The 60,948-nt window shown below is 35.1% G+C and overlaps 1 protein-coding gene and 3 long non-coding RNA genes across 9 annotated transcripts; 3 read left to right on the plus strand and 1 right to left on the minus strand.

The window, feature by feature from the left end:
• The first annotated feature begins 23,640 nt into the window (after positions 1 to 23,640).
• Positions 23,641 to 29,716, plus strand: LOC110818318 (NADP-dependent malic enzyme). The gene is made up of 20 exons (XM_088218168.1): positions 23,641 to 23,859; positions 24,475 to 24,749; positions 25,268 to 25,388; positions 25,503 to 25,577; positions 25,783 to 25,934; positions 26,038 to 26,143; positions 26,308 to 26,373; positions 26,920 to 27,015; positions 27,106 to 27,177; positions 27,263 to 27,346; positions 27,420 to 27,518; positions 27,673 to 27,720; positions 27,845 to 27,898; positions 28,001 to 28,099; positions 28,196 to 28,285; positions 28,383 to 28,460; positions 28,637 to 28,711; positions 28,799 to 28,889; positions 29,201 to 29,329; positions 29,427 to 29,716. Exons 1-20 carry the CDS (start codon positions 23,830 to 23,832, stop codon positions 29,513 to 29,515), a joined length of 1,929 nt encoding a protein of 642 aa, XP_088074294.1. The 5' UTR covers positions 23,641 to 23,829; the 3' UTR covers positions 29,516 to 29,716.
• Positions 29,717 to 32,444: 2,728 nt separating this feature from the next.
• LOC110818382 (uncharacterized) lies at positions 32,445 to 33,630 on the minus strand. 4 transcript variants are annotated; one of them, XR_015818551.1, is made up of 5 exons: positions 33,518 to 33,630; positions 33,332 to 33,421; positions 33,160 to 33,238; positions 32,913 to 33,003; positions 32,445 to 32,756 (listed from the first exon to the last, which is right to left on the minus strand). It is a non-coding gene; the product is annotated as an uncharacterized LOC110818382 (long non-coding RNA). The 4 variants fall into 4 exon arrangements; XR_015818550.1 differs by having other exon boundaries at positions 32,913 to 33,238; XR_015818549.1 differs by having other exon boundaries at positions 33,160 to 33,421.
• Positions 33,631 to 33,766: 136 nt separating this feature from the next.
• Positions 33,767 to 40,820, plus strand: LOC110818383 (uncharacterized). Of its 3 annotated transcripts, XR_015818547.1 has the most exons (5): positions 33,767 to 34,072; positions 34,133 to 34,211; positions 34,371 to 34,389; positions 39,522 to 39,949; positions 40,066 to 40,820. It is a non-coding gene; the product is annotated as an uncharacterized LOC110818383 (long non-coding RNA). The 3 variants fall into 3 exon arrangements; XR_015818546.1 differs by lacking the exon at positions 34,371 to 34,389 and having other exon boundaries at positions 33,775 to 34,072; XR_002540409.2 differs by lacking the exons at positions 39,522 to 39,949; positions 40,066 to 40,820 and having other exon boundaries at positions 33,785 to 34,072; positions 34,371 to 35,069.
• Positions 40,821 to 47,696: 6,876 nt separating this feature from the next.
• On the plus strand, positions 47,697 to 50,480 carry LOC148266457 (uncharacterized). The gene is made up of 4 exons (XR_015818774.1): positions 47,697 to 48,124; positions 48,260 to 48,331; positions 48,466 to 48,766; positions 48,913 to 50,480. It is a non-coding gene; the product is annotated as an uncharacterized LOC148266457 (long non-coding RNA).
• The last annotated feature ends 10,468 nt before the right edge of the window (positions 50,481 to 60,948 follow it).

Below are 60,948 nucleotides of genomic sequence, written 5' to 3' on the forward strand. Positions count from 1 at the left end.
CTCGTGCTGGGACTATGAGACCCATATTTTGCCTCTTATCAGGTTGTTGTGTCTCTTAGGCCTTCCTTTTATTATTTGGTATGAATGGTCGAACCCACTGGATTTATTGTGGGACTGGGCTTGTAGCCTCTTCTGCAATCTAGGACCGTTCTAGTGCTTCTTGGTAGTCATTAATTTTTGAAATTGAGATTTTATCCCAGATCTCCTTACACATGCCTTTCTGAAATTTCTTAGCTCTTAGACTTCCATCTACTACTAAGTTTTGCGTGAATCGAGCCACTCTATAAACTTTTCTACATATTCTTCCACCCTCATATTCCCTTACTTTAATTCCATAAACTCCATTTGCTTCCATTCTAGAACAAAGTTAGGGAAATATTTCTTATAGAATGTTACTCCAAATGCTTCCCAAAGGATCGATGTCCTTACGGATCCCTTCTTTAAGTGCCACTAGTGTTCTGCAGCTCTTTTGAACATCAATGTGGCTAATTGTACCTTTTGCTCTGAAGTGGGGCTGAGAACATTGAATATCTTCTCTAACTCTATGATCCACTGTTCAGCTAATATCGGGTCGGTTACTCCAGCAAATGATGGTGGGTTCATCCTCTGAAATTTTTCAATGAGTTTTTTATTATTTTCCTCCATCGGTTGGGTGTTACTGATACTAGCATTATTACCATTAGTAACACTTTGGCTATGAACTACATGTTGACTTATCACCATAGCCAAGCCTTCGACTATACGCATGAGTCTATTTAGACTCTGCTCGATCCTGTCTTTCGGAACCTAATGTGTCTGCTCTTTTAATATCCTTGTCATTTCCAACATTCATGAAATTCAAATTTAAAGGCATTTCCCTGTGTTTCGTAACTTTATTTAAGTCTTATGTAACCTTAAACCTCGTATTCAAGGGATGTCTTAGAATCGTGCTCTAATACCACTTGTTACGGACCACACTATGTCTTAGGATAATAACCAGAGCATACTCACTTAAATCACATATACTCGAGTAAAGTAAAATAGCTTAACTTTATTAATCATAAAAAAGTCGCAGAAGCATTACATCTCTTAAATATAAAACATAAACATATGTATGAGGTTCTAAATTTCCTTACTTACATCACTAAATAAAAATACGAAACAGTAAACTTAATATCATTGTCTAACTTTAGAAATTTTCTCTGTATCACCACTCATTCTGTATTGGTATCTTCAGTATCTTAAGGGTGATAGGGGGGTAAGATAAAATATCTCAATAAGTGATATTATGAAATCACAACATAATACTTGTAATATATAGTTTCTTTATACACAATAAAATATATATCATATAATCTTTCTAAAATAGATACAAATCAGAAGATAAATGTACAAATCATAAAATAGATTCATGTTGTATACTTTATCACTATTATAGAGAATCAATCAGTTATCATATATTATATGTAGATACAGATACTTATCACTGGTTCTACATGTATCTGAACATGGAACATCATACATGAGTACCTTGAAACACTAGTACCCTTTAAACATAGAAGGATTAGGGCACGCAGATTAGACTATTTTCTCTATACATCCGAACACAAAATGATTATGCATGGGTTCACACTTATCACTTCGCCAATACACCCGAATACGGAACGGTTATGCACGACTAGATTGAAACCTAGCATAATATAAGTGCTTTCAGATTAACTTTTTTTTCTATAATGAGTGATGTACACATATCAAAATCACATTTCAAAAATACAAAATGAAATAACACTTGTATCGAAATAAAACTTTAATAAATATTTACTTAATAAATACGTATGATAAATTAATCACTTGCACATTTGTATATTGAAAATAAGTAAAATTCTTCAAAACTGCGTATGCTAATGAATTTATAATATCCACTTACCTTAGGCCCTTAATAGTCGTAATCTTAATTCCGTCAGAGTTATTCCTTTATTTATGACATTTTTCTCTCAAAACTCTGATAGAATTTCAGAATGATTTTTGTCCACTTTCTTGACTCAAAATATCCAATACAATACTCAAAAACTAATCTCAAAAATCAAAGAAAATTTGAACTTCAAAACTTAAGAAAAATCTTACCTTTCTAACGGTTTACTAAAAGTTGCAACCTTTCATCATGTCACTTCACTTAAAAAGTTACTACTTTTCACATGTCGTTTTATCTAAAAGGCCTTTTCAGATACCACTTCATCTAAAAGGTTACAACTTTTTATATGCTACTTCATCTAAAAGTTGCCACTTTTTGTGATGTCACTTCATCTAAAAGTTATAATTTTTCATATGTCATTTTACCTAAAAGTTACCACTTTCCATTATGTCATTTTATTAATAGTTACCACTTTTCATTATACTAATTTATTTAAAATGTTTCTAACTTTTTCCATGCCTCTTCATGCTTATTTTAACTCCTTCATCTTTATCTATAATTTTTCTATTTGACTATAAACTATGTCCTTAATCTTATTATATATTTCTAAACACATATAAAGGGTAAATTAAATATATCAAATACAAGAAATTAACTTGGAGGTATTTTCAAGCTATCACAAGCGTAATTACTTAACTCCTAATCTCGTCCGATATGGGACTTATGGCCCCATACGACTGAGGACACGTTCACGGTAGGGTTTGCGCTATGTACCAAGTCCATACACTCTTTCCCATGATACCTGGTAAGCCTTTGATTCATGTCATCATTTTACCAATATATATATTTTATTGTTATTCAAACAATTAATAGCAGTAAGACCTGTACATTAAATTATACAAGAGCATGTAATACATGTTTTGGTACCCAATAAAGATGAAATCGTAAATAAAAGTGAAACAAGGTGGCAAAATAGAATAAAAATTTCCTACGATGAAATAAGATAAATAATTTAAAAAAATGAATAAATTAAGGCGATACAGAATAAAATAAAATACAAAAATGAAGCGAAATGAAATAAACTAAAACAAAATAACACAAAACAAACAAAACGGAATAAAGTAATTTACAAGATCCAAGATACGTGATTAATATGTTGATTCTAAATTAATATAATGAAATAAGGATGAAAACAAAACAAACTAATTGAATGGAAATAAATAAAAAATGGAAGATAAATAAATAAAGAAAACAAAAATAAAAGTAAAAATAAAAATTGAAATAGAAAATGACAAATAAAAATAAAACTAATAACAGAAAAAAAATAAATCAATTCACTAGCTCCATCAACAACCTATAACTAATAGTTTAATAATAACCAAACTGTTATATTCGTGTTTATTTCTCTATTAAGGCTCCAATTTAACCGTAACAAAGAAAAGGGTTGAGGTATTCTTTCTTTGGATCAGAGGCCAAAACACCCTCTCTCTCAACTGCAATTCATGGCGGCTCCCAGCTTTCGAATATTTTGGGTTTTTTGGTAGAATTAAGGAATATCTATTAAAATGATGTGAAAATACGTAAAAGACAGTGAAAAAGGAGTGGAAAAACTCATTAGAGTCGATTTAGGATTCGGGCACAGCGGTGCAACCGAGCTCCACCATCTGGTTCTTCTTCCCAGCGTTTTTCTCTCTCAGTTACATTGAATCCTAGTGGGATTATAGTCGAAATTAACTTAAAACATAAAAGGGAAAGGTTTTACAGAGAAAGGAAGAAAAAATTGGGCTTACCGGTGTCGGTTGGGTCTCTGGCACAGCGGTGCCACCTAACTATGCCATTTGGTTCATCTTCTTCGGCGACCCCCCTCACCCTTCAATTTTTTCCTTGTCAGTTAAGGTTTTTGAGCTGACAAGGAAGGGGTTTAAATACCCCTCTTCTTTTAATCTAGGTCATACGATCGAGCTTGGGGGGCAAAAGGGGGTCATCCGATTAGGGTTGTTGAGGTAGGTTTGGGTGTGTAGATCTGGGTCATTCATCTTGATTTCCAAGAGTGAATCTCACTCTTTCATCGCTCATCAGATCACCACGAGGTTAATTAAGGCAGTTCATTCGAATCTAGGTGGGATCGCAATCTGACTGTTCATGCGGGCGGGAATGGATGTAGGCCGTTTGATCTATTTGGTATGTAGATTGCCAGTCTGGCTTACCATGTGGAAGCACACAGTGACACGACTGCCACACAGCGTGTTTTGGTTCGCCACATTGCTGATGTGGCCTGCCCTTTCCCATTTTGTGAGATGGCCCCTATTTCCCTAATTTCTTTTCAAACATGTCCTCCTTGTATTATAGTTTTGCACCGATTTCTTAAATTAGTTTCAAAGGGGTCCAAAATAAATTTCCTTGATTATTTTTTCATTTTTTTGACGAATTTGTTTTAATTACTCATTCTAAAATAGAATAAGATAATAAAAGACAAAAAATGGGTAAAAGTAATGGAACGAAATGAATGATAAATAAAGAAAAATATTTTATTACTTTAAAATTGAACAGATATATCTCAAGTTCGGGACGTTATAATTCTTCCCCCTTAAAAAAATTTTGTCCCCCAAATTCCTATCACCTACTAAACAATTGAGGATGTCTAGTCCTAAAGTCCGATATCTAACTCCCAAGTAGCCTCATCCTGTGAGTGATTCTGCTATAGGACTTTGATGAAGGAAATTTTCCTATTATAGAGTACCATTTTCGGTTAAAGACGCTGATGGGTACTTCTTCATAAGAAAGATCCTCTGGGTGTGGCTTGTAGGATAAAATATGTGAATGATTAGGGTTATACTTGCGCAACATTGACATATGGAAGACATTATGAACTTTGGATAGTTTTGATTGCAGTGCTAGCTTGTAAGCAGACGTTTCAATTCTGTCTAAAATTTTCAATGGTTCGATAAACCAAGAATTCAAATTCTCTCTCTTCTTAAACCTAGTAATGCCCTTAAGGGGAGTAATTTTAAGGAAAATTTGATTGTTTGTCTCAAATTCTAAATCCCTCATTCGGGTGTCTGCATAACTTTTCTGTCTACTCTAGGCTGTTTAGATGTTTTTTCTAATTTTAGCAATTTTCTTTGTAGTCTCATCTACAAGTTCTATGCTAATCAATTTTCTGTCACTTACTTCCTCCCAACAGATTGGTGACCTACAAGGTTGAGACGATACAATGCTTTATACGGAGCCATATTGATACTTATCTACTAACTGTTGTTGTAGGTTAACTCTATCAAGGGTAAGTGATCATCTCAGTGTCCTCCAAAATTCAGGACACAAGCCTTGAGTATGTTCTCTAGTGTGCGGATAATCCTTTCTAATTGCCTATCTATTTGAGGGTGGAACACTGTATTGAGAGATAATTTTGTCCTTATTGTTTGCTAAAAACTGGTCTAAAATCTGGAGGTAAACGTGTCTCTGTCTGATACCACTGTCACTAGAATTTCATACAACCTAACTATCTATCATATGTAAATTCTAGCTAACTTGTCCAAGTGGTTTGTTATTCTAATGGCTAGGAAGTGGGATGACTTAGTGAGTCAATCGATGATTACCCAAATTGCATCATGACTTGAACGAGCTTTGGGCAATCTTGTTATAAAATCAATGGTGATATGTTCTGTTTTCCATTCCAGAATCGGTAGCAGTTGAAGTAGACCGCCTGGGCGTTCATGCTTTACCTTAACCTATGGAGATGTAAAACACTTTGAGACAAAATCAACAATATTCCTTTTCATCTTGTTCCAACAAAACTGGAGTCGTATACTTTGGTACATCTTGGTGCTTTCCGGGTGCATGGTGAACTTCGAACTGTAAGCCTTTGTCATGATGTCTCTTTTCAAATCGTTATCACTAGGAACACACGACCTGTCTTGAAACTTGAGTAACCCATCAGTGGAAACCCGAAACTCTATATTCAAACCTTGTTTTCTATCCTTTTTTATGGTTGCTAGAGTGGAATCAGTTAGTTGAGCCTCCTTGATCCTTTGGATTAACTCGGGTTAGAATGCTAAGTGAGCTAAACATGTGGCTCGTTCTAAGTCTTGGAGTTGTATCCATTGCGTGGTCTTTATTAATCTGCACTCGAAGACCATCATATGAGCTAACATACATGTATTCTTTCTACTGAGAGCATCAGCTACCACATTACTCTTATTTGAGTGGTATAAGATCTTACAATCATAATCTTTAAGAAATTCTATCCAACGCCTTCGATACATGTTAAGATCTTTATGGGTAAATATGTGTTTCCAACTCTTATGGTTTATATAGATTTCAAACATCTCCCCGTACAAGTAATTACGTTAGGTCTTTAGGGCATGGATAATTGCAGCAAGCTCTAAATCATGAGTGGGCTAATTCTGTTCATGAGTTTTTAGTTGTCTGGACCCATAAACTATAACTCTCCCATGTTACATCAAAATAAAATCCTAACCTTGGTAGGAAGCGTCACTGTATTCTCTATATCCCCATGTTCTATTTAGTAGAGTTAACACATGTACAATAGTCAGTCACTCTTTGAGTTTTGTGAAGTTTCTCTCACATTCCTCATTCTACTCAAACTTAACATCTTTCTTTGTGAGTCGTATAAGGGGAGCTGTAATGCCTGAGAATCATTCCACAAACCTGCAGCAATAACCTGTTATACCCAAGAAACTCCTAATTTCCTTGATCGGAGTCAGTTGCTTCCAACCCATCATGGCCTCAATCTTATTGAGATTTACTAATACATATTCTTTCTATATTATGTGCACTAGCAAAAACGTTTGTTCAAGCCAAAACCCATATTTACTCATATTTGTGTATAGTTTATTTTCTTTGAGAATTTGCAAGACTTTGGTTAGATACAAGGAGTGTTCTTACCCGTTCTTAGAGTAAACTAAGATGTCATCAATGAAAACAATGACAAATTGATCCAAAAATGATCTGAAAATCATATTCATTAAGTCCATGAAGATTGTGAGTGCATTAGTCAATCTGAATGACATGACAAGAAACTCATAATATCCATACCGAGTTCTGAAGGCTATCTTAGGGATGTCTTCTACTTTGATCTTTACCTGATGGTATCCTGAACGCAAGTCAATCTTAGAGAAAATCTGAACACCTTGTAACTAATAAAAAAGGTTGTCAATCCTGGAGATGGGGTATATGTTCTTAATTATGACCCTGTTTAGTTCTTTATAGTCTATGCACAACCTCAATGTTCCATCACTCTTCCTTGCGAAAGTGACTCCAGTACTCCAAGGAGATATGTTGTGTCGGATAAAACCATTATCCCGAAGTTTTTTTATTTGTTTTCTTCATTCCTCTATTTCGACACAGCTCATCCGGTACGGGACAATCGAGATGGGTTGGGTGTCAAGTTGTTGATCAATGACAAATTCTACCTCTCGAACTACTGGCAGCCCTAGTAGTTCATCAAAGAATACATCAAGGAAGTTTCGAACAACAGAAATATCTTGAATGCAAATCTCTTCCTTAGAGTTGCCTATCGTAGAAAAGAAATAATTAAGTCAATAGTAGACAATTAAATTCAATAAATTACCTATATACACCAACAATATTTGAAATTTTATTAATTAATAAAATACTTCTCATTAGGGATGTTGAATACAAGTCTCTTGTGGTAGTAGTCAATGGTAGTATGATAGAACTATATTGAAATTTCTCGTATCTAGTGCTATTAAATTTACACTTAGTTCCTTATATACTATTTCTATTATACAAGATTTGTATACAACATTTCCCAATAACGTTTTGTTTGCGGGTATATACACTAATAAGGTAGAATCAAGACGTTCAAGTGGTATATTTAAATATTGAGTGAAAGCATGTGAAACAAAAGAATGAAAAGAACTAGTATAAATTAAAACATGTGGAAAATGTTTAGAGATAATATACATACCCTGAATCACATCTAGGTTAGATTCGACAGCCTGCTTGGTGAGTGTGTAGACTCTGTCCTAGACTATATGCCTGACCTGATTCTAATTTCTCGGACACTCCCTTGTGTAATGTTAAGTACTCCCACATATGCAGCAGGTATTATTGAGATGATAATAAGGTCGGTCCCCATGATCTTTGCCACAGTGCTGATAAATCTTATCACATGCTGCTATTGGGGCTTGGGGAGGAGCTTGAGGTGTGGGCTTTGGTCTTTTGGTTTGCTAGTTCGGTGTAGCTGGTGCTGGCTTATAATGCGGGATTAGGGGCCTAGAGCTGCCCACCGTTGAGGGAAAAGTACGGATATTTCTCTCGATTAGTTGTAACTGTCGAATATGTGTTGAGCTCAAACACATATAATTGCTATCTAATCTTAGGGCGAAGACCCCATTCAAACCTCCTTACCTTTTTGCCTTTATCTATCATGCTATCAGGGGAGTATCAGGCTAACTCAATGAACTTCTGAGCATACTTTGTAACTGACAAATTTTCCTGGATTAACTGTGCAAACTCCATTTCTTTTAGGTGTTAGAGATGTTCCAGAAGGTACTCAGTGTTGAAAACTGCCAAAAATTGTTCTCAAATGATCGGAGTGGGCAAAGTAGCTTGCTTGAGTTGCCACCAATGTCTTGCCTCACCCACAAGCATATATGTGACGAGGACAACTTTTTATTTAGGAATCACCCCAAGTGTCGTGAAGGACTTCTCAGTCTCCTCAAACTAGCACTCGACTTCCTCGAAAGTAGATGCCATTGCAAAAGTATATGGGTTAAGTCTCTTGTACCTTTCGATGTAACTCGGGTCCATCATAGGCGAAGCTGGGTCCTACTGGAAGGGAACTGGATTATGCTGAGGAAGGACTTAATGGCCTTGTGGAGGCACTGAATTGTATGGTAAAGATACTGAACTATACTGCGAAGGTATAGTTATCGTCTTGATCTGAAATGGTTAATAAAAAAAGAGTGAGTTACACTAATTTAATAAGAATATCAAAAACCTTACCATCAATACAGTAACCAAATGATTATAGAAAATCATAAGACAATCAATGGAGCATACATTTTTTATGAAATCCAAATGCTAATGCATCCCCCATTCATTTTTACTGAAAACATTATTGTTTCTTTTTCTTACTAACAAGCTTCCAAATATATACACTAAGATATAATCAGAATCATAATTAAATCACAGTAAACATACAATTCAGTAAATATATAACCTTAGGTTCTTTATCAGCTTACCCAAATTAGGGTTACTTACCATCTCCATTTCCATTATATTATTTTTATTATTTCTACTATCGGTATCGCTGAGAGCTCATAGGAATTTTTTTTACACGTGGACATATAAACATTTTCTTTATAAATCATTGGCCATCCCCATACCTCATCCGATAATGAGTGCAATAATCAAAGACTGTCTCAATACCTCGTTCGGTATGAACGTAATTACTTAACTTCCAACCCCATCCGGTATGGGACTTTCCAACCCCGTACGACTGAGAACACGTCCACGGTAGGGTTCATCCTATGTACCAAGTCCGTACACTCTTTCCCATGATATCCGGTAAGCCTTTGATTCATGTCACCATTTTACGCATATCTATATTTCACTGTTATTAAAACAATCAATAGTCATAAGACCTATACATTTAATTATACAAGAGCGTGTAATTCATGTTTTGGTACCCAATAAAGATAAAATCATAAATAAAAGTGCAATAGGGTAGCAAAATAGAATAAAATTTTCCTACAATGAAATAACATAAATAATAAAATAAAATAAAATAAAATACAAGAATGAAGCGTAATGAAATAAATTAGAACCAAATAACACAAAACAAAACAAAAAGAATAAAGTAAATTACAACGATCTAAGATACGTGATTAATATGTTGATTCTAGATTAATATAACGAAATAATGATGAAAACAAAATAGACTAATTGAATAGAAATACAAAAAAAAATTGGAAGACAAATAAATAAAAAAATGAAAATAAAAGTAAAAAAAATGAAAATAAAGAATTACAAATAAAAATAAAACTAATAACGGACAAAAACTAAATCAATTCACTAGCTCCGTCGACAACTTGTAACTAATAATTGAAGAGCAAGAAAAAGGTTAGATTCGTGTTTATTTCTCGATTAAAGCTTCAATTTAACCATAATAGAGGAAAGAGTTGAGATATTCTTACTTTGGATCGGAGGCCAGAACACCGTCTCTCTCAACTGCGATTCGCGGTGAGTCTCGGCTCTCGAATGTTTTTGGTTTTCTGATGGAATTAAGAAGTATATAATAAAATGATGTGAAAATAAGTAAAAGACAATGAAAAGGGAGCGAGAAAACTCAACTGGGTTGATTTGGGGTTTCGACACGGTGGCACAACTGAGTTCTGCCGTCTGGTTCTTCTCTCCCGGCGTTCCTCTCTCTTAGTTATGTCGAATCCTAATGGGATTAATGTGGAAATCAACTTAAAACGTGAAAGGGAAAGGTTTTACGGAGAAATGAGGAAAAAATCGAGCTTACCAGTGTCAGTTGGGTCTTTGGCACAACGGCACCACTTAGCTCTACCATCTAGTTCATCTTCTCCAGCGATCTCGTTGGCCCTTCGATTTGTTCCTTGTTGGCTAGGATTTTTGAGCCAATAAGGGAAGGGTTTAAATACCCCTCTTCTTTTAATCTTGGTCCTACGATTGGGCTTGGGTGGTGAAAATATAGTTGTTCAATCAGGGCTTGTTAAGGCAGGTTTAGGTGTGTAGATCTGGGTAGTTCATCTTGATTTCCACGAGTGAATCTCGCTCGTTCATCGCTCAATCGTCGGACCACCACGTGGCTGATCAGGGTCGTTCGTTTGAATCTAGGCGGGATCGCGATCTGACTATTTGTGCGGGCGGGAATGAATGTGGGTCGTTCGATCTGTTTGGTATGCGGATTGCCAGTATGGCTTCCTGCATGGAAGTGAATGCTGAGGCGGCTGCCACACGATGTGTTTTGGTTCGCCATACCACTGATGTGGCCTGCCCTTACCCATTTAGCAAGATGGCCCCTGTTTTCCCAATTTCTTTTCAAATAGGTCCTCTCTATATTACAGTTTTGCCCTAATTTCTTAAATTAGTTTCAAAGGTGTCCAAAACAAATTTCCTTAATTATTTTGCATTTTCTTGACGAATTTAATTTAATTACTCATTCCAAAATAGAATAAGATAATAAAAAGAAAAAATGGGTAAAAATACATGAAATGAAATGAATGATAAGTAAAGAAAAATATTTTATTACTTTAAAATTGAATGAATATTTCTCAAGTCTGGGACATTCATAAAAAAAATAGTCTATACTTCTTTTAAATTTTGTGTATCGTATTATTTGTGTATGCTATAATTTATGATATAACTAAAACTTGTGGTTGAAAAATTAATAATCTGATTATGATTTTGAATAAACCAAATGCACCTATCATATAGTAAAACAAATGGAAATAGTGAGGCAATATATATTGGATGCCTTTACTTCTATCATAAACTCAATAGGATTTCTTTTCTTACATTTGTTTGTTGAAAACTTTGGAGATTATCATCTTTTAAAGAAAATATGTGTCCTTTTATTTCCCAAGAAGTGTGTATTTGGGTATTAAATAAATGTGGTGCATCCCTGATCATATAAATATGCTTAAGTTAATAGTACGTTTGGATAAATTTCATTTAGTAATGTAGTTTAAGATCCTTGATCTTTGCTAAGAAACTAATAAAAATGGTTCAAGGATGGCTATGATATGATCTCATTTCAATTAACAAACATAAAATGCTCACAAAGAGACAAATGTTTCATGTTTTGAATTTAATAAATCTACAACAAAGATGTGAAACACAATTTCTATCATATTCTAAGGTCTATAAAAAAGTCTCTTTATGGCTCTTCAAATGGTTCCTTATTCATTTCTTTTATATCAAATTCTAGAAAGGGTATAAAATTTACTTATTTACTATTCATAATTACTTTAATAACGTTATTTTAATGTTCATATTAGATAATATAAATTTTTTTTATATTTATTAGGTTCTTAAAAATAATATTAAAAAATAGAGAATAAGTATTATATTATTAATTTTATAAGTATTATTATTTATTTATCTAATTATTTGTTCAATATGATTTAAAATTAACAATGTTTACATAAAATGATTTAAATTATAAAATATTTATAAAGAGATACATATTTTATATTTTTTAAAAAATAATTACTTAATAAGTATCATATTGTTTACTTTCTATTTTTTTTTTATTTAACAAATTTGTTTAAGTATTATCACTAGTATGATAGTTTAGTAATTAAGTTTCTAGTACTCTATTTAAGAAGAAAGAATTGAGTTTGTTTAAATATTTTTTTTTTATTGACTAAATTGTATAAGAACTAAAAAAGTCTATAACTTGATCATTGCAGTTTCAAGTTTTAAATTTTAGAAATTGAATTGATTGAAAAACTAATTAAAATTGTTTAATTGTTTTAAATTTATATTTATGTATACTTATTAAATTAATAATTATATATATCTGATTTTTAAAAAATTAATAATTATATATGTAATACCTAAATTAATTTAATTGTAACTTCAATTAATTTATAAATATAATTTTTGAATTTTAATTTAATGTAAAAAAATGAAGGAAAATAGAAGAATGATGAAATTGAAAATAATTTTGGGAAAAAGGATTGAAAATTTGGATTTTAGGAGTATTTTTGAAAGAAAAATCGAAAACTGAAAGTCAAAACATAATTTAAGAAAGTTGTGCTACGTAGGATGCCCAGTCAGCAGCCTTGACGAATCATAACGTGCCGCATGGCAACGGACGCTAGCGCGGTGTCACGCGGACGATCCGCATGCCCGCGATTAGACTGCCCAAATTTAGTCCCACGCGCACGGACAACCCGAATGCATTCCCTCCCCCAAACGCGATCGGACAGTCAGATTTAAACGCAATCAACAATCTAAATCCACTTCTTATTTAAATGCGATCGGACAATCCAAATCAGATCACGATAAACAACCCGGATTTACTCCCTATTTAATCACGATCGGACGGTCTAGATTAAAAGGGGACGGATATAAATAACTATCTCCGCACCAAACCCTAACCTTAACCACCAAACACCCTCGTCATTGAAGAAGACCCAGCCGCCGGGAAGGAGAGCCACCGTCACCCGCCGCCGCGCCGGAGCCACTTCTGACCGCCAAAAGAAGTAAATTTTTTTTTTGCTCGGAATTCAATTTTAAACACCCCTATGGCCGAATCGAAGTAAAAAGACTGGTGGATTGGCCAGAAACCACGGGCAAAGCCTGACAGCACCGCTGTGGAAAATTTCAAAAAATGCCTCCGATGAGGCCCTCTCCAATTCTCGTTCTATGTAATTTGTTCACAATTTTAACTACCGTTTTTTTCTCTACAGGTTGACCAAAGAAAAATACCCAACTGCAAAGGTGAGCCGGTGGAGCCACCGCACCGGAGAACCCCATTGCCGGTCAGTTTCAGTTCTTCATTTTTTTTGAGTCAACTGATTCCCCTTAACGTGTTTTCTCGCAGGGATTGATGCAAAATCGGCCGAAAACGACCGAAAACAGTCGACCCAAGGCAAACCACCGCTGCGGGCGGCGACGACGTCGCCGAAGCATGGCGAAGTCGCTATGCCAAAATTTCAGAATTGGCCAATCATCGATTTTGGATTTTTGGGATATTTGTAGGTACTTGTAGCGTGTTTAATCTCCAAAAAAAAATTCAGGAAACCTGAAGACTGCTAATAAGCGCAGTCAACAAGTTTAGCTTTTCAGACATCGATTTGAGTAAGAATCTCTCACCTTATTCTCTGTTATGGAACTGAAGTCTAATTAATAATAATAATACAGAGTTTGGGCAGTTTAAAAAATATCTATGATTAATTACATGTCACTAATGGAGCCAGAATTGAAAATTATTCACTATCAATTCCGTTAATTTATTTTACAGTTTGAATGCATGATAATATCTTATTGATTGATCTTATAGTTTGAATGTATGTATTGTTTGCTTCATGTTATTATGGTTGAATTGAGAAACTAGAAATAAAAGGAAATCGAAAAATTATTTGATTAAGTGAATGGATGAAACAACAGCCTTACTGGATGTCCTAGGAGATGGTGAACGGATCGGGTACATAAGGGACCCTACCGTGAACATTGCCTCAAACCAGACGGGGTATCGAGATTTAGTAATTTGGCACTCATACCAGACGGAGTATAGGGATGACCTATTTCACCCTCATACCGGACGGGGTATGGGGACGGCCTGTTAATTAAAAATGTTAAAGGAAAGGGTTCACGCGTTGTGGGGACATCCCTATGGACCCCCATGGATACCAGTAGGCTGATAAAATAAAAAATTATTGTTCTAACCGATTGCAAATAAAATTATAATATGTGCTCTGTTATTGTCTCTATAGGTTGTTTTTTGAAAATCTCGCTATGGTAAGTAGGCGGTAAATGGTTTTATTTATGATAAACAATTTTGCTTAATTAAGAGCTCCATTAGTTATTTTTATAATTTCTACCAACCTTTATTTCTGTGTCAGTAAGTAGCGTGATATTTTTATTAGACTAATGTAACTCATTCTTTCATTAATCATTTCAGATCAACATGACAAAGATCCAGAACTTGATCTACAAGAGGATTGCGAGTAGGACGTTCAATCGTTTACTTTTAATTTATTTACTTGGTTATTAATTGTTCTTTTAGAATGGTTATTTCCGTAAGCCATATTTGGTACTTTCAGTTATTGTGTAAGGAATGTAAACTCTAATTATTTATTTCGCTTCTGCACTAAATTTATAATTTATTTTCTTTAAAATTTCTGGGGTCGTTACAGTTGGTATCAAAGCCATGTTCCTTGGACCAATTCCTTACACAAAATCCTTAGGAAACATCAAAAATAATGAATTATCACTCAACCGTTCCTTGTGAAATGCAAGTACAGATAGATAAGGAGAGGAAGATCCCCACTAAATTGAACAGTCCAGGAGGGTTCGCTATGAGAGGATGTTAACTGGTTATTTGAGATGGTGGAAAGACTCATCACTGCCCAGCAGGCCCGGGAGGAAATGAAGGAGCTACCTGACCCTCTCCCACTACCACAGGGTAAGCCACCTCTGCAGCAAGAGGATTCCGAGCCACCCCGGTACGACCTTGCTCCTCCACAATACCACCCGCACCACCACAATATGGCCCGGTGCCCCAACCACATCACCCGGCACTACCACAGTATAATTCGGTGTCTCCACCGTATCATCCAGTACTACCGCAGGGCCATCCAGTACATCCTCAGCACAGTCTAGTCCCTCTTCCATGAGACCCAGCTCCTCTCATGATGGACCTAGACTACATCAAGAGGTATAAAAGACTAAACCCATCTACTTTTGCAGGGAGATCCTCCTTTGAAGATGCCAAGTACTGGTTAGCGAAGGCCTTCATGATGCTTGGGGTGATTCCCGAACAGAAATTCATCATTGCTACCTACATACTGGTGGGAGAAGTAGGTCGCTGGTGGTGACTCAAACAGGCCACCCTGACCGTTCCAGTCACTTGGGAATAGTTCCTGATGGCCTTTCATGCAGAGTACCTTTCAAAGCATCTCTGATATTTGAAGGAGATAGAGTTTGCACACTTGGTCCAAGGGGACATGACTGTATCAGAATATACTTACAAGTTCCTAGAGTTGGGCCGGTATTCCCCTAAGAGCATGACGGATGAAGGCAGGAAGGCTAAAAGGTTCGAGTGGGGTCTCCGTCCTAAGATCAGACAACAGTTGTATGTGTTCGAGCTCAGAACTTATTCGACTGTTCTGGCCAAGGCACTGTTAGTGGAGAGGAACCTTCGCACCTTGCCTCTAGGAGTAGGGAACCTTAGGCCCTCGGCTCCACATCGCAGACCAGCACCTACTGTACCTATTCAACAGAACAAGAGACCTAGGCCAATGACTTAGACTCCTCACCAGGTTCCAACAGCAGGGCGCAGTAAGACCTGTCAACACTGTGGCAAAGATCATGAGAACCGACCCTACTATCGCCTCAACAACACCTGTCGCATATGTGGTAGCACCCAACATTATGTAAGGGAGTGCCCGAGGAACCAGGCCAAACCTCCTATCTAGGACAGGGCTTACAACCTCACTCAATATGATACAGAAGCCAACCCGGATGTGGTACATGGTACGTACACTCTGTAACCATCCTACTCATGTTTTGATTGATACTAGTGCATTGCATTCATTTATTTCACATGATTTTGCATCAAAATTAAATGTATTACCTTAAAAACTTGATTCTATATTATTTGTGTCTACTCCTAAGAGTAGGACACTACTGGGAGAAGTTGTATACAGAGCATGTGTCATAGATATAGTAGATAAAAAATTTAGTGTGGACCTAATAGAAATTGATACGGGGGATTTTGATGTAATTTTAGGAATGAACTAGCTAGCAGCGTATCACACCACCGTAGATTGCAACCCTCCTAATGAGGAATCATTTACAAATTAATAAAATTTTTTAACATTTGTTTCTCTCCTGCCAAATTCTCTTATTATTAAGTATTTTAACCTGACTGTTTTCTCTAACTAGGCAAACCCAAGAAAGAAATTTGTATTCAAGATATTCCAGTAGTCTGAAACTTTCCAGATGTGTTCCCGAATGAACTACCTGCACTGCTAGTGGATAGAGAAGTCGAATTCACCATAGACCTTCAGTCAGGCACCCAGGCTATTTCGGTTGCTGCTTACCGCATGAGTCATGTTGAGATGGAGAAACTAAAGAAATAGATCACTGAATTGCAGGACAGTAGATTCATTTGATATAGTGTGTCTTCTTAGGGTGCCGAAGTCACATTTATAAGAAAGAAAGATATGATGCTGAGGTTATGTATTGACTACAAAAACCTGAATAAGGTCACAATCAATAACAAATACCCCCTCCCCAGCATCGATGACCTTTTTTATCAATTGCAGAGCGCCCAGGTCTTCTCCAAGATAGACATGCGTTCAGGTTACCATCAAGTAAAGATCAAGCCAGAAGACATTCCCAAAATAGCTTTTTGAACCAAGTATGGCCACTATGAGTTCCTAGTTATGCCATTTAGACTAACCAACGCTCCAGTCATCTTCATGGACTTGATGAACAGGGTTTTCAGACAATTCTTAGATCAGTTCGTCATTGTGTTCATCGATGATATCTTAGTTTATTCAAAGAGCAGAGAGGAACACGCTCACCATCTGACTCAGGTTTTGCAGGTTCTTAGAGAGAAGAAGCTATATGCAAAGTTGAGTAAGTATGGGTTCTGGCTTGAGTAGACTACCTTCCTAAGGCACACTATATCAAAAGATGGAGTGTCGGTGAACCTCGAAAAAGTTGAAGTAGTGCTCGGTTGGAAAAAATTGACTTCGATTAAGGAGATTCGTAGCTTTCTGGGGATGGTAGATTATTACCGCAGGTTTGTGGAAGAGTTTTCTAGCCTAGTTGCTGCTCTGACTCGGCTCACAAAGAAGAACGTCAAGTTTGAGTGGAACGAGGACTGTGAATGAAGTTTTTTAGAACTAAAGAGACGATTGACTACCACACTTGTCTTAGCCTTGTCGAGTGAATCGGATGGATATACAGTTTATAGTGATGCCTCTTACCTAAGGTTGAGTTATGTTTTAATGCAGCATGGGAAGGTCATAGTTTATGGGTCTAGACAATTGAAGAGTCATGAGAAAAACTACCTCAGCCATGACTTAGAACTGGCCGTAATTATCCACGCTTTGAAGACTTGGTGCCATTACTTGTATGGGGAGACTTTTGAGATCTATACCAATCATAAGAGCTTGAAATACATATTCACTCAAAAAGATCTCAACATGCATAAAAAAAGGTGGATAGAACTCCTAAAAGACTATGATTACAATATTTTATATCATCCGAGTAAGGGCAATGTGGTAGCCGACACACTCAGCAAGAAAAATACAGGTATATTAGCTCACTTAATGGTTTCAAAATGCAGGGTAATAGGGGCTGCACAACAGGTACGACTTCAGGGCCTACAGAGAGTCACATATTTGGCCCACCTGACTGTTCAACCTGAGTTTATCCAAAGAATAAAAAAAGCTCAATCCGTTAATTCCATCTTAGCAGCCCTCAAGAAAGATGTAGAACAGGAAGTTAATTCAGACTTTCGAGTCTCTACTAACGAGTTGCTTAGATTTCAAGACAATGTGTGTGCTTCAAGTGATAGTGAGTTAAAAATGGACATCATGACATAGGTTCATAGTTCAAAGTTTGTCATGCATCCCAGAAGCACCAAGATGTATCAAAATATGCGACCCCAATTTTGGTAGAACGGGATGAAAAGATATTTGGCTAACTTTGTTTTTTTAAGTGTTTGGTATGTTAGCAGGTCAAGACAGAACATCAACGCCCAGGTGGGCTACTTCAGCTATTACTAATTTCGGAGTAGAAGTGGGAACATATCACTATAGATTTGTGACAGGATGGACTAGGGCACACTCAGGACATTATGTCATCTGGGTAATTGTTGATCGACTTACCAAGTCTTCCCACTTCTTGGCCATCAAGATGACCGATCCTTTGGACAAGTTAGCAAGAATGTATATCTGGGAGATCGTAAGATTACATGAAGTACCAAGAACAGTAGTGTCCGATAAGGACCCTAGGTTCACTTTCCGATTCTGGTCTAGCCTTCAGCAAGTTATGGGAACGAAATTGTCCCTTAGTACTGCATTCCACCCTCAGACTGATGTACAGTCAAAAAGGACGATCCGCACACTTGAGGATATGCTCCAAGCTTGTGTTTTTGACTTCGAGGCCCATTGAGATGACCATTATCCCTAATAGATTTGCCTACAATAACAGTTACCAAGAAAGTATTAGCATGGCTCTGTATGAAGCATTATACGGCCGCCCATGCTGGTCGCCGATATGTTCAGAAGAAGTGGGTGATAAGAAACTGTTCGGGCCAAATCTCGTAGAGGAGAGTACAGCCAAAATATTTAAGATCAGGAACAAACATTCAAATGACTCAAAGCAGACAGAAGAGTTATGCGGACACTTGGAGGAGAGATTTGGAATTTGAGAAAAACGATCAGGTGTTCCTTAAAGTCACTCATTTCAAGGAAATCCGTAGGTTTCGTAAAAGGGGGAAGCTAACTCCAGAACTTTTTAGGGTCCATAATGTATTTCATGTGTCCATGTTATGCAAGTATAACCCGGACCTCTCTCACGTCTTGGCCTACGAGCCTCTTTCACTCCAAGAGAATCTGTCCTACGAGAAAGTATCGGTCGGTATTGTGCACCGAAATAACAGATTACTCTGCAACTGGAAAATTTCCTTTGTTAAGGCCCTATGACAAAATCACACATCGAGAAAAGCCACATGGGAGCTAGAATCATACTTCAGAGCCCAATATCTCAACTGTTTGATTGAGTGAGAGAGAGACAAATTTGAAAGATTAAATTTCTTTTAAGGGGAGAGAGTTGTAATACCTAAATTAATTTAATTATAATTTAAATTAATTTATAAATATAATCTTTGAATTTTTTGAATTTTAATTTAATGTAAAAAATGAAGGAAAATAGGAAGAGGATGAAATTGAAAACAATTTTGGAAAAAACTGGGTGAAAATTTAGATTCTGATGGTTTTTTTAAAGAAAATCAGAAACTGAGAGTCAAAACACAATTTAGAAAAATTATGCCACGCAGGATGTCTAGTCAGTAGCCCCGACAAACCAGAATGCACTGCGTGGCAATGGATGCTAACGCGGTGCCATGCAGGAGGCCACGCAGGTGATCCGCGTACCTGTGATTGGACGGCCCAGATTCACTCCAACGCGCACGGACGGTACGGATGCGTTTCGCCCCAAACAATATCGGACGATTAGATTTAAACGTGATCAATGGTCTAAATCCATTTTCTATTTAAATGCGATCGGACGGCCCAGATCAGATTGCGATGAATGACCCAAATTCACTCCCTATTTAATCACGATTGGACGATCCATATCAAATACGATGGATGGTCCAGATTAAAAGGGGACGGATATAAATAATCCTCTTCACACCAAATCTTAACCCTAGCTGCCAGACATCTTCACTGGAGAATAAGACCCAACCACCAGGAAGGAGAGTCGCCGCCACCCACTGCCGCGCCGGAGCCACTTCCGACTGCCAAAAGTGGTAAAAAAATTTTTATTTTCTCGAAATTTAATTTTAAACACCCCCATGGCCGAATCGGAGTAAAAAGACCGGCAGATTAGCCGAAAATCGTGGGTAAAAATTGGTGGTGCTGCCGTGGGAAATTTCAAAAAAAGCCTCCGATGAGGCCCTCCCCGATTCCCGTTCTGGGTAATTCTTTCACCATTTTAACAATCGTTTTCTTCTTTATAGGTTGACTAAAGCAAAACACCCAACCGCAAAGGTGAGCTGGCGGAGCCACTGCACCAGAGAACCCCGCCACTGGTGAGTTTCGGTTTTTTATTTTTATTTTTTGCCAACCGATATCCCTTAACGTATTTTCTCGCAGGGATTGATGTAAAACAAGCCGAAAACAGCCGACCCGAGGCTGTCGCCGCGGGAGGCAGCGCCGTTGCTGGAGCACGAAAGAGCTACGGTGCCGGAATTTTAAAATTGGCCAAAAAGAGGTCCTGGCACCGATTTTGAATTTTTAGGATATTTGTAGGTACTTGTAGCGTATTTTAATCCCCAAAAAAAACTGCAAGGAACCTAGGGACCGTCAGTAGGCGCAGTCAACAAGTTTAGCTTTTCGGGTATTAATTTGAATAAGAATCTCTCACCTTATTCTCTGTTATGAAATTGAAGTCTAATTAATAATAATAATACGGTATTTGGGTAGTTTAAAAAATATTCATGATTAAGTACATGTCACTAATGGAGCCAGCACTGAAAATTATTCATTGTCGATTCTGTTGATTTATTTTACAGTTTGAATGCATGATAATATCTTATTGATTGATCTTATAGTTTGAATGCATGTATTGCTTGCTTCATGTTATTATGGTTGAATTAAGAAACTGAAAATTAAAGGAAGTCAGGAAATTATTTGATTAAGTGAATGGATAAAACAGCAGCCTTACTGGATATTATGGGAGATGGTGGACGGACAGGGTACATAGGAGACCCTACAGTGAACGTTACCTCATACTAGACGGGGTATCGAGATTTGGTAATTTGGCGCTCATACCGGACAGAGTATTAGGACAGCCCGTTTTACCCTTGTATCGGACGGGGTATCGAAGTTTAGTAATTTGGTACTCATACCGGACGGGGTATGGGGATGGCCCGTTAATTGAAAATGTTAAAGAAAATAGTTCACGCATTGTGGGGATATCCTTATAGACTCCCATGGATACTGGTAGACTGATAAAATAGAAAATTGTTATCCCAATCGATTACATATAAAATTATAATATATGCTCTGTTATTATCTCTATAGGTTATTTTTTAAAAATCTCGTTACGGTAAGTATGCGGTAAATGGTTTTATTTATGATAAACAATTTTACTTAATTAAGAGCTTTATTAGTTGTTTTTATGATTTCTACCAACCTTCATTTCTGTGTCGATGAGTAGCGTGATATTCTTACTGGAGTAGTGTAACTCATACTTTCATTAACTATTTCAGATCAAGAGAATCAGGATCCAGAGCCCGATTTACAAGAGGATTGTAAGTAGAACGTTCAGTCGTTTACTTTTAATTTATTTCATTGGTTATGAATTGTTCTTTTAGAATGGTTATTCTCTTAAGTCTTATTTGGTACTTTCAGTTATTGTGTAAGGAATATAAACCCTAACTATTTATTTCACTTCCGCACTAAATTTATAATTTATTTCCTTTAGAATTTTTGGGATTGTTACAATATATATTAAATTAATAATTATACGCACATATATATAGATTTAATATATGTATATATATGTTTAATTAATATTTTTAATTAGTTTATTTATAAAATTAAATAAATATTTTATTAATTTACTTTTTATTATTCGGTTATCATCTAAATTAATTGAATATATTCGATTAGTTTAGTTTCAGTTATTACATATAGTTCGAACGATTTGGTTAGTTGTAAAGTTTCAATTAATTTTTAATTATTGATATTTTTTAATCGAACCGACTAAATTAACTGAATGCTCTCATCTAATCGTTCAGTCTCATTAAAAACGTTAAACTTGTTACTATATAGGTATATTATGGGTTGTTATTGGTTGACTTATAATCTTTAATTTAGTGAATTTAATATTTATTTCATTAATATATTAGCGTGGTTGGGATGATCACATTGAGGTTTATCTAAACAAAGTATTACTATATTAGTAAAAGAATATTTCATGAATATTAGGTTCTTTTAATTAAGATAATCATAATAGTATTAATACTTGATTTAATATTTTGTTAAAAAATTATTTAATTATTCTCTCGATGAAATCGACATATACATAAAATAATGTATGCATAATATCACGATAAAAATATATTTTTTATTAATTTTTATAAAAATAAATATTTTAATTTTAACTAATATTTAATATAAAAAAAGAACTACTTTTTTATACAAAAAATTGAATAACTTTAAGTAATTTAAAGCGTCCTATCAATTTAAACACAATTATTTGCACAATTCCAAACAACATCTTTTATAAAATAATACAATCTAAATTACAAATAATTCTGAATTTTTTAGGCTAAAAGAATGTTACTTGTTTCATTGTAAGATTTTAAGAACTAAATTTCTTTTTCTCAAAAAATTAAAAAGGTATGAAAGAACAAATGGAAGAAAAAGAAAGTCCCAGCAATTTTGGGATGTGACAAGTTTATGACCTCATGCTAAGCGCCATCACTCATCAGTCATAACCTCCGCATGGCAGCCGTGAAAATCTCTTCGATGGGGAGTTTTTATGTCAAACTAATTGAACACGACAAAACCTAATGCAACTCACCATAAACTAAATCCAACGGTCAGAATTCAAACCCACAGCTCTTATCCACTGATCTGCCGCACAGGATCCCCTCTCATTTCATAACCACACCACTCCTGGTTTTATCAGTAAAAACGCAGCGGTTTTACGCCACGAAGTATTGCGGGAATCCTTGGGTAAAACCACCGCACCGTCGTTATCAAACACCCACAGTCTTCGTATCGGATCACAGCCGCAAAATACAAAAATTGGGCCCCACAGCAAAATGGGCCCACGTGTACGTAAAATTAAAAATAAACCTAGGAGCGGGTTTATTCCATAATCCACGTCCAAAATGCACCGTATTCACCAATATATTTTTTATCAATAAAATTTTAATTTTATTTTAATCTACTTAAATTAATTAAATTTTGATTAATATTTATTTATATTTATTTTTAGGTAGATTATATTTATTAAAACTATTTTTATTTCAATTAAAATTTTATAAATTTTAATTAATTATTTAAATATATTATAATTTTTTTAAAATTAAAAAAAAATGAATAGAAAACACGTATTAAGATGGATATAACAACCTAGTGTCCATCTGTACGTTGAATGGCATTTATGTAATACTGGCACGAGAGCAGGAACTCACATGTCATTTCAGGAGGGAAGCAGAAAAGAACGACACGTCTTTAGTTTCCTTCCTCGCCATCTTCGCTCTTCTTCTCTCTCTCTCTGCGTCTACCTGATTTAGTGTAAAAGAGGAGAGAGAGAGGGGGGAGAGAGAGAGAGAGAGGGAGAGGCAGAGAGGGAAGCAAGAAAAGCTTTGAGTATCCGAAAGACGCTCTCCTCTCTATTCGTCTTCTCTTCTCTTTTCGTCTTTTTCTCTCTGGCTCTGCTTGTGTAGAGTACAGAGAAACCGAAAAACGCTGTCTTTGCTCACTTATTTCGCCATGATCTCGTTGAACCGAAGCTGTTATTTGGTAATTTGCTTTGAAAAATCTCTTATAAATCAGACCCATTTCTCTTTCCAGGCTTTTTGACCATACCCATTTCATCAATTAGCTTGGCTTGCTTCTCTTCCACGTCGAAAGTCGCGAGATTTTCTTTTTTCTTTTTGGTCTAATTTCTACAGGTTTTTGTTTCTGGCTTTAGTTGTTATTGAGGAGCATAAAGTTTATTATATTATCACGGATCGAATGCTCTCATCAGTTTCTCACATCTGGGTTTGGTGTAATTTGCTATTTATTGTTCAATTTACGGAGTTATCCAAGTTTTTTCATTTTCACATTCAATTTCCATTTTTTCGGTCTTCTGGGTTTTAACAATTTCGCTCAAAAGATTCACAAAATCTCAACTTTATAAACCGGGTTTTATTGATCTCATCGTTTCATGTATCACATCGAAAATCACGTATTCTTAATCCGTTTATTTCCTCTTTTGTATTTAACACGCATTGAAGATCTTATGGCTCATATCTACTGTTTTCAAGCTGTTTAGATGCAAGACATGCAAATTATTACCTTGTTGTGTCTTCTTGTATAGATTTCCTTGATTCTGATATTTTTTCTTGTGTTACCTCTTTTTGGGTTGAACAGAATAAAACAGACCTGCCTGGGTCTCATAGTCCTTTGTCTTCTAGGCATAAAAAACTATTCCCTGCTACAGTGAGAGTGGTGGCTGCCTCGTCTTCCAATAGAGACCGTAACGCCAGCGTCGTGATGGAGAGCACGTTGCAGGACATGAGAGAAGGCGCCTCAGTGCTTGGTCTCGACCCCAAAGCCACTGTTGCTGGTGGAGTTCAAGACGTGTACGGTGAAGATGCCGCCACTGAGGATCAACTTGTTACCCCTTGGTCTATCTCTGTTGCTAGGTGAGATAGCCTGTTGGATGTGTTTTCAGTGTGACCTATGCGTTTTCCTTTTGTTGTTTTGTTGCTCTGCTTTTTGTTGGTTTTTTAGTCTTGATTCTTGTTAATGAGATTTTAACACTGAATTTTTACATTAAAGGAATTTGTCCTTGGTGATTTTGTTGTTTTCCTAGTAACGGCTTCACTCTCGTGATTCGTGAGTGTAATACCATTATGCGGTCCCCTTGTAATCTTATGTAATACTTGTTGAACTATTATGTCCTATTAAGAAGAGTGTTTAGACCATTTTGACATCTCATCGTGCATGCAACTTTTATTTGCATTTTATCATTGTATGGAACATTTTTAGCAAGCAAGGTGATGGTTGTCTTTTCTGTCCTGTTTATCTCAGAGGAATCTTTCTGTTTCTTTATGGCTTCTGATTGTTCTTTGTTGACACCATAATCTGATGAAAATGCCTAGTTTTGTTTTGCCTTGCCTGCGTTAATTCTCTATTTAGTCATCTATTTTCTTTGCTGCAGTGGATATTCGTTGTTACGTGATCCTCACCATAACAAAGGGCTTGCTTTCAATGACAAAGAGAGAGATGCCCACTATTTGCGAGGTCTTTTGCCCCCATCTGTTGTTTCTCAAGACCTGCAGGTTATCTTTCATGCCTTATAGATTCTTCAATATCACTCTCAATGAACATAAATTCCTTCAGTGTCATTCTCAGTAAACATGCAATAACTCTTCCCTTTTGTTACCACTCGTCAGGTGAAGAAAATGATGCACACCCTCCGACAGTACCAAGTTCCCTTGCAGAAGTATATGGCCATGATGGATCTGCAGGTAGTTGCTGAAACATTTCAGTCTTGTTTTGTCTCCTAAGCTTCTAGTTGGAATATGTGACTCCCAAATAAAGATACATGGTCTCTTTAAAGTTTTTGGAAATGTATGCGGTAGATTTTTCATTGATTGCGTCCTGAAGCCTGTCTTTTATTCGACAAAAATGGTTGAAGTTAATGTTTCAAATTGTTATAATCTTGGCTTTCAGGAGACAAATGAAAGATTGTTTTACAAGCTCTTGATTGACCATGTTGAGGAGTTACTTCCTGTTGTCTACACTCCAACTGTTGGTGAGGCTTGCCAGAAATATGGAAGTATCTTCAGGCGTCCTCAGGGTCTGTTTATCAGTTTGAAAGAGAAGTATGCCAGTCCATCTTTGTTGTTGCCCTCATTAGTTAACTTTACAATTTTTTAATACTGCATTGAGCTATGTATACTAGAACTAATTGGTGGTCATTTGCAGGGGAAGGATTCTCGAGGTATTGAGAAACTGGCCTGAGAAGAATATTCAGGTCATTGTCGTTACTGATGGGGAGCGAATTTTAGGGTTAGGGGATCTTGGCTGTCAGGTAAATAACATCCTTTTTTCTGATTTGATACCCGCAGATTCTTTTATGCTTCTAGTAGTATCCCTTCCTTCAACTTTTTGATTTTTTGTTATTTAGTAAACTTGTCATGTGGTTTTCATGTGCATGTATTTATTAATTTAGTTAATGATAAATTCTTTTTCCAGGGGATGGGAATACCTGTTGGGAAGCTTTCTCTCTATACTGCACTTGGAGGTGTCCGTCCTTCAGCTGTAAGTATCATCATGAGGGTGCAGTTCTTCCCTTAAATAGCTAAATAAAAGAAGGCTGCAGATTTACTTTGATATGTTCTATTTGTTCAAATAGCTTGTTTGCTAATTAGATGTAAATGTTAAGGTCATTTGATGTATCTTTTGTGTATTGATTGGACCCCTATGGTTCCCGTTTGATTTTAATTCTCTCTCTCTCTCTCTCTCAAAAAGAAGTAAGGAAAATAATGCGCCAAGCATGAAAATTTTCGGAGAAAAGCTAGTCAAGCGTGCAATCCCATATCGGAGTGTCATTGCCATTATTTTTCAAATTGAAAACCTTGTGGTATTTTAGTTGTCCGTGATTCTGTTAATTGGTAAAACTATGTTAATGCTTCTTTCTGTATACATAGAACACCATGAAGTTTAATTAGAGAGCTGTAGCAATTCAGACCGTGGAGAATTTGAAACTCCAAGACTTGGAAATTAGTTTCTTCCAACTTTTATTCATGCTACCATTACTTTTCTAATTTTCACAACAAAAAATTTCTGACTATGTTGATTATTCAGTGCTTGCCTGTAACCATTGATGTGGGAACAAATAATGAGAAGTTGTTGGAAGATGAATTCTACATAGGTCTTCGGCAAAGGAGGGCTACTGGACAGGTAATTAGCCTATCTCATCTGCTTTTTAGCTTCATTTTTGAAGCTGGATAGTTTTTGTTATACTGAAGTGGGATCCTGCTGCTTGTTCAGGAATATGCTGAACTTCTACATGAATTCATGACTGCAGTAAAGCAGAACTATGGGGAGAAAGTCCTCATTCAGGTAGTTGGCTACCAACATCATTGAAGGATTAGATTACTTGTTTGTTTTCTTCATGCTCTCTAAATTTTCATTAAATTTGTTGCAGTTTGAAGACTTCGCAAATCATAATGCTTTTGATCTGCTTGCAAAGTATGGCACAACTCATCTTGTTTTTAATGATGATATTCAGGTATGGCAGTTAGTTATGACAGGATATAGCCATATCTTTGTGTCTAATACCATGCATAATGATATTATTCCAGGGCACAGCATCTGTGGTCCTTGCTGGCCTGGTTGCAGCTCTGAAATTTGTTGGGGGATCTTTAGCTGACCACCGATTCCTATTCCTTGGTGCTGGAGAGGTGAGTAGCTATTATCCTAGGCTATAGGTCATGCTCTGCAGCCTAATTACTTTTCCATCAAGGAATAAGGAAATATGTAATAAGTAGAAAGTCTTCTGCTTTATTTTCCTTTTCTTTTGGAATAAAATCATGCTGCTTCTCTATTGTGATGTAGGCTGGCACTGGAATAGCAGAACTCATAGCACTTGAGACATCTAAGCAGGTTGTACAGCCTATTATTAGCTGCAATGTTCATTAATATGATGCTTTAGTATGTTTTGTCAAACTTGGAATATTTAATAGGAAAACAACCTAACTGAGAGAAATAACTTCTGATTCTTATGCAGACAAATATCCCACTGGAAGAGGCTAGAAAGAATATTTGGCTTGTGGACTCTAAGGTAGTAAAAAGCTAATCTTGCTTCTTACTGCACGACACGTGGGTCCTCTTTGTTTGCACATTTTTTCATTATATTCCAATATTGAAGTGCAAGTCTTTGTAGGGATTAATTGTCAATTCTCGCAAGGAATCACTTCAACATTTCAAAAAACCATGGGCTCATGAACATGAGCCTATAAAGGAACTTGTAGATGCTGTTAAGGTGCACTCTCTCCCTTTCTCTTCTCCGCTCCTTACTCTCGCAAACTCATATGGGTTTGAAACAAATTTTTAACTCAGGTGACTTTATTACTTTCAGGCGATCAAACCAACAGTGCTGATTGGAACATCAGGGGTTGGTAGGACATTTACTCAAGAAGTTGTTGATGCTATGGCCAGCTTAAATGAGGTACATTGTCTGTCTATCCATGTACTTATAAACTGAGATTTTTACGAGTAGGAAGCAAAACTGGCTTTTCTCATAAATATGACTAAATCAAATGCAGAAACCCATTATTCTTTCTCTTTCCAACCCAACTTCACAATCCGAGTGTACTGCGGAAGAAGCTTATAAATGGAGTCAGGTAACAAAACCGTGCAACTTGTACATGTTACTTCTCCATCTGAGAAAGCATCATGTTATTCAACTTGTTCTTTCATCCCTTAACGCTAATGTCGATTTTGTTAAGATTTTATGTTGCTTAGGATAAACTCATGACGAGCCTTCTTGAATCGCTTTTTTCTGTGGTGGGGTTTGCAGGGACGTGCAATTTTTGCTAGTGGAAGCCCATTTGCCCCAGTTGAATATGAGGATAAAGTTTTTGTGCCTGGCCAGGTATGAAGTTCAGATGATTTAGCGGATGCATTTAATAAATTTAGATATTCTGTTGATTGAGGGTTGACTTTGGCATCTTTTGTTCAGGCAAATAATGCATACATCTTCCCTGGATTTGGGCTTGGTTTGATAATGTCTGGTGCAATTCGGGTGCATGATGACATGCTTCTAGCAGCCTGTAAGTACAGATTCCTAGTAATGCTGTAGCTGCATTTCCGTCAAACTTCACAATACTTGTTCTACTTTTACTCTCACTTCCAAAGCAGCTCTTGTTATTTTGTGTTTTTTATGATGATTGACTCCTTGCATCTTTGTCATATTTTTGCGGAACAGCCGAGTCATTGTCATTTTGCGTAATGCCGTAGCTGCATTTCCATCAAACTTCACAATACTTGTTCTACTTTTACTCTCACTTCCAAAGCAGCTCGTCATTTTGTGTGTTTTATGATGATTGACTCCTTGCATCTTTGTCGTATTTTTGCGGAACAGCCGAAGCATTGGCTTCACAGGTGACTCAGGAGAACTTTGACAAAGGACTCATATATCCACCGTTCACAAACATAAGAAAGATTTCAGCACATATTGCGGCCAAAGTAGCTGCTAAAGCTTACGAACTTGGTAAGCACCTAAGTTGGTTAGCAAATTACATGTGTATGCCAAATATAAGTTGCAGCATATTATGTAACTGTTGAAAAACTATGCAATCATCTTGTAGGTCTGGCTACTCGTCTGCCTCAGCCTAAGGATCTGGTGGAATATGCTAAGAGTTGCATGTACAGTCCCGCCTATCGTAGCTACCGGTGAAGTATGCTGTGTTAGAATTGGGACTCTTAAATCACATAAAACTGTAACTATGTTGTTTTTACGCCCTTTAGCTCCCTCCAAAATTTTTTATTTGTTCAGTTTCTATGGTAGAAAATGTTGGTTTTTTTTTTCTTTCTTTTTTTTTGTTCAAAAAAATTGATAATAGTATTTTGAAGCTGTGAAACCACTTAAAGATGAAAATCTTTGCAGTCTCTTTTTAAAGAAGAAGCTTCATATTAATTTACGCCGCAACTATTTTGCAACAATCAACGTCGGATAGTTTTTTAAAATAAAAATTGTGGTTATCAAACTCAGAAACCTTTAAACATGCAGATAGATATAATAAATGTCGATAAAATGGTATGTAATAAATGTTGATTGTTTGGTGGAGAAAATGGAAGCAAAAGGATGCATCTGGTGGTTGTTAGTTAGTTGTTCAAACAATTAAAATCGTTTTAAAGTGTGTTGAATTGGTCTCGTAATGTCTGCCTCATTCTTCAACGTACATATAAATATGTGTGTATGCATAATTTACGTGGCTTCCACTTTTACTTCATTTGGAATTTTTCCCAAATTAAAAATCCCAAGCTTCATTGGGGAGTTCTATACCAACTCTTCGACTGATTGATGCCTGAATATTATGATCTTCAGCGTATCCGTCGGAGGGCTAATGAGATGCATGTAGAACCAAGAAAGAAAAAAGGGGGGGGAGTGTGAAAATCAAAGAAAAAAAATTTCATATTTTTCTTTAATTGTTTGATTAGATCTTTGCACATTGTTAATAATTAATGGGTATTTATTATTCAAAAATATTTTAAAATTTATTTTTTAGCTATTTATTTACAGAGAGATTTACAAGGGAAATATTTGAAAAATGGATTGTTTGTACACATTAATGTATTTTATCAGAGTTTGACTTTTTTGTGTTTTTATTGTTAGTAAAAAAAAAATATAATACAAACCATGTGACTTGAGCTATTAAAAGTTTTAACACTTTTTGAGAACACTCCTAAATTTTTTTTTTTATTTTTTATTTATACAATGCTTGGACTAGGGTAGGTAAGTTATTTATGTGTTTTTCACTATTTGATTTGTATGGAAATGTTAGTAAAAGTATATTTCTATTAATTAAGTTCTCATGAAAAGTAACAAGTGAGAGAAACCAAGAGTGGTTGTGATAAATTTTATGTGTATGCGTATGAATGATGTGAGCATTAATGTGGTATCGGAGTAATGAAAATGTATTATGTTCAAAAGTGATTTCATTCCTAAAAGTTTTATGGCAACACTATCAACTCGATGGGAGCATGAAGATGATATAACAGAAATGTATCCACACTCGTTTTATGTCTTGTGATAATTAAAATTTAAATAATCGAATTTTCTAAAAAGTAGAAAACATATAATTTGTTTAAACTTTTGATTTATACACACACCTTAAAGTGTTTTTCTGGTAAAATTCATATGTATAATAAGTTACAAATTCTAATTAGAAATAATTATGGATTTTTTTTTTCTTAGCACATATGGTCTCACCTTATCTGTCCGCTCCCGAATACTTCCAATTGTGTGTTCACGTGGCCGAAGGGCCTCCTCCGATTGGCCCATTTTGACATCTTACTTGCCGAGGTGTCAAAACTTTCAGATTTTTGAAACTTTTGATATTTAAGTCCTTTTTAATTTGCTGAAGGCCCTCAAATTTTAGTTTTCTTTTATTTATGTTCTTGAGCCCCTATTTTATTAATTTTAGAGTTTAATTTAATTTTTTATGTTTTATTCTGTTTATTTATTGATATTTTTACCATAAATAAGCCCGATTATTTAAATTTAATTTCTGCTTGTGAAAATTTTGCAAAATAAGAATTAAAATAATTAATTTAAAGTGAAGACTTTATTAATCGAATTTTCAAGTATAGATGCGGTATTACACCTTTATTGTTTGTCACCCGCCACCTATGATTATTTCATGCAAATAATTATCATGGTATTGAAGTTCGAATATTATTAAAAAATAATAATAATTTTTTATTTTTAATAATATTATTATACAAATATTTTGTAAATTAATTTTTTATTAACCTTAACTAGTACATATTATAAATGCATAAATGTAACCACCACATTATTAATAAAATAGGTATTTCAGGAATTCGCAAATTGTACCACATTTATTATTTTGTTTTAATTTGTTTCTTTTGAATGGAGAAATTATATTTTTAATTAACAAGAATTAATTCCCCAAAGGAAATTAAGTATAATCCTGCGGAAGTGGGAAAAATTCCCCAATCCATGAGGTTGTGAGCCGCGGACACGCATGTGTCCCATCTGCCAAGCTGGTCTGGCAGCCCGCAATCATGCAGGGCATTGTATGGGTCATCTCACGAAAGCCACGGGCGGTCATTGCACGCATTGCCCGCGGCTATGCGGGTGCCGTAGCTTGCTTGCCTGCGAGCTGTTTTCCCGTGGAAGACCGACTCCCATAGAGTTGCTTGGGTCTGGCCGATGTGACACTCGCCTTTTGCTTCCATTTTCTCCACCAAACCTATTCTTAACTAACCATTCCCTAACCAAGCAATCAACATTTATTATACTTATATCTGGATGTTTAAAGATTTCTGAGTTTTTAACCACAATTTTTTTAAAAGAAAATTATCCGATGCTGATTGTTGCTCTTCCTTGGTTGCAACATAGTTGCAGTGTAAATTAGTATGAAATTTCTTCATTAAAAAAAGACTGCAAAGATTTTCATGTTTAAGTGGTTTCACAGTCTCAAAATGTTATTATCACATTTTTATCGAAAAATCAACATTTTCTACCATAGAAACTGAACAAATAAAAAATTTGAAGGGAGCTGAGGGCGTTAAAAAAAACAACATAGTTACAGTTTTATGTGATTTAAGAGTCCCAATTCTAACACAGCATACTTCACCGGTAGCTACGATAGACGGGACTGTACATGCAACTCTTAGCATACCCCACCAGATCCTTAGGCTGAGGCAGACGAGTAGCCAGACCTACAAGATGATTGCATAGCTTTTCAACAGTTACATAATATGCTGCAACTTATATTTGGCATACACGTATAATTTGCTAACCAACTTAGGTGCTTACCAACTTCGTAAGCTTTAGCAGCTACTTTGGCCGCAATATGTGCTGAAATCTTTTTTATGTTCGTGAATGGTGGATGTATGAGTCCTTCGTCAAAGTTTTCCTGAGTCACCTGTGAAGCCAATGCTTCTGGCTGTTCCACAAAAATACGACAAAGATGCAAGGAGTCAATCATCATAAAAAACAGAAAAATGACAAGAGCTGCTTTGGAAGTGAGAGTAAAAGTAGAACAACTATTGTGAAGTTTGATGGAAGTGCAGCAAAGGCATTACTAGGAATGTATACTTACAGGCTGCTAGAAGCATGTCATCATGCACACGAATTGCACCAGACATTATCAAACCAATCCCAAATCCAGGGAAGATGCATGCATTATTTTCCTGAACAAAAGATGCCAAAGTCAGTCCTCAATCAATGGAATATCTAAATTTATTAAATGCATCCTCTAAAGCATTAAGGGATGAAAGAACAAGTTGATTAACATGATGCTTTCTCAGATGGAGAAGTAACATGTACAAGTTGCATGGTTCTGTTACCTGATTCCATTTATAAGCTGACTTCAGCAGTACACTCGGGTTGTGAAGTTGGGTTGGAAAGAGAGAGAATAATGAGTTTCTGCATTTGATTTAGTCATATTTATGAGAAAAGCCAGTTTTGCTTCCTGCTCTTAAAAATCTCAGTTTATAAGTATATGGATATACAAAGTACCTCATTTAAGCTGGCCATAGCCTCAACAACTTCTTGAGTAAATATCCTACCAACCCCTTATGTTCCAATCAGCACTGTTGGTTTGATCGCCTGAAAGTAATAAAGTCAATTGAGTTAAAAATTTGTTTCAAACCCATATGAGTTTGAGAGAGAGAGGAGGGGGAAAGAGACAGAGAGAGAGTGCACCTTAACAGCATCTACAAGTTCCTTTATAGGCTCGTGTTCATGAGCCCATGGTTTTTGAAATGTTGAAGTGATTCCTTGCGAGAACTAACAATTAATTACTACAAAGACTTGCACTTCAATATTGGAATATAGTGAAAAAGATGTGCAATCAAAGAGGACCCACGTCTCATGCAGTAAGAAGCCAGATTAGCTTTTTACCCCCTTAGAGACCACAAGCCAAATATTCTTTCTAGCCTTTTCCAGTGGGATATTTGTCTGCATCCGAATCAGAACTTATTTCACTCAGTTAGGTTGTGTTCCTATTAAATATTCCAAGTTTGACAAAACATATTAAAGCATCAGATTAATGAACATTCCAGCTAATAGTAGGCTATATAACCTGCTTAGATGTCTCAAGTGCTGTGAGTTCTGCTATTCCAGTGCCAGCCTACATCACAACAGAGAAGCAGGATGATTTTATTTCACAACAGAGAAGCAGCAGTGTGCGAAGAACAGATCTGTACCGAGGGGAAGGTCTGGTGCGTGTGTTGAAGAAATTCTCTTGTTCCGATTTAGGTGAGTTCCCTTATGACTTGTTCCTCTCGATCCTTTAGCATCTAAACAATCATTTTACAGCTCCTCAAGCCCAGAAACTTCAGCAAGCTTGAAACCCGAAGCTTCTTTGCTGCTGCACCTGCCATCGCGAACTGTGCAGGTAGGATCACTGTTTTTCTGTTAAATACCATTTCCATTTTCAATCTTTTCACAATCATTAGTAGTTACCAGTTAGAATAGGTTGTTAGGAGTATTAGAAATTCATTTTTTGGAAGCAAAACCACTCTTAAACCGAAACCTAACTCAAAATGCTTCACAGGTTCCGCAACAGTTTCTTGGTGAGTTGCAGAACCGATTTTCAATCATAAAATCCTCTTTCCTTCGTGCTTTTGAGTCCAAATCGTGGTCTTCTTCGAGATAAGATAAGGAATAATCGAGTTATTATATTTATGGATTGTTAGATAAGCATTTGCATTGGTAAGTTATTCAAAAATTGAAAGTGAGTTGGTGTTTAAATTGAAAAGGGTGAGTGAGTTCATGAACTGTATTCTTTTGATGTTTAATGTGTAAATTATGGATGTTTTAAAGTTCATTGATGATGAATTGTTTGTTGGACATGAGACAGAACAATGTAAGTTGAAATTACAAAGTGAAAATGGAAAGGAATTGGTGACAGAAGCCAAAATTGCTTCTCTCAAACGTGCCAGGCACCAACGTGCTGAAGTTGTTAGGCACACACGAGCTAGTCGTGCAGGTTCGTGTAGGGGATGCTTTATGAGTACCCAGAACCACCGGGAAATGTCCCTGGCACGATGCTTTTGAGCAGGTTGCTGCACAAGTGAGTGAGGGACTTTGTTGGACATGTATAGATGCCAGAAGGGTCTGTGCGAGTGATAGTGTGCATAAACGTTACTCCTATTGCTTAGATTGAACATATATTTGTATTAGTTACTGCTTCACTTAAGAGATTTTGTTAAATTTTGATACAGGTGAAAAAATAAAACTTAATATCTGAAAATAGTGTAGCATAACTGATTTAGCACACAAAATCGTCATTCGTGCTCAAGCCTCGGGAATGGCTTGCACCTAGCGGCTTTAGCGGTATATATTAGTTTATACGCAGGTAAGCCTTGGTCAAGGCTTACACTATAGTGGAAACAATATATATACTAATCTTTTAGGATTCTTTAAAACAAAAAAAACAAAAAGGCAAAAATAGAAAACTAAATTAAAATGATACTTTTAAAAAATAAAAAGGAGGTTGAAATTAAGGGGAGAAAACCCCTAACTACACAAAACCTCACTCTTTAAATAGAAGAAAAAGAGGACAGCCGTGAGGAGGAGGCCGATGGAGAAGAAGAAGAAGAGCAGATTCTTTTTCTATTTTCTGTACTTTTTTCTGTTGATTCTAAATAATTTTTGGTGTACTAAACTCGTGATAAGCAGCTAGATACTCATCTTTTCTAGTCATGGATTTAATTGAAGTTTCAATATAAGAACTGTGAGATCTAATTATTTTATTTTTATTCTTCCCTATTTTCAATATTTTTATATTCTTCTATGTATAAGAATATTGTTGTTTGTTATTCGTTGCAATAGAGCGCATTTTGCGTTTAGCATAATAGAATAACGTCATTCGGGATTCCTGAATCTATAATTGTTCAAAATATTCTGATAATTAGTGATAAATTAGTGTTCACTAAGAAAATATATAATTCAATCTAAATGAACTGCATTGATGTATTTGTTGGTTGAAATCAGGTCTTTCTAGTTTTTAATTCTTTTAGTGTATTAAACTCTAGGAGTGTCACCGCGGTTGTTCGTTGGTAAGAGTTAATCAACGAACATTTCTTAATTAATTTAAAATTAAGGAAATATTGCCTATTAGTCTCCAATAGCTAAAACTAGTTTATTGAGAATTGGTAAGAATTATCTTTGCATCAATGATCAACCTTACATACTAAAACGAATATTATTTCTTTGACTGAAAATCTATTCATAATTGATTCTTATTTTCTTATTTTGTTGAATTATTTTCTGTCAATCTCATTTAGTTGATTTTTATTTGCTAGTTTGTTTTAATCCATTAGTTGTTCAATTTCAACTCAAAGCAAAAACCCCTACTTTCACAATTGTTGGTCGTAAAAGAACATTAAGACTCAATTACTTGAGGATTCGATTCTATTCACCACTATTATAACATTATTTTGTTATTTAAATAAGAATTTATTTTTAGTGGATTCGACACTCATCAAATTTTGGCGTCGTTGCTAGGGAATTGAAGTTTGACTAATTTAATTCTTTTTATGATCAAGTTTGATTGTGGATAACCTATTTTTACGATCCAAAAATCGAAAAAACCATCAAGAGACTGAGGAAAAAACTAAGCTGAAAAGGAAACATTTCAATAGAATACAGTTTTTGCATAAAAGAATACAACCACCGAAATAGAAGTAGAAATTGAGTATATGACCGAGAAATGTACTTTGAGGGAGCTGACAACACTGCTTTACATCACTTGTCCAGCCTTATAAGTTGCGTTTGAGCTAAAATCTGGTTTGACCCATTTGCTACCCAAGTTCCAAGGATTGGAGAATGAAGACTCACGAAAGCATCTCAAGAAATTTAATTTTGTGTACTCAAGCATGAAGTCGCAAGGAGTGTTCAAAGAACAGATTAAATTATGGACATTTTCCTCCTCTTTGGATGATGCAGCCAAAAATTGATTGTTTTACCTACCTCCTGGCTCAATCACCACATGGACCGATATAGTAAAGTTATTCTTGAACAGATTCTTTCTTGCTTCTAGAACCGGTGAGATAAAGAGAGAAATATGCAGCATAAAAAAAAGACTCAGAGAGTCTTCATGATTATTGAGAATGATTCAAGCGGTTGTGTGCAAACTACCTACAACATGGCATAGTAGAACAATCATTCATTCATTATTTTTATGAAGTACTGCTGCCCACATAGAGAAAAATGTGGGATGTAGCTAGTGGCAGTACCATAGTGAATAAAACACCTCGCCAAATTAGAGAATTTATAGCAATCATGATTGTCACTTTGCAGCAGTTTAGGAAGAAGGGAAACACCTCAATAAGGGTGAATGAGGTAAATATTTTTTCTCTTAAATCTCAAATTTCATAACTAACTACTTTAGTGTGAAATATGATTGTAGGTAATATGCAACAAGTTAGAGTTTGTGGGATTTGTGCTCATTTTGGACATCCTACGAACATATGTCATGTACTTCAAGAAGATGACCAACAACATATCTATGCCATAAGAGAATTTTTCAATCAACTGAAAGAGATATATGACCCTTATTCTAACACTCACAACCTAGGATGGAGGGATTATCCTAATTTTGGGTATGAAGCAAGACAACAAAATTTTTAACAATATCAACCAAGACCACCTCCAAAACAAAGTATATCTCTTGAAAAAATTATTAAATCACTTGCTATTAACACCCAACAATTTCAATAAAAAAAAGAGCAAACATTCAAAGTTTGAAGACCCAAGTAAACCAACTAGTGACGTCAATGAGAAAGCTAGAATCCCAATGTGAACTACTTTCTCAAATAGAGGTAAATTCAAAACTTAATGTGAGTATTGTCATGTTGTAAAGTGGTAAAGAGTTGTTGGAAAATCCCAGTCAGGTAAGCTTTAGGCAAGATTTACGAAAAGACATAGAATCATAAACTGCAGTTGATGACAAGACAAGTGGAACAAAACCAAATTCTAACCAATTAGCATCATTCATAGTCCCTCCATCATTTCTAGAAAGATTTGCAAAATTAAGGAAGGAAAAAGAAGAGAAAGAGATTTTAGAAACTTTCTACAAGGTCGAGATAAATATTCATTTACTCAATACAATTAAGCAGGTACCTCAATATGTGAAGTTTTTAAAGGAGTTGTGCATCAATAAGAAAAAGCTGAGCCGCAATGAAAGGGTAAGTGTGTGGAAAAATATTCCAGCAATAATTCAGAGAAAACTACCTCACAAATGCAAAGATCAAGATATGTTTGTTATTTTTTACAAGATAGACACTTTAAGGTGTGTTTAAATGATAATTTATTAATGTATAGTATGGTAATTTTATAATTTTGCCTTATTTGTTTGTATTTGTAGACACATGATATAGTTTTTTAGTAGTTGTTAGCATGATTCTCAAAACCATTATTTTTTTCATTTTTTCAAACCAACAAATTAGTGGTTTTGTGTGGTTTGGATTATTTTTTTTTCTATTTATACCCTTATGCTTTTTTATTATTTAAATTTATACCTTCATCATTATTATATATATAATATGAATATAAAAAAAATCGTATTTTTTTTAAAAATTTCTTTTATTTAATTGCACATATATACATAAATATATATATATATGTATACCATATTGCCACTTGATTTTTTTTTATAAAATTTATTTATTTTATTATATATATTTAATTATATATATACATGTATCTGTATATTTAATTATATATACATATATATAGTATATTTAGTTATATATATACATAAACATGTATATTTAATTATATATATACATGTATCTATATATTTAATTATATATATATATATTATTTTTTCTATTTTTATTTTTTCATTTATTATTACATACAATAAGTCATGAACAAAATATATAATTTGATCAAATATAAAATTATACCATTCTATCAATCTAAACAAAAATAGTTGCTATTACCATATATTAATATACAAAATTTTTAAATATAATATAACTTTATCATTATCATACTTTGTCATTGGTATACAATATCATACATTAATGAACCATATTAAAAGTTATCCAAACACACCCTAATAGGGATAAAGAAAGTTATGTGTGATTTAAGAGCATCAATAAATGTAATATCTTTATCTATTTATTCAAAATTAAATATCGGTCATTTGAAAGAAACAAGTGTTATAATTTAGTTAACTGATAGATTAGTTATTTATTTTGAAGAAGTTATAGAGAATGTGCTTGTCAAAATTGATAATCTTATTTTTCTTCCTGATTTTTATGTATTAGATATGGAAGATGATAAATCATCTAATTCATTTGATATTTTGCTCGGAAGACATTTTCTTAGTACGCCAAGGCCAAGATAGATGTGCAGGATGATACTCTCACTATGAATTTTGATGGAAAAATTATAAATTTTAATATTTATGATGATATAAAGTATCCTAGTGATGTGTCTTGTGTATATGGTGTTGATACTATAGAATCTTTAAATCAAAAACACTTTGATTCAAGATATGATTATAAACTAAACATTGTGATTTCTAATAATTTTGATGTAGACAGCTTAAAAATTTTAGGAGAGGATTTTATTGTTGAAGAGAATCTATAAGATATAGTGAACAAATCAGATGCATTTAAACCTCAAAGAAGTAATGCCTTGTGTTAATCTTTATATTTTTCACACAAAACTTATACCTTCTGTTTTGCAGGCATTAAAGTTGGAGTTCAAATTGCTGCAAAAATTGAAGAAAGTTAGGAATGATGCTTACAAAAATTCAAAGATCTACAAAGAGAAGACAAAGGCTTTTTAGGATAAAATGGCTTTCAGGAAGCAATTTTTGATAGGGCAAAAAGTTTTGCATTACGATTCTTGTTTAAAGCTATTTTCTAGAAAATTATGATCAAGATTGGTTAGGTCCTTCTGTCATTACTAATATATTTTCTCATGGTGCAGTTGAAATCAAAAGCTTAAACACCAATAAAATTTTAAAGGTCAATGGTCATCGATTGAAGCTTCTCAATGAAGGATTCCCTACACCAAATGTTGAAGAAATCACCTTGAGATATCCTGCAGAAGACACATGAAAGAACTATCAATGTCTACCTTAGGATGTTAAACAAAAATGTTAAATAGGAGGTAACCCATTCAATTCTTTTAGTGTTTTTATTTTAAATTTTAGTTTATTTTTGGAATTCTTTATTTATTTATGATATTTTTTTATTTATTTATGAAAACTTTTTTATCACTCACAGCCCACCAACAGAGAGGCCACGAATAGATCCACTAGGTTTTCAGTCTGGAGCGTTCACATAACACTTGCCCAAGGTTTACGCCAACTACTCTAGCATTGCCTGAGACCTACGCCAATTCCTCTGGGATATTTGCACAAGCCTTGCCCAAGGCTTGATCATGCCATTTTTTCAGTTTGAGGTGTTCGTACAAGTCTTGCCCAAGGCTTATGCCCTGGCCATATCTGGGATTTAAACTACATGCTGTCAACACAGATTCTATTTAACCTCCATCGCACAACAATCCCTTGCCTTGGAAGTGATTCTGCTGTGACTACAAAAGATGGATGCCCGAATGACTCACATCAAGATCCTGAGTCTCTAGATGGCCACCAAGTTGTATAAAGTTGAGGAGCTAGCCCAGTTAGTAGCTCCAGCTTTAAAGACCAGCCCTCCCCCCAAGACCAGATGATGCTTCCTAGTGCATCCCACCTCCAAGTCAAGTAACCAGGGGAGTTGATATGTCCCTTCATTATTTCTTTTATTTCATTACTCATTCTTTACATCACATTGGAGACAATGTGTAGTTTAAGTGTTGGGGAGGAACATGTTGCATTTTAGGTTTTCATTTGAGATTTTGTTACACTGCTTATGCTGCATTCAAATCTTTGTTGCACTGCTTATGGTGTGTTCAAATTCTTTTATGACACTCGCTGATGTACATTTTAACCTTGCCCAAGGCATACCACAAATACACTTTTAACAACTCTTAACCCCAACTTTTTCACACCTATCTCAATTATTCTCAAAACAACCCAATTGTGATATTCCAAAAAGCAAATTGTAATTATGACTATCCTCAATGAATTTTTAATTTGTTTTTCATTTTTTCACCTAATGAATAGTTATTTTAATTATGTATCTTAAATATGACTTGTTTGGGGATTGCCTTTAAAAATTGATTTTTTCTTATTTTTGAGTGAATATCAAAACTTAGGAAGAACTTTACTACAACTTGTCCGGATTTGTGTGTTTAGAATTCTATGACCAACTGAGTAACCGGATGCATTCATCACAAATATTTGCCATCGCGTCAAAATGTTAGTAACATTTCAAGTCAAATGACTATGAATAGCCCTAATAACCACTTGAAACTGTAACAAACTGAGTAACCGAGTGCATTCATCACAAGTATTTGCCCTTGCATCAAAAGGTTAGTGACATTTCAAGCAAGCAATAAAAATGCTCAAGTTGGCTACAAATAGATTTTTTGTTTTTAGCATGAACCAATTACATGAAATCCTTATATCTGGACAGGTTTGGTGGTTGTTCTACTGGGTAATGGTTGTTTCTCTCAATGAAAATTTTTGTGTGTGAAAATCTGCAAAACTCTTTCATGTCATATTTGAATATTAGTCAAAGTGATTATTCATTGGTATGGTTCCATGAAATTCAAACCTGTAAACTAATAGTTGATGGTTATTTTTACAACTCAATGATTAAGATGTAATAGACGATTTGTGATGGAATGATTGAGAATAGTTGGACTGAATGTGAAGGGTTGTGAATTGGAGATCTATATTGTATGGTGTTTGAGGGCGAGCACAAGATAAGTATGGGAGAATTTGATTGTGTGCATAAACGTCATTTTTAGTGTTTAGATTGAATACATATTTGAATTATTTACTATTTAACTTAAAGGATTTTGCTAAATTTTGATACAGGTGGAAAGATAAAACTTAATATCTGAAAAATTGTAACGGTCTCAAAAATTTAAATGAAGATGTATGTATTAAAAATCTCAAATGCGGAAGCGTAATAAAAATTTTGATTAACATCTTTTACACAATAACCAAAAACGTACTCAAAACATGAAAGAATAAGCTAATTAAAAAAGATACTCGAGATAAAAACTATAAATAGAGCTATAAGGTCCTTAAGCGTCTAACTCGCCGTCTTCCTGCAGAACGGGCTCGGGAACCACGTCTTCCTGATCTGAAATGGTTAAGTAAGGAATGAACTACACTAACCCAGTAAAGATATCACACTATCTCACTGCCACAGAAGTAAAGGTCGATAGAAAATAAAAACGACCAATTGAGCATAATTTATAACAAAATCATTTATTAACATAAAAACCTTTACTGTCCACTTACCTCTGTGAGATTCATAAAAATAACCTATGAAAACAATAACATGATAATCATCATAAAATCATATCGATTTTGTAACAGAACACATGTCCTACTTTTGTATTTCAATAATCAGACAATAAATTTAATCTTTTACCAGCCTACTAGTATCCGTGGGGATCCATAGGGGGTCTCCGCTACACGTGAACTATTATCATTAATAATCTGATTCCAGAGCCGTCCCCATACCTCGTCCGGTATGGGCGCCAAAATCATAAACCTCCATACCCCGTCCGGTATGAGGGTGAAACGGGTCGTCCCCATACCCCATCCGGTATGGGCGCCAAAACACATAAGGTCTCCATATCTCGTCCGGTATGAGAGACCACATTCCCGGTAGGGTTCCCTACGGACTCGGTCCGTCCACCATCTCCTAGGATATCTAGTCAGACTGTCCACATTATCCATTTATCAATTCACATAACCTTTTTACATTTTTTCTTGATCTCAATCATCCAATCATACACAATATGTAAATCAGTAATTGACGTCAAACAAGACAATACAGTATCGGGTTCACCATAATACAAACAATAATAAAATAAACCATGATTCATGCATACAAGACCATAAAATAATTATTTCAAACATCATACTGCATTTAATACTGAAAATTAGATCAAACAACAACTGACCAACAATGTATCATACTCGGGCTCCATTAGCAACCTTAATCAATTATACATCTATAAAGCACAAAATACCGTTTAATTATTTATTAAGCTTTAATACCGTGATAGGGAATAGGGTGAGGGGTTCTTACTTGTTTCAGGTCTAAAATCGGCTCTACAGTGCGCCTACGGGCTGTCCCTAAATTCCCTGAATTTTTTTCGGAAAACTGAAACGCACTACCAGTACCTGCAAGTGTCCCAAAAAAAATTCCAAATCAGACCTAGGGCCCCTTTCGGCCAATATTAGAATTCCGGCACGGCGGCTCCGCCGTGCTCTAGTAACGGTGCCGCCGCTTGCGGCGGTGATCCACCACGGGTTGGCCGTTTTCGACCGAATTCGGCCAAACTTGCATTGGTCCCTGCGATAAAACAACCATAGGGCCCTCGGTGGGTCAAAAAATCACGAAAAATCGAGACTTACCACCGGCGGTGCTCTCGGGTGCGGCGGCTTCTCCGGCGTGAATCGCGTTTTGATATTTTGCTCCGGTCAACCTGTAGAGAAAAGAATGGTGATCACAGTGGTATAAAAATTGCATCGAACGGAGACCGGGAAGGGCCTCATCGGAGGCAAAAACAGAGAGAAGTTGTGGCGCTGCCGCCGGACTTCGGCGGGATTTTTCGGTCGATTGGCCGGTGGTTTAGCTCCGATTTGGCCATAGACGGATTCAGCATCGAAAAACGAGGCAGGGGGAGAAAATTTACCTCGATTGGCGGTCGAAAAATTCTCCAATGCGGTGGCGGGTGGCGGCGGCCGGCGTCAGGTTCTTCTTCTCCAGCGAGGCACTGAAGGCTAGAGTTTCTGGTTAAGTATGGGTAAGGTTATTTATACCCTTTCCCTTTTGATCTCAACCGTCCGTCAAGATTAAATATGGACCATTCGATCGCGATTTATTTGGGATTAAATCTGGGTCGTCCATCGCGATGTGATCTGGGCCGTCCGTGCCTGATCGAATCTGAGCCGTCCGTACGCGTGAAATATGGGTCGTCCGTGCGCACATTTGATATGGGTCGTCCGTGCGCGCGGGAACGAATATGGGCCGTCCGATCGCGCGCACGCGGATCGCCCACGTGGCCCGTCTCGTGTCAGCGTTTTCTTGCCACGCGGCGTGTCCTGGTTGGCCGAGGCTGCTGACCAAATCGTTAACGTGGCTACTGACGTTGCACAACTTTTTCAAATTGCATTTTGACCCCGTTTCTGATTTTTTTTTCAAAAATACCCTCAGAATCCAAATTTTCACCCATTTTTCTCAAAATCAATTTCAATTAAATCTAGATAATATTTTTACCCAATTTTATCATTATTATTATTTTTATTTTCATTAAATTAAATTAAAATCTAAAAAATTCAAATACAAAAAAAAAATAAAAATAAAATAATATTAAAAAAAATAATTTGGGTGTTACAAAAATAATGCAACAGAACTAATTTAGTACACAAAACTGTCATACATGCTCAAGCCTTTGGTAAGGCTTGCACCTGGCAGCTCTAGTAGCATATATTAGTTCGTACACAGGTAAGGGTTGGGTAAGGCTTACACCCTAGCGGGAACAACAAATATTAATCTTTTAGGATTCTTTCAAACTAAAAAAAATGGTAAAATCGGGAAACCAAATTAAAATAACACTTTTAAAAAATAGAAAGGAGGTTGAAATCAAGGGGAAAGAAACCCTAACTACACAAAACCTCACTCTTTAAATAAAAGAAAGAGTGGAGAGCCGTGAGGAGGAGGCCGACAAAGACGAAGGAGAAGAGCAAATTTTCTTTCTATTTTATGTACGTTTCTCTGTTGATTTTGAATAATTTCTGGTGTACTAAACTTGTTATGACCTGCTAGATACTCATCTTTTTGAATTAAGGATTTAATTGAAGTTTTAATACAATGGTTGTGAGATCTAATTGCTTTATTTTTATTCTTTCCTATTTTTAATATTTTATATATTCTTCTATGCATAAGAATATTGTTGTTTATTATTCGTTGCAATAGGACCCATTCTGCGTTTAGCATAATAGTATATTACCATTTAGGATTCATGAATCCGTAATTATTTAAAATATCCTAATAACTAGTATTAAATTAGTGTCTATACTAAGAAAATATATAATTTAATCTAAATAAACCATATAATTGAGTTTGTTTGTTAAAATTGGGTCTTTCTAGTTTTTAATGCTATTGGTATATTAAACTCTAGGAGTGTCTCCAAAGTTGTTCATTTGCAAGAGTTAATCAATGAATGTTTCTAGGTTAATTTAAAATTAAGAAAATATTGGCTATTAGGAGCATTTCCAATAGGTAGAATCAGTTTATTGACAATTGGTAAGAATTATATTTGCATCAATGATCAACCTTGCATATTAAAACGAATATTATTTCTTTGATAGAAAACCTATTCATAATTGATTCTTATTTTCTTATTTTGCTGAATTATTTTCTGTTGATCTCATTTAATTAATTTTTATTTGCTATTTTGTTTTAATATATTGTTTTTTCACCCCCCCCCCCCCCCTCCTTTCATTTTTTATTTAGTTGTTGGTCGTAAAAAAACATTAAGACTCAATTACTTGAGGATTTGAGGATTCGACCTATTCACTGTTACTATAATATTATTTTGTTGTTTGAATATGAAATTTTTTGGTACATTCGACACCCATCAGCGAGTGTGTGTGGATATCGCGTACAAGGTGACATTTTCCTGGAGGGATATTGGTTTAATATGAAAACCACTAGGTTTTGGGTGAGGTATTGGGTTCTAGTTTTGAAATTGAATTTCAATGGTTTAAGGATTGTGAACTGAGTACTATTCATGCTCTGGAGTTCAACGGCATAAATGATGGCAACCGAAGTGAGCATTGTGGGATGGCGGCCGAACTATGAGAGATTGTATATATATCTTTGCATCATTATATTGTAATTGTTTATGCACCTACTCTTAGCTAGTTTAGTTTCCTGGTTGCCCTCATTTGAAATAAGTTTAAGCTGCTGCTAGCATTGTAATCAATGTAACATTATTTATATTTTTAAACCAGTAATAAAACTTCAAAGATGTGTTTAGTTCTGTGTGTATGTATTATGCAAACCTATTAAACATTGAGCATTTCTGATGATTGTTTAATTATTATTGTATAAACCGAATGGTATAAAAATATTCTTTAGTGATATGGGTAGTTAAACATCTCATTATTTTCTTTAAACTCTGCATCTTTGAACGTTTTTTAAACTATAATCATATGACTTTATTATTACTTATCTTACTGAATATTTTGGAAGTCACTCCAAACCAAAATTCACCCATACGCAGATTCTGATGCATTTAGTGAAAAGTCATGCCTAGATTCCTTTCAGGTGGAATAGAAGTGGGACTAGACCTTTTTTATTTTGTTGAAATTTTAGAGGCCAGTATTTTATATGTAAATTATCTCTAAACCTTGTAAGTAAATGTAAATAATCTAATTACCTCAGAATATAGCTTTCGTAAATTGTATAGGATGCATGGTTCTGTCGCAATGTAATTATTTAATTTATGTATGCTATATTGGACCTTGGTGCCCTATTTGCATTAGGCATCACAATATATATATATATATATATATATATATATATACAAATATGTACACATATATTGTACATAATATAAAATAAGAAAAAAATACTAAATTAATTTTGAAAGTTTAACATTTGTTACAATTTGATATATAATATTTTTATTATAATTTGAACTCTAATATTTTCTTCTTTTTTTAAATACTTAATTTTTTTTTTATTTTCTAACAGAAAAAATTAAAATATTAATTAAATCATATTTAAATATTTAAAAAAATATTTTAACTAATAAATTAATAACAATAGAAAATAAATTTAATATTATTGTGAATTTATTAATATTAATTTAATTAATTTGTTAAAATTATTGTTTTGAGCAAATCTAAATATAAACTATTCATTTCAACTTTTTCCATTAAAAAAAAATTAAAAAAATTGAGAACTTGAAACAAAAAATGATCCGTTAATTAAACTCATATTAGATGTGATAACCCGTACACTCGAGATCAATTGTGCGTCTCATCTGTCATTCTCATTTCAACAACATTTACCGTAGTCCATTTTCATTTCATTACTGCACCCAATCAATGAATTCAATATTTCCTTTCCTCTTTATGTTCTTTCATCATATAACTGTAGCCTCAACTCTTAACATATCACAAATACACAGATGGTAACCAAAGAGAATTTACATAACTCATTTAAGCTAACAACCAGAATCTGTATTGCCGTCTATTCCTACATTTCGTACCAACAGTTACATCCTCATAGCAATCCAAGTACATGGACCTGCACCTTCCCCAAATTTTTTCTGCACTCTATTGAGTCCGCAACATGCTTCTTATACACCTGACTCTTGTTCATGTTTAACCTGCTATGAAAATTTACAACAAAATGAGCTACTTAGCCCAGCAAGTGAAATCTGCACCGCACACCAAAAGATCAGGAAATATCACCAAGTATTCCTATCCAATCTGCTCATCCCAGTTTTCACCCAGAATGGCCTACATTTTCTTTTATTTTTTTGTTTTTTTGACTCCTTGATCTGCCTATCATACCTTTCTAGCATTCCATCCAGGATTCCCTAATTGTAAAGAAGCTCAACCGGTTAACAGGGAGCATTTAATGCTCTTTAATTTTCTGCTATTGCTTTTATTGAGTGGGACGTTGGGAATATATACACATATAGGAGAATAAATGAAAAGAGGATGCGGGTAGTCTCTAGAATCAACCGAGATCACTAGTTGTCCCCAATTTTTAAACAAAAATGAAAAATCTAGACCCTTCATTTTAGGGTTTTGATCTGAACGATCCACCTGTCCATTTTTTTTCAGTCTTTTTTCATTTTTACACATAATTCTTTTCACCAGCTCCTCAAGATAAAGTCAGTTCACTTTCGACTCTTCGAGTTTCTCACCATCTCTTCTTTAACCCTTTGAACTTTCTTGTTGCAGATGCTTCATCTTGAATAGAAGTTAGTGATGTGCTGAGATTCCTAAAGATTTTGTGAGCAGATCGGCGAGCTGTTCCCTCAAGGTGACATGTTTTATTTCAATGAAGCCTTTTTGAACCTGGTTGCAAACTACGTGACAGTTGATGTCAAGGTGCTTCGTTCGTTCGTGAAAAACCGAATTTGCTGCGATATGCTTGGCGGCTTTGTTGTCATAGTTCAATATTATGGGTAAGTTAGGTATTATTTGAAAATCTCGAAGCAGATAGGTTATCTACTGAACTTCACATACCGTGGATGATATACTTCTGTACTCAGCTTCTGCGGAAGACTTGCTCACCGTAGTTTGTTTCTTTGTTTTTCTAGTTCGTTCGTTCGTGAAAAACCGGATTTGCTGCGATATGCTTGGCGGGTTTGTTGTCACAATTCATATTATGGGTAAGTAGAGTATTATTTGAAAATCTCGAAGCAGATAGGTTATCTACTGAACTTCACATACTGTGGATGACATACTTCTATACTCAGCTTCTGCAGAAGACTTGCTCACCGTAGTTTGTTTCTTTGTTTTTCAGGAGATTAATGCAAGTCCGAGGAAGATACAGAAGCCCATGATGGATTTGCGGGTCATCGGACACGATGCCCAGTCCGAGTCACAAAAGGCTTGAACTTTAAAGTCATTCTTTCTCGGAAAGAAGATGCCTTGCTCCGGATATTGCTTTAGGTACCTGACAACGTGTAGTGCAACGTCGAGGTGCGGCCATCTGGGTTGTTGCATGAACTGATTGAGATGTTGGGTGGCGTATGTAATGTCGGGTCTGGTGAAGTTGAGGTAAAGCAAGCGGTCGATTAGGCGTCTATACCTCTCCGGGTCTGGTAAGATTTCTCCTTCTTCTGCATTTAGTTTTAATCCGAAAGGCAGGAGAAAGTGGCTTTCTTTTGCATCTTCCATCTTTATATCTTGTAAAATATCTTTGGTGTATTTTTTTTTTTGCTAATGTAGATCCCTTCTTTTGATCTAGCTATCTCGACTCCAAGAAAATATCTCGCTTGGTCGAGGTCTTTGATTGTGAAGGCTTCATCCATGGCGCTTTTGATTTCGCAAATCTCTTCATCATTAGGACCCGTGACAAGTAAGTCATCCACATATACCACAACTGCAACGTAGTTTTCTTTTGTTCATTTTGTGAATAGACAGTGGTCGGCTTCTGACTTGGTGAAGTCGATGGATTGAAGCATTCAAGTAAGCTCCTTGTTCCACTGGCGACCCGCTTGTTTCAGGCCGTACAGACTCCTGGTTAAACGGCATACTTGCCCTTCACTGGCCTTAAAGTAGCCCTCTAGAGGTTTTATACCTCATCTTCTACAAACCCATGTAGGTACGCGTTATTGATGTCTAACTGATATACTGGTCAGCCGCTTGCAGCTGCCACGGCTAAAAGTAGTCGAACCGTGACCATTTTGGCCACTGGTGAGAAGCTATCATGATAGTTTATGCCAAACTCCTAGTTGTAACCTTTAGCTACGAGTCTTGCTTTGTATTTATCAACTGATCCATCGACATTGTGTTTTATTTTATACACCCATTTTGAGTCGATTGCCTTCTTCCCTTTCGGTAGTGCAATTAGTTCCCATATATTATTTTCTTCTAGTGCGGACAGCTCGGCTTGCATGGCCTCAACCCATTTGCTGTCCCTTTTAGCATCCTTGTATAACATTGGTTCTTTCGTAATAGATACTTGTGCAATGAAATTAACATAGCCATGATTATATGTAGGTGAGATGGACATGAGGAAAAGGAGTTCAGACATAGGTTGTTCGGTTGTATGGGCGACAAAGTCTTCCATCCAGGTGGGCCTATTTTTTACCCTAATGCTCCTCCTTACTTCAAACTCTTGGGGAATGATGTTTGGTAAGGGAATTTCTTCTCTTCTTTGTGACTGGTTTTCAAGTATGGTTACTGTGTTGTTATTTGGTATTGGCAGTGGTGTGTCATGGTAATCTGGTTTAGGGTGTTCTGTTTGATATGGAAAAATATGTTCATGAAATATGACATCTCTTGACAAAATCGTTTTTCTGTTTGTTATATCATATAATTTGTAAGCCTTTGCATCGGGTGCATACCATAAGAAAACACATTTCAAAGTCCTGGGTTCAAACTTGTCTTTTTGAGGGTTAATATTTGTAGCAAAACATAGACAACCGAAGACTTTTAGGTTTGAATAATCTGGCTGCTTTTTGTACAAAATTTCATAAGAAGTTTTCCATTTTAAAACAGAACTTGGCAAAACGTTTATTATATGTGTGGCTGTGAGTATGGCTTCGTCCCAAAACTTTTTTGGTAATTTTGATTCAAACATCAATGCCCTAGCAATTTGTATTAGGTGTTTATATTTCCCCTCCACCACACCATTTTGTTGTGGTATATACGTATAAGTTTTTTGATGTATGATTCCCCTTTCTTGAAAACAGATTTTATATTAAGTGTTTATGAACTCAGTGTCATTGTCTGTCCTAACTGTTTTGATTGTTTTCTAAAATTGATTTTGTATTAGATTGTAAAAATATTTCAACGTATTTGGTACACTCATTTTTTCTTTTAATAAATAAATCCAAGTGGCTCTTAAGAAATCAACTATGGTTAAAAAATAGAGTGCACCAGAGATACAATTGACTGGGTATGGTCCCCAAAGATCAACATGTATTAAACTAAAAATATCACTAGTATTGATGAAACCTTTAGGGAAAGACAAATGTTGTTGTTTTGCCAATGGGCATATTTCACAATCATGTAGAGCTGCACTGTCTGGTAACTTTAGACTGGGAATATGGATCAATTTTTTTGTAAATGTGTGGTCGAGTCTTTTGTGCCATAGTTGTAGGTTGTTTTCTTGGGTGTGGCTGATGCATGCTTTGTTAGAGTCAATGTCTTCACTCAGGGTGTACAAGCCTTTCATTATTGTTCTCTTCCTCAATATTTTGTTAGTTGTTAAATCTCGCACAAAACAATGGTTGACATAAAAAGAAATGTCGGTATTTGAAGCTTGAGTTAGTTTTCTAACAGAAATAAGGTTACAAGTGAATTTTGGTATAGAGAGGACATCCTGTATAATTAAATTATCACACAGCTTTATGGTTCCTTTGTGGGTTGAATGACTCGTGGTTCCGTCTGGTAGCGAGACAGGCACTGTAAGTTCTAGTTTTACGGATTTTGAAAGCATTTTGAAATCATGGCATATGTGTGATGTGGCACCTGTGTCTATTATCCAAGTTCCTATATCATTAAAGGCATGTAAAAAATAGCATTTATGTCTATACAATTTTACATGAAATTAAATTAACATATTCTAAATTCTATCAACTTCTATATAACTTAGTATATATTATTTCGATGCTTTATAAAGTCTATATGAACTCAAATTTTTTGTTCCAAGTGAATCTCACAGCACTTATGAATTGTTCCAAATATAGACCATAATTAATTTTGAAACAGAATTTCAATGGACTCTTATTGTTCAGTTTACTTTAAGATTGTATTTAGTATATATTTTAGTTTTATAAAATAAAAATATAAATAAAATAATAATTTAAATAAAAATAATATTTTGATTTCAAGTCAGTTCATATCTAATTCAAGATAAGGATATTTTTGACATGAGAGTAGATTCTGCTACGAGTGATAAAAATATTCTTAAAATAACTTTTTAGTAAAAGTATTTTTAATGAATTTTTTTTAGGTATTTAGTAAAAATAATGATAGAAAGTATTATCATTTTTAAAAATAGAAACTGTATATTATATTAAAATAACTGTTGATATTGAAGTTACGAAAAGAAAATATAAGGAAAGAATAAACTAAATTAAAAACTATATATTTCATTATAATAACTTTTAATACTGAAAGAACATACAATTAATAAAAAAAATTATTTGTAATAATATTAAAAAGAAATATTGTAACAACCCGAAATTTCATAAGTAATATGGTTGTTATCTTTCATTCATATATATCGAAATAAGTAATAACATTTATATATTTCCATAAGGATTGTCATTCTCACTACTAATTCCAACATGCTTCAACTATAACATATTATAAGGTATTTAAAACATTTTCCTAATATACTTGAAATCTAAGAGATCAAATGATGTTTTAAAACTTGAAAGATCAAATTCACAAAAAAAAAACAAATCTATATATTCTTTTTAATCAAGATCTTCCTGTTCTGACGGTTCTTCGACTTGGTCCTGCACTCCCTATTCTGAAATTTATAAAAAATAAGTGAGTCACCACTTGCCCAGCAAGAATAATTTAAGACCTTAATTCAGAGATCGAAGATAATATACTGATTCGAACCATTACCTTTACCTCAAGCTTACCACGCCCTTCACAACCATCTGATTTCCACATCCTACTATAACTACGCAAATCGTACTAATAACATGTTTTCACTTATAAATACATCATTTCATTCAAAGGATATCCATTATTTCTCAATCTCAATTCCATAACGTCATAATCACATTGATTGCACCAATCCACATATAGAATATATTTCCTTCTCATATTTCAAATAATCCAAAAGGTACCCACTATTACATAACTACATTCTCATAAATTACTTTTGGTTTATACACAATCTCATAAATGCAATATTATATTCATATTAATTATATATATTCACATAATAATACCTTTTCTTAAACATATAGAATACCCTATCTCATATACATATTCACATAATAACATATTCTCTTCATTCACCAATATAACCAATCATATATCACATAGATTCATTATCGTATCACATAATATCATTCAGTCACAATCACAGAAAGATATGATAATTCACACTATCAACATGGACCAAATTATAGCTTCAACAAGTCATAGTTACAGTTATAATTACGACTCAAATTTTTCCCAGAGACACAGTCATCCCTCAAGGACACAGTTATAGTTATAGTCAATAAACGGACCATGAGATAGAATTCATAAACATTCAATGCCAATCCTGGACTGCACATATATTCACATTTTAATGATAATAAAAAATTTTACTAATAACCCCATGGCGATACATTTGGTCTCATGAACTTCTTGTCCAATGACTCTTATAACTATTTACCTAACTCCAATAACTCCGATCTCACCATCTAATATGGGGCCTTAGAAATGGGCTGAGTCTCAGGTTGTAGCTCTATAGTGAATTTCACCTCTCGGTCTAGTGGTAGATCAGAGAGATCTTCTGGAAATATATCAGGAAAATCCATTACCACTGGTATCTCCTGAAACATGATCATTTTACCCCAGTTTCCTATCAAATACACTTGTAAGAGATTTGCCTTATAAATCCATAGATGCAAGAGTATCCACACTATGCTTATAAAGATCGTCAGTACAAAATGCAACATCATACAAAAGTAGTAAAAGAAATACAACTATTTGTCACTTTGTCCAACAAACTCTGATTTATTGTACTTTAGTCACACATTACATTTTTTTATATGGAAAAAGGCTCTTCACTAGGAATTTTAAACATAACCTCCTTAAGAAATAGTCTATATGTGCATAATGTGCGGTAAACCAGTCCATACCTAAGATTACATCAAAATCTCTAATATATAATGAAATCAAATTCTCCTCCAATTCCCTCTATGCTACTTCTACCCCACACGACTTATACATTACATCAGTACATAATGCACCACTAATTGGCGTGGATACCATAAGCATGCGATCTAGCACTACCGATTCTACTTTCAACTTAGATGTAAACATGTGCGAGATGAACAAATGTGTAGCTCCCGGGTCAATTAAAACCCTAGTAGGAAAATTAGAGATATAAAATGTACCTTGTATGACATCTGGGGTTGCCTCCGCATCCTGAATTGTCATGGCGAACACCCTACCTTGAACCATAGGTCCACTGGGCTCCTCAAGTATAGGGCAATCTCATACAAAATGTTGGGTACTACCACATCTATAGCATCCCTGACTAGTAATGGTACACGGGCAATCTCCATAACTCTTACCACAACATGTACATTATGTGTTCCTTAGAGGTATTTGATGACCTGGGGTTAGATCTTGAATTGTCCTTTATCGATTCTCCGTCTGACCGGGGAGTGGTGGAAGCCGCTTATAGCTGGGGAGCCTTCTGTTATACTCGGTGTGTCTCTATACAGAGTCTGTATGAACTTTTCCTTCTCTAATACACTTTGATAGATAAGTAAGTCAAATACAGCTACCTAGTAATACAATTCGAGCCTTAATCCTTTATTAAACCTCTAAGCTTTCTTCAACTCATTTCATCATGATCTCTAGGGTAAAATGTCTCAAATTTATGTATTTCTCTGCAAGCCATGTCACTGGCAATCTCCTTTAATGAAGTTCTGCGAATTTGGTCTATTTCCGCTGCCTGAAGAAGTCTGAAAGATATTCTACTTTGAAGGCTTCAAGAAATAACTCCCATGTCACTAGGGGAACTATGGCTCCCTTCTTCAGATTCCACCAATGTTCTGTTGGTCCTGTTAACATAAAAGTGGCTAACTATACTTCATTATATCAAGTCAAATACTTATCTATTTCTTTGATTCAGTCTTCTGCCACGAGTGGATCGGAACCCCCATTGAATGTAAGGGGATTGTGTTTCCTATACTTCTCAATGTTACTCATATCCACCCTACCCTAACTAGAATTCTGATGTGGAGGAAAATATGCTTATGGTCATAACTATCTCTCTCGAATCATCGTCACTAGGCTCTCGAAAACCCTACACGATTTGTTAAAGTCCTCTTGGTTGGTAGTTGTTTTCCCCATAAATGGTGTCTGTAGAGTAGGAGGGGGTCTTTGATGGGTGGTGGGTAACATAGGTTGATTAGGGGGCGTTCCTTGAAAAGTAGAGAGTGGCACCTGATGGAAGGATTGTGCCCTCTAGGGTGCCCCCAGCGGATTCTGAGGGCTAGGTTGTATCCCCGTCAAGGTCGGCCTCTGTTTCTCTTCATTGCCTCCACTTGTCTCCCGCAGTTCAACCAACAACGTCAATCCATTGATTTTTTTTTTATAATCTATTGTATGAAATCATGCCATATAATTTTACTCTGATACCAACTGTAATGCCTCGACATAAATTCAAAAGGCGTCAATATAACCCGTCATATCAATCTAATGTAATAACACCTTATACAGTGAAACTAACCCAATTTCCATTTTTAAAAAAATATATCTAGTATACATTCAGCCAATCTACTCGGTCCCATTAATTTAAAACCATCATTGTCACATTCATTAACTCAATATGCAGTATAGGAATTTATTTATAAAAGTTATATTTCATTATTGTGTATAAGTGTGCATGTATCAATGGTTAGTGTTCCATCTAGTTGATCCACCTCTTCTAGGTGTTGGGCCCCATCCTCGACAGTTTTAGTTCTATTTCATATTTTACAGCAATTTAAAAAATATGTAATAAGCGTACACAGGCTTAGTAAGATAAATTTAGAACTTAAAAATAATATATGAAAATCAGTTAAATGCCTAAATCGGTATCTTCTCTTTGATTCTATCTATTCTGCTTTCCCCCATTCTCCTAACAATTTCTCATATTATGTGTTATCTTATCTGTGATGGAATCTATACTACTAAATAACATAACCACTTCCTTTTTTCATAGCCACTATTCCCCCCTTAAAATTCTCATTTATTTCTTGCCCTCTCCTATTTGCCCCACCCACTATTCTCTTACTACAGGCCTTTCCCAATTTCTTTGCCTCATTTACCCTCCTTTTACTCATTTAGGATTATTCCACATTGTTTAGTTTCCTCACTAATGCACTTGCCTTCTCAGACTTGTACTCATTTCCATAACCTGCAAAAATTCTCCTTCCTAGGCTGTAAGGTTTTATGAACCTCATCAACTTCCACTGAGCACTAATTTTTCTATCAAACCACTCCCTCTTTTATTTCTAATTATTTCTATTGGTGTTTTAGTTTTACTTCGATTCTCAGATATCATCCTATAAATAGAATAAAATGAAGATGTTCAACCCTTACCGGTCATAACCTCTATTCACAAACAGCCACATAAGATTTAATTCAATCTAACAGAAGCAATCGAAAATTTTAATGCATTTTTCATGCAAATACTGGCCATTAGTTGGCCCCACACACATAAATTTTTGCCAATACGATCGGCACACCGAGACATAAATCAGCAGTTCCTCACCTCTACCTTCCCTAAATCTCCTTATTCCTTATCCTCTAATCAGATGCTTATCAATAACCTCTCTTTGTCAGTTCTCCTAACACCTAGGGTCAAATTTTCTCTCTATACCACATCCTCCAAAGTTCACCAGTCTAAACCAAGTTTCGTCCTCTCCAGTTTTCTCTCTATACCACATTCTTTAGAAGGCCAATTTCCCTTCTTTCCAAATCTCAACAATTCCTTCTTGTGTATGCAAGGAAATGAAAAACTCCAATGAGATTTTTTTTCCTAATCCCACGAAAAATCTTTATATTTAAGAGGGAGAATCGGCCAATGAAGGAAATTGATCCTAAATCGAAAGCTATCCTGAGAAACATGAAAACTTCTTAAATGTAAATTCTTACAAAAAAGGAAAACATTTGAGAAAGACAAAAATATATTGCTAGAATTTCTTCTCCTAAATCTTAATGATTAATTAAGGTCTTCTCTATTTAAAAAGGGAGATCATATCTATTCTATTTTAGTTGTAATTCTCTTAATTTTGCTAGTTTTTCTATTCTATTCTATATTTAATTTTTTATGTAATTTCTCCATTAAATTAGGATATTATTTTCTTTATTATTCATATGACCTACACTACAAATAGCTAATCAATTCCTACTTGTAAAAATTGAAGTTTCAATTATAAAATTATGAAGTTTTAGTTTTCAACTAGTGAGGTTTACTTCAATTTTCTTATTTAGTGGAGAATTAATATCTACTTATTAGGGTAACTTGTAGTGTTTTTATTAATCTCTATTTTAAATTGATTTTAACTTATCAAGGTTTTTCTAATGGCATTCTAATCAATTCAATTATCCCTCTTATCTTGGTTTTCACTTCTCTGTCTGGTGCAGGTCAAGTAGGGAGAGTTTTTTTAGGGATAAGTTTCTGCATGTTAATGTTATATGTGGAATTTTGGATTACATGTTTTGATCTTCGATTTCGCATCATTATATGAGGAGTTTTTTTATCACTTTAATTGATTTTGGATTCTGTATCACCACTATTTATGACACCTTCAAGAATACATAATCACCTGCCTCAAATGTCAAGTCCCTCATTCGGTTGTTTGTAAACCCTTTCAGCATATTATATGATGCTTGCAAGTTCTTCCTTATCCTGACACCTTTGCGATAGTTTCTTATACTAATTTTAGCCCGATCAACCGTCTTTCCCCAACCTTATTTTAACAAATTGGTGACCAGTAAGCTCTACCATAGAGAGCCTCATACAAAGCTATTCTGTTACTGTATGGTAACTATAATTGTAGGCGAACTTCATTAAGGGTAGTATCTCATCCCAATTTCTCCTAATATCTATGACATATGTCTGTAGCATATCTTCCAACACCTGTATAGTCCTCTTAGTTTGCCTATCAATTTAGGGGTGGAACTCGTCCTAAAGTCTAATTTTGTGCTTACTATCTGTTGTAAACTTCTCCAAGATCTAGATGTAAACCTAGGATCTCTATCAGAAACAACAGAAATAGGAATTCCATGTAATCTGATCACCTATCTGATATACAACTTGGTTAGTTGATCAACCGAGTCAGAATCCTCATAGTCAGAAAATGGGAGGATTTTGTTAAACGATCCATAATCACCCTAATACTATCATGATTCTTGCAAGTCCTTAGTAAATCGGTCATAAATCTATAGAGATATATTCCCACTTCAATTCTGGTATTGGTAAAGGTTATAACAACCCTCCTGGTTTTTTATGTTTGGCTTTCACTTGCTGGCACATCAGATATCTTGACACAAATTCAGCAATGTCCCATCTCATCCCATTCCAACAATAGTGTTTTTACAAATTCTGATACATTTTGGTACTCTCTAAATGCATGGTAAACTGTGTATTATGATCCTCTCTGAGTATTTTTTTTCGTAACTTATTGTCATTTAGAACACGCATTATGTTTTGAAATTTGAGTAGTCCATCACTATGTACACTGAATTCTATCAACACCCCTTGTTCAATTCCCTTTTAATCAACTGTAATCCTGCATCTGTCATTTGACCCTCCTTACTTCTCTAGATAAAAGTCGGATGAACTCTCAAACTGGCCACATACACCCCTTGATACTATTCCTTGATTTTTAACTGCTACATAGCTTCACATAGTTCCTATTCAGATACTATTAGGTGTGTCAGCATCCCTGTACTCTTCCAGCTGAGGCATCCACTACTACGTTTCCCTTTACTGGGTGGTAATAGATTTTATAGTCAAAATCTTTTAACAAATTCATTGATCGCTTCAGTCGCATATTAAGTTCTCTCTATATAAACAAATACTGTAAACTTTTATGATCAATATAAATTTTAAAAGTCTCCTCATACAAGTAATGCTGCCATAAGTTCAGGGCATAGACCATTATAGCCAATTCCAAGTCATATGTCAGGTAGTTTTAATTGTCTGAACCCATAAGCAATTACTCTCCCATATTACATTAGTACACAACCCAGTCCTAGATTAGATGCAACACTGTACATTATATAACCCCTATCACTAGATAAAATGGTCAATGTCGGAGCCGTAGTGAATTTCGGCTTGAACTCATTAGTACTGTTCTCACAATCTTCATCCCACTCAAATTTTACATTCTTCTTAGTCAATCTAGTAAGTGGTGCTGCAATGCTCAAGAATCCATCGATAAACCTGCAGTAATATCTGTCTAACCTTAAAAAACACTTGATCTCAGTCATAGTACTTGATCTTTCCCATTTTACCACTGCCTCCACTTTCGTAGGGTCTATAGATACCCTATCTCTTGACCCAATATATCCCAAAAACGATATCTGATCGAGCCAAAACTCACATTTACTAAACTTTGCATATAACTTGGCCTTCTAAAGAATTTTTAATACAACTGCCAAATGTTTGGTATGTTTTTCTGAATCCTTAGAATATATTAGTATGTCATTTATGAAGACAATCACATAACGGTCTAATAAAGGTCTGAACATTTGATTCATCAAGTCCATGAACACTGCATCCGTTAGACCAAAATGTATGACAAAAAATTTATAATGCTCATATCTAGTGCAGAAAGCCGTTTATGCTATATCCTCTACCCTAATCCTCAATTAATGGAACCCGGACCATAAATCTATTTTAGAAAATACATGAGCTCCTTGCAGCTAATCAAATAGGTCATCTATGCTCGAAAGTGGATACTTGTTCTTTATGATGACTTGGTTCAGATCTCTATAGTCTATACACATGTGCATAGTCCAATCCTTCTTCTTTGTAAATAATACTGGTGCACCCCATAGTGGTACACTTGGTCTGATAAACTTCTTGTCCAATAACTCTTGTAATTATTTACTTAACTCCAACAACTTTGATATCGCCATCCAGTATGGAACCTTGGAAATTAGTTGAGTCCTAGGTTGCAACTCTATAGTGAATTCCACCTCTCGATCTAGTGGTAGACCAGGGAGATCTTCTGAAAATATATCAAGAAAATCCCTGACCACAGGTATCTCTTGAAGCGCGATCATTTTACCCTTACTTCCTACCAAATACACTTGTAAGAGATTTGTCTTATAAATCTATAGACGTAAGAGTATCCATACTGTACTTATAAAGATCGTCAGTACAAAATGCAACATCACACATATAGTAGTAAAATAAATACAACTATTTGTCACTTTGTCCAACAAACACTGATTTATTGTAATTTAGTCACACATTACATTTTTTTATGTAAAAAAGGCTCATCGTTAAGAATTTTAAACACAACATCCTTACCAAAATAGTCTACATGTGCATGATATGTGGCAAACCATTCCATACCTAAGATTACATCAAAATCTCTAATATCTAATAAAATCAAATTCGCCTCCATTTCCCTCCCAGCTACTTCTACCCCATATGACTTATACAATACATTAGTACATAATGCGCTACTAGTTGGTGTGGATACCTTAAACATGCTATCTAGACTACCGGTTTTACCTTCAACTTAGATGCAAACATGTGCGAGATGAATGAATGTGTAGCTCTTTGGTCAATTAAAACCCTATAAGAAAAATCATAGATATAAAACATACCTTGTATGACTTCTGGGGTTGTCTCCGTATCTTGAGTCATCATGGCGAACACCTTACCTTGAACCCTATATCTACTGGGCTCCTTAAGTATGGGGCAATCTCATACAAAATGATGGGCACTACCATATCTGTAACATCCCTGACTAGTAATAGTACATGGGCGATCTCCATGACCCTTACCATAATGTGAACATTTTGTCTTCCTCAGAGGTACTTGATGGCATGGGTTTAGATCCTAAATTATCCTCTGTCGCTTCTTCGTCTAACTGGGGGATGATGGTAGCTTATAGCTAGGAAGCCCTCTACTATACTCAGTGTGCTCTTTATGCAGAGTCTCTGTTAACTTTTCCTTCTCCAATACTGTCTGATAGGTAAGTAAGGGAAATATTGCTACCTGGTGATATAATTCGGGCCTCAACCCTCTCTCAAACTTCTGGGCTTTCTTCAATTCATTCATCATGATCTTTGGGGAAAAAACATCCCAAATTTATGTATTTCACTGTATACTCTGCCACTGATAATCTCCCTTGACGAATTTCTGCGAATTCGATCTCTTTTCACTGCCTAAAAAAGTTTGGAAAATATTTTGCATTGAAGGCTTTAAGAAATACCTCCTATGGCACTAGAGGAACTAGGGCTCTCTTCTTTAGATTCCACCAATGTTATGCTAGTCCCCTTAACATAAAAGTGGCTAACTATATTTTCTGTGCGGCAGTAACCTCCATCACATCAAATAACTTCTCTATTTCTTTGA

This window comes from Carica papaya, chromosome 4 (genome assembly GCF_054855325.1).
Source record: "Carica papaya isolate Zhongbai chromosome 4, ASM5485532v1, whole genome shotgun sequence".
Lineage (NCBI taxonomy): Eukaryota > Viridiplantae > Streptophyta > Magnoliopsida > Brassicales > Caricaceae > Carica > Carica papaya.

Bases quoted from the DNA above. Each gene is read 5' to 3' on its own strand.
- LOC110818318 (XM_088218168.1), top strand. From the start codon at position 23,830: ATGATCTCGTTGAACCGAAGCTGTTATTTG. The intron at 25,389-25,502 runs GTTATCTTTCAT...ACCACTCGTCAG, and splicing joins TTGTTTCTCAAGACCTGCAG to GTGAAGAAAATGATGCACAC. The intron at 26,144-26,307 runs GTAAATAACATC...TTCTTTTTCCAG, and splicing joins TAGGGGATCTTGGCTGTCAG to GGGATGGGAATACCTGTTGG.